The following is a 72,089-nucleotide window of genomic DNA, read 5'->3' as shown; positions in this document are numbered from 1 at the left end:
GACAATACTCAGCACTTTGCCTTAGTTGGGCATCCACAGATGAGACCATCTGAGAATTTCTAGTGACTAGAAATACAAGTTTCTGCCTAATAATGACAAGGAAGAATGAGCAGGATTTTTGCAAACACAGATATTTATTGGGGTCACCTTTTGTCAGGGTAATGTAGATTAGCTTTGCAGTGGTCAGAGGAGGCAGAGACAACTCAGGCTCCAGCGTGATCAGAAGGCTCACCAAAGACAAAGGACTTTATTTTCAGTAACAGCTTCACTTTTATCTATTCCTGTATATAACATGCCAGCACAGTGTTGGTCAGTAGTTCACCTCACATACATGGAAAGATTCTACTGGTTACAAGGCATCCAAATTCTACAGGTGGTTCTCCGGTCCTTAAGGATGCACTCATCTGTCACCTCAGACCTTGAGAAATCCAGACACACATCACTCCCCACAGATATGTACAATAGTAGAGACAGAGGCTGAGGCATGTGCTAGCTTTGATTATATGGTACACTGGTGGTATGGTGAATTGTACACTTGTTTGAGAATTCTTAACATACATGTCCTCCTAGTCCAGATAAGCACAGAAGGATTGTCAAACCTTTTTAAAGATGGGAAATTAAGTCATTGTCTGGAGCCTCATAGGAAGTCAAAGATTCAAGAGACTTCCATCTCTCATTCCATGTTCTAAATTACGGAACCATCTTTCCTCCCTATTTTTTGTAGCTGTCCAAAGTGAGCCACAAAAAAAATATATAGAATTTCTCAGTGAAGTAGATTTCATAGATATGCAATAAAGGATGTTTAACAATCTTTATAAACTTAATTACTCAGGCTCTTGAATATGCATTGCAGAAGTACATGTGAATTCATCAGTCTTGATGCTCAGCTTTAATTGCTTTACTTTTTGTTGTTTGATTAATTTATATTGTTGTAGCATTGATGTTCTCATTGTTCTACTTAAAATAATTGAGCAACAAAACCTTAAAATTCAGTGGTAGCTGTAAATTTACACCTGAACCCCCTTGAACGTAATGTTTCCAAGCCATGCAGAGGAGCAACGCACACATGCCTGTGCAAACACCATTCTATTGTAGTGTTTATCAGAGTAAAATAGTGGTTTTTTTCATTGAGCTTTGTGTTCTGAGCAAGATTCACAAGTGCATAAGGTAGGAGAGCCCGGGGCAGTATTTGATCACAAGCTTCACACAATCTCACCGGGTCAATGAGTTTTTCCAGCCAATTTAGACAATTTTCTCTGTGTAGACAAAATCCCTGGATTTCTCCTTAGTGTGTACCAAGGTAAGCATCACTAAATATTTCAGAAGTCTTTTTTCTTTTCCTTTCTTTTCTTTTTTTCTCCTTTTTTCTTTTTGTTTCTCTTTTTCTTTTCTTTTTTCTCTTTTTTTCCTCCCTTCCTCCCTGCCTTCCTGCCTGCCTTCCTGCCTTCTTTCCTGCTTTCCTTCCTGCTTCCCTCCTTCCCTTCCCTTCCCTTCCCTTCCCTTCCCTTCCCTTCCCTTCCCTTCCCTTCCCTTCCCTTCCCTTCCCTTCCCTTCCCTTCCCTTCCCTTCCCTTCCCTTCCCTTCCCTTCCCTTCCCTTCCCTTCCCTTCCCTTCCCTTCCCTTCCCTTCCCTTCCCTTCCCTTCCCTTCCCTTCCCTTCCCTTCCCTTCCCTTCCCTTCCCTTCCCTTCCCTTCCCTTCCCTCCCTTTCCTCCTTCCCCCCCCTCCTTCCCTTCCCTTCATCCTTCCCTCCTTCCTCTGGTACAAAATAGAAAAGATATTGATGCTTCTTTAGGACTAACGTACACTTCTATACATGTCTTAAGATCATCACGGTCACTACCACTGCATCTTTTGTTTAAACACAATAGGATTAGCTGTCCACAAGTATATCTGGACTGTCCAGGAGATCATGTGTAATCTTTGCTAAACATAACTCCATACGGAGTGGGAATGCAGGATATGCAGCGAAATGGTTGCCAGCACTATCTGCAAACAGCCCAGCAAATATTGTTCCAGGGATGAAGACAAGGTGCTACAATTAAGCCTTGCAGCATGACACTCTTGGAATGAGTTTCACTTCTTAAACTCTTCCTTCTAGAAGTTTACTATCACAGTTCTTGATTAATCCCCTTTTATGCTGCTGAAGTGTAGTTTGAATTTAGAACATTCTAATATTACACTTTCCCATGTTTTTCTGTTTCAGTACTATTTTTTTAAGTATGTAAATCTGGCCAGAATTTTTGTTGAAGTACTTGGCATTTTGGTATGGAACCATTAAATGTAATGAGGTTTGAAGTACAATTTGGAAGGCAAACCATGGTTGCCTTTGTACAGTGCATCTATTATTTATGCATCCAAAGTGAAACACATAGCTATAGAAGTTGTGTGGGGCATGGGACTATGTCATACTATATTTTTCCTTCCTATTCAAATAATAATTCTTTAGTTTTGATGTTTAGGTTGCAAAGTTTCTAAGCCTGAGCCCAAATAAGGATTATAGTAATGTCACTGGATTTGTTAGCACTATCACTATGCAACTGCAAAGAAAGAGGAATAGTTGAACATAGGGCTTAATTTGTTGGTAGTGAAGAAATCTCCTTATTCCTAGAGTCACTGTGGCTTGCATGGTTCATATGACAAAAATGGAAGTTGTTAAATTCTTAATGGTATCCATGAAAATTGACAGTGGTTTGCTAGAGACTAAAATTCTATTCTTGATTTTGACCATATTATATGGTAGATAAAATGATTGCAGTTACTGAGGTATAGTAGAGATCACTGAAAATACTAAATAGACTTCTTTTTATTATTTTAATAGTTTTAAATGCAGTTAGAGAACAAGTATTTAGGGTCAATATTTGGACATTCAATATGCCCATATGCTGATAGACAGTGATACATTTAATGAAAGATGGCAACAGTTGGAATGTTTGCCAGGAAGGGAACAGGTTGAGATTTGAACTGGTGACTATAATACTGGCATTTTGAACAATTTAATTTGGAAGCACTGTGTTCTTCGAATGAGATAAGAATTTAGTATGCAGTGCATCTTTGCTCAATGCATCTGCTTTCTATACAAAGCAAGGTGGGAAAAAAGCAACAAATAAACCCATAGATGTTGTATCAGTAGCACTTAGTTTTATATCCTATTCAATGCAAAGACAAAGCAAATCAGCCCATAACAGAAATAACCAGAAAGAAAATGAATGGATCTGGAGAAATGTACTATCAGAAGCATTAAGTGAGCCATAATTAAGAATTTTATTAGTTTTACAAGAGGGTCTTTGAAACAGTTCTTTCCCAAAGTACAACTAGGTTATTAGGTATATTTCCCATTAGTACGTGGTATCCATAACTGATACACAGTATAGGAAAGTTGGATAATGATGTCACTGTTGACCTCTATCGTGCACTGTAAATAGCACATAATAAGGTCATTATTCTTCCTTCATTTTTATCATCCTTCATGTTCAAACTCCTTCTTGAAGATCCTTTGAAAAGGAAAAACAAACCCCATGCATTCTTTTATCTTGAGTCATTTGGCTGCATTGTTTAAACCAAAAGTAAAATAACAATAAAAATAATGTATTCTCAGCAGAATCAGAAGACTGTAACAGGGATTTCACTGCTTGCATGCAGAACCTAAAACAGGTTTCCATGTTTCAGCCCCACGATTAGAGCATACCCAGAACAATGGGGCTTACAATATATAAGATATAATCTAGGCATTTCATCCACACCTTCTGGGAAAAGTTATTTGTGAACTGAATCCACATATGAATAGACACATTGGCAAAAGTGTGCTGAGAAATACCACCAATGATCTGTTGAAGGTTTTGAAGACGAACATTTCAACAGTCAAATTTTTCCCTTCTTATGCCTCTTCAGTGTTGCATTTTCAATTTACTCAAGTTTGGCAGTTTCTCTTGCAGGTTTGCCCCAACCTTCTTGACTTTCAGTGGCATTCAGTTCTGCGAAAGGGTCCTGCTAAGTTATGCCAAGACAAATACTAGCAGAACTGTATCCATGCTAGGAAATTGCACCAGTGTAACTATAAACTGAGACAGTTAAATCAGCACTGTGTGTAGACTTAAGTACTTTGCTGGATTGCAGTCAAAACACTTTAAAAGTAATGTTAAATTTTGGGTTTGTGCCAGCTGTGGGCCAAACTGAGCCACCTGTATTCATAGTCTGTTCTTAGCCATTAGTACACTTCAAGTGCATCCAAAATTCAAGACAAGGGAAAGTCCCACTGAAGTCATTTAGAACTTGAGGATATGCATCTGCTTAACCCCTTTCCTGACTCAGCAGGGACTTAAGCATGTACTTAGAGAGACTTATATGCTAACATTTTATGCTGAATATGTACCTTTATTTCTTAAAATGGCAATGAAGAAATTCTTATTTTGAATTTAGTGGAAAATTCGTAGATTCATTCAGCCAAAGATAATTGTTGTTTGGAAAGCTTTCCATGCTCACAGTAAAAGTACATTTATCCAAGGAATAAAATACCTCTCTAAATCAGTACAGCCTACTACACAATATAATTTTTATTAACATGTATGCTGTAATGCTAAAAGTTGCTATATTTTTGAGTCAACCCAATAATCACGCAATGTAAATGATATTCAAACAGGAGTGTATTGCATTGCAAAGATTAATTAACCAGAAAGTTACTTCACACCATTCTTCAGGGATAAACATAATTTACTCTAAGGTTACACCTTGCCAGAGTACTTTAAAATAGTTTTGAAATTTCTTTTTTGAGGAGCAAGGCAATAAATTATTTCACAGGACATATTGTGTAGTGCAAAATTCTGACAGTAGACCTACTTCAAAAGTTATGAACTCCACAGTTGACTCTTGCTGGACCAGAGGTGCTCCAGTGATTATCCCTTTGAGGTCAATTACCCTAAGGAATATCACATGCTACACCCAGATGAATCTCACTGGGCCAGAAAGATTACTGCTCCACTCCCAAACCTGAGACACTTCCATCCAATGCCATACCTTCAGGAATATCACTTCTTCATCTCATTTTAAGTGTTTGAATGATTCTGCTAGAGATGATAATTAGGCCTGTGGAATCTAGTTCATGTCATATTATTAAATACTTTTTAGTCTTTCCATATTATTCCAAAAGAGTGTGCAAAAAGAGTATCCAAGAGTCTTCAGAAGATAGTGCTTTATGAAATCAGCTCCCTACCAAATCATTAGACTTCATGGTCCAAGCTCTTTGGTGGTCTCCTGGAAGGAATATTTGCGTAATACCAGAGGAGTACATTCATGTTGCTCTGTGTTTCATCTCTGTAGTCTGGATGCCTCACACCTTGCTTTTTAGGTGTGTTGGAATTTGATTCATGTAGCAGAATGTGCTTACGCAGACCTCTAAGATTTTTCCCCCTTCTGTACAAAAGGCAAAATCACTTCTGTTTTCAATCCTTTTTTTTCCTTTCCACAGCTCTGTTGCCTCTCTTCTGCATATGGAACACAATAACGTATTTAAGCAATGCACAACATGGCATTTTTAACATTAATCCTTAATGTTATTTTATTGAAAGGTGTAAACCTGCATATTTTTCACTGTCTCATACACCAGTCTAATTTCTTTTACACTGTTAAATTCAGATGTAATTTAGGATGGAAAAATACATTTTAGAATTACACCTGCAGGATGTAGTATTAGTATGACTTTTTCATGGCATGACAGTGATGTTTCAACAATCTATACATATTGATTTAGGCTGATAATAAACAATTTGATTAGGCTCTATCTATAGGCTGTCATTTCAATCACTGTCACTGGTCCAATAGAGTGGAAGGCAGCTAGCAGACACATATGGCAAGATTTCTCAAAATAAAAACTCTGGCCTGATTAGAGCCCTAGGTTCAGTGAATTGGACAAGACAGCTCAGCTGCCAGGTTATTAACTCCCTCAGAAAATACTCTGCCTTTTCCCTGGGGCCAGCCTGAATATTCTGATCTGGATCGATAAGCAATCTCCGGTGTGTACAAAATGCCAGCCAGAATCATTTGTCTCAGCGCAGTCTCCTCACAAAGGATAAAACACCTGCAGTATGTGCCTTCTCCCCCTCCTCCCCCACCTTCCCCTCTTTAACTAATGACCCACAAAGAAGGGAGAAGTAACTGAATCTGTTCCATCATCAGGAAGGCTCTCTCAGGTTTGTTTTAATGATCACAATGGCTACCTTTCAATCTTATAAAAATTATATCAGTCATGGTTTCCCTGTGGCGTGTTTATGTAAGTAATGTGAGCCACGATGTAATGACAAGTGTACAGATGTCATTGTAAGAGGGCCCTTGGCAAGAAGATATCTCAGAATGTCAGAATTTTAATAAACCACGGGCTGCTGGTAGGGTTCTCTTTGGTGGTTGTCTTTTATATTTGTAATGCGTGCTGTGATCTGTTGCTAGGGCCAGAGATTTTTCAAGAGTGTTTAGCAACAAAGGATATTTTACAATTGGTTAGAACAGAATTATGATCTTCCAGAGTGGTGGTATTTGCCCAATCTGGTACATATTTGCAGTTTTCTTTTTAGCAGTGGTGGATTATAGCCCTATTACTTGTACTTTCCTTAGGTGCATACCAAAACATGGAAATTTTATCTGAATGAATTCAGAACTTTTGAAAGGTTTTGGACAACATTTTCTGAGGAAAGAAAAGCAGTTTAAAAGTGCCTTATGCTTCCTTCTTTTGCTTAAAGAGTGTAGCAAACTTCAGAGTCCCTGCTTTAATACCTCAGTACTGTTCCAATTTTCCTAATCTCAGCCAAAGTCAAAATTGTAGAAGAGAATGGAAATACCATTAGTAAGAATGACCCTTACAAATCTGAGACACTTTTAACATTTGAAAGAAAATACGACTGTGATATCATGATGATAAAGGTTTTCTCTCTCTTTTCACCTGGATTGTGCAAAAATTAAGAATCACAGATGGCAATACTTGTCTCTGAGAGGTGTCAGCTGTAAAGTTAACACAGAGCAAAGATTTCCCAGGTTTTGCTGTGTGCAACTTCAGCATTTCAGTTCTGGCTAATTGAGAACCCTCGTCTTTTTTCAATATTTAGGAAAGAATATGTGCCTTCCCCTTCAAATTTCTACTAATGGATGCCTTTTTCTTATTTCCTACCTTCAGAGTTTGTTCCCTGGATATACTGATTGTCTTACGTGCTTGAATTTACATACAGTAAAAAAGTTGGTCTATTAATAAGCATCCTTGACTCAAATTAAAATCAAATAACTGCACAATTTCAGAAAATCCCCAAACCTCTAAGATTCTCTCCTTCATTGGTTATGTATTACACCTGGAGTCACAAGACAGAACCTCCTATTGCCTATCAAGTCTATAAGATCATATGTCCCATGTTGCCAAGAAAAAATATCTAAATCTCCTTAGCTATCTACATTGAACATTTACTGAGAAAATTCTGACACTAAATACCTGTTTCTGAGTATAGATTAAGATTTCTTCAAAAACAGAGGCCAGTTTTAACTTGTTTCTCCAAGCTATTGAACTATCTCCTCATCCAGCTGTAAATGATGGCATCCTTCTGACCTCAATTTCTGTAACTGTTTAGTTCTGTGTGCCTGCAGAAAACTTGAGTTAATGGAGACTGGAGGTCCATGCCTACTTAAAAAATAAAATGGCTTTTTCTGTATCATGTTTGTTTATGAACAATTAGATAAAATGCATTATACGTTTGTACTGTCATCACTTGGAAAAGAAAAGAAGGTTTGCATTTACTCCCTGCCCTTCTTTGCTGCATGAGTTGTCTCTGCCCTGATAGTGTCAAGAAATTAGTGTTTTCCAGACAGCTTCTTTCATATTGGCTATCCAAAATTTCAGGAACTAAAGATGCTTTTAAAAAGAACAATGTAAGGATCAGCATTAATGAATTGATTTCTCAGTGTAAAAAACACATTTCCCATCAAGACACTTATTAGAATGTTTGTCTCAAAGAAAATGCACACAGTTTATATGAACAGCAGATGTTATGTTAATTTCCATTATTATATACAGATGATATTGAGGAAGATGGAACAAAGTGCCTTTAAACCAAAGCTGATGACATTTTTTTTTCTTGTTTGCTACAGTTTTATTGTAGTGAAATATGTTCATTTTAGCAGTGGAAAACTGCCCTAAATAGGCAGCATAAGAGCAATAAGATGTCACATTGCAGAGCACAATTTTAAAATGATATGCTCTGGAAGTAAGGCTTTTAGACATTTTGGTTCATGTATTAAAACTTCGCACAAATTTGATTGAGAATGAGGCTTTGATGGATATTTGCTGCAGTTATGCTGCATTAGACTCGATTTATCCACCACCTCTCATTGTTGCTATTGATTGATTTTTAAATTAGATGAAGGCAATCAGTAAATACCACCCAATCAAGTCCTAAAAACATACAGGAGATTAGACAATTTAGGGTAATCAATGAAAATATTCTGTGATTTGCTACCACTCAATTTTGACCATAAATTACGACCATAACTTGCAAGTTAGTAAGCCATAAAACAAGTGGATGTGACAAGAAAAACTATAAGAAATGAATTAAGGAGATGAAGAGGAACCACTAGTGTTGTCATTTAATGAGACAAAATTACTCTTTATACATATCTTACATTTCTAGTTGAGTCTTGCCAACAGTAGTGGAGTACAAGAGCACTAACAGTTCACTCAATTTTCTAGGGTTTTGGGGGTTTTTTTGTAATATAAAAGCTGTTCTTTTGTATGAACAGTAACTAATCTACCTAATTGTATGCAGCAAATAAATTATTGTAATTTTAGGTTTAAAACTGTCTGCTTGCTAAAACCCCTCACCTACATCACAGACACCTGCAAACACTAATTTTAAAGTCACACTTCTACATGGTGTGATATCCCACAAACTTTAAAATGTAGCAATAATTTAATGGGTTTTTTAGGCCAACACTTTGAAGAAGCTGTGCTTATGCACTTCCCCTGTGATACCTGTCACACATTTTCTGCATTCTCACAGCAGTCTCACTGATAACTAATAATTCACATGCCTTAAAAAAATCTGTTTTAAAGCTTATTTACCAATTGTAAATGGGTGTCCTTGTTTTTTCTATTTCCGAACATCAATATCTATTTGGAATTTCTAGCCAGTATCTATCCAGTATTTCTAGGCTGAAAAGCTTCTTATAAATACATAAACAATCATTAACAGCTACAATCTATATAAGAATAAATAGGTGAAATTAATATTTATCATAAATCTGCTCCCTTTAAAAAAATCAGTACAGATGTGATAGTGCTGAGTAAAATGCAAAAGTCATCATGACTAATGACTTCATGACCCTCCTTAGAATAAGGAAGAACATTTGGAAAAGCAGTACAGAATAATTTTTGTGAATGTTGGTCATAGAAAAGGATGATATTAAGGTGCTTTTGACAAGAGGAAAATTCATGTGCTTTTTTCTACAGTAAACAGAAACCTGAGAGGCCTGCAAAGCACACAGTACACCTGGAAAGGTGATGAGAATGAAACATAGGACAGCATGGGAGGAGGAAAGAAATCTTTGCTGCTCTCACAGCCACTAAAATACCAAAGTGCCTTTGCAGAGCCTGATGATAGAACAATCCATTTGCTGGCAGATAAATGCAAAATGCGCAGGTGGAGCAAATATTGAAAGTATGTGATTTAGTGTAATTTCATGTTGCAGCAGAGAAAGCAAAAACCCCACAGTCAAAAGAAAGCATTAGTGATGCTGCAAACAGAAGATTAGTCAGCAAATACTGACTCTGTATCTGCAGGTGGACTCTATGTGAGATAATCCAGAATTAGAACATTGCAAGGATTTCATGCAGAGATGCCAAACACTCACTGTAGTAGACAAATATTTGGCACTACTGTAAAAAAAAAAAAAAAAAAAAAAAGGGTAGTTCTTAGCTGGTTCTTTTTAAAGTTAATTTTCTTTAGCCGATGGTTTCAAGAATTAGGATTCACTTTTCTGTGTAATTCTATGAAAAAGTAGAAACAGAATAAGTCCATGTATGTGCTGGGCTCCTCATGAAACATGTTTTACTCTGTCAAAAACACTTCCCACATGAATTCTGAATTTATCATTAGAAAACTGTCCAAGTCTGGTCTTTCAGACTTTCTGTGTTGTTTAGCACATCTCTCTAAGGCAATCCAGTTTGAAAAATATCTGTGTGAATCCCTAATAGAATACAAAACCTATACCAACTTACTATTTTTTAATGCTATTGAAATGGGCTTTTCCTTAACTCCTGAATTTTATCAGTTTCTACAGGCTCATAAAACTTTAAGAAAGAAGTAAATTCAGTGCTACTAATACCATTTTTTCCTTCCATGTACATTTGGTACTAGAGGAAACTTATGTGTCTTACATCATTGGTATAATTTCTGACAAAAATGTATAATGAGTTGGAAGACACACAGTTCTCAAAAATAATATTCCTCCCTCTGTAAGTAACCTTATTTCTGAAATTTGAGACTTTTACTTTAATTTGAAATCTCCCTTGAAAATACATTTCCAGCTTCTTTCTAAAAGATTTTGGATGTGATTTAACCTTTGCTAGAAATTTGTAAGCTACACAACTAAATTGTGAAGGCAGGAAATGAAACAGCTCAGAATCTGAATGAACTCTGGAGCATTTACATTCTCATATTTAAATATTTGCCTGAATTACATGTGAGCCATAACTTTTCACTCACTGGAATTTTTTGCATTTTGTCCAATTAGCAGTACTAAGACAAATTAATGTTTGCATTATTTCAATATATCAACATATCATGCTCAATCTCATGTTTCTGCAAGTTAAAAAAAACATACAAAACAAAATCCCAATAATCTCTAGCAAGGTGGACAGGAAAGGGAGAGAAAAAAGAAAACCTCTGACTTAAAACAAAGACAGGGACATACTTGCAGTTCCTGATGGACTGGTGCAATACAGTGAAGCTGGTGTATTCAATATAACTTTTAGAATAATTGCCTGGGAGGTAACCAGAAGAAGTACATTTTACTTTATCATGGTACATAAATAAAAGGGCAGACTAATTAATCATATAGCTTACTAAAAGTGCTTTTTATTTTGCCATTTAGTATGCCAGAAAGATCATTTTCTTTAATGTATATACCCAGTATTAACATGATTTAATCCATCATGTTCTGTATTATGAAATTACTTTGTTTTACTCCCTGATCCAGCTGAAGATCATTAACCCACACTATTTTCTAAGTCATACATCATTTGAGAGTATTACCTCATATAGCAAAAAAGCTACTTCCCTCGGTTATACACTCCAACTAAGAAATCATTTTTTCTGGATGCTGCTGACAAGTAGAGCTGTTTTCATTAGAAAGCAGATGGTTCACTATTTCGATTCTGTTTTACCTTCACATTTGCTCCAGCTCAGAGTTCTTTGCTGCCAGAGTTCTTTGCTACCTCATTACCTCTTGCAGCATCCACATCCTATTTTCCAGACCTATCTATAAAATGTGCTCAACATGCAAGTACTTTGTCTTCTCCTAAGGCCTCCGTTTTTTCACTCTGCATCCTCTCTTGTTGTAAGTCAGTCTTCAAAAATCAGTGAAAATGAAGCCAATCATCTGAACAAGTGGTTAAACCCCTTCAGTTTTGCAGGTGTCTGTTAGGTGAGAGTGCCAAAGGTGTCATTTGCGCGTTCAGATTTTGAACTTGGATGTGAAATTACAGTACTGGTGAATTTGCCTCATAGGGCCTTAGGGCAGAATCTGATCTTCTATCACTTCTTGCAGTTTGCAGTTATGATGTTTATGACATTAATATTCTTACTGTTATATTCTCCAAGTCATGCATGTTCTGCTGGAGCTGCTCTGGTACTGAGAGTGCCTGGGAAGTGTCAGTGAACGTTGACCTGCAATGTAAATGAAATGTGTGCATAATAGAGTAATGGATCATTTTGATCCAAAATGAAGACTGGATAGTTCCTGAAGGTATGTTTTGATATTTTTAGAATAAAAAAGAATAAATGATAGTTTGAATTAGTTGCACCTCAAGCAACAGAAGTAACACCTGTTAAGATTCAATCTGACTTCCGTTATCTCTAAGCATTTGCCTTGAGAAATAGACTCTCATTCTAGTTAGACAAGGAGACTAAATTCTTCAATTGCTTATATAGGAAGCCACTTACTAGAGATTAAACCCTTAGAGGGAAACCCTACAGTACATACCTTCTGTTCTTCCATAGTATATATGTTTTTGTTTTGATCATTCTTTGCAGTTTATAATATGCAAACAGTGCAGTAATATATTCTACCTGCTCTGTGTAGATTTCTCTGGTTACTACCATATTCATCAGAAACTCCATTTTTATTATTGTTTAGGGAAGTTTGCAGAGGGGTAGGTTCCGATTTTTTTTTTTGCACGTACTTCATAACTCATGTCAAATTTACCATTTATTATTACCTCTTACACTTGCCATGTATAACAATGTTATCCTCTTTATTTACACTGAATTCTAATATAGAGCTTGGCTAAAAAAAAAAAAAGACTATTACTATGGGTATTTGATTTTGTTAATCTGAAATGGTGTCATAGGTGGGATGTGATTTAAAACAATAATCCTTGTAGAGTTTTCACTGAAATTGAAGGAAAAATAAAGGCCTCTAATGAACATGCTTACAAAAGTCAAAGAAAAGATAATAAACCTGGAATCGTTCCAAACATATATGAACACCGAGAACAATATTTAGTTATAGTTTAATAATCCACTGTACAAAGAGTTCTGAACAAGTTGGAGGAAAAATAAATCTACAATATTACTCAAAGCCAAAGCTGAAGGTCAGCCTGCAGTTAATAACCATGCTCAGTGTTATTATTTTAGTGATGACACAATATTTAAGCTACTGAACTTGGCAATGCAAGAAGCTATGCATGTTGTACCGAGTGAAGTATGCAATTGGTGAGGCTGGATTTTTACATATGGTTTATAATGTCCATGGATTCTGGTCAACTCTCAGTCAATAAACCTCATCTGAATAAACCTTACAGCCACAATTCAGCTGCAAAAAAAACAGAGTGAAAAATGTAGATGCAGGTGCTGCTGCTTTGACATTATGAGCCAGAAACTGAAAAAGGTAAGGCATAAAACAGATTATCTTCTGCAGCCGGAGTTGGGTGCAGATGTCCCTGGGGCTTTAGAGGCAATGCCTTCACACAGTAAAGCCTCTGTTGCAGAACTTTTAAGCTCCTCTTGTTCATGTGGACAAGACTTCCAAAGTAATGAGAAGGGAGAAGATTGCAGAGTCATCTGGATGGACTGCATTAGCCCACACTGAGGTGAGTACAGAACTCACTGAACTGCCCAGTTTAGTCAGCCTGGGCATGTCTGGAGTGTGGAGGGCAGCCCAGGCCATGAACAGCCTCACAGGCCATTGCTCTGCAGGCAGCACAGGCCCTGGGTTTGTAGAGTCGTAGAGGTGAGTCTTGTAAGTAGCATTAATTGTCCTTTGCCCAAAAGATTTCTGTGCCTGTACTGAGTTCCCCAGGGCAGCTTCCCAGCTATGAGAGTGACTGTTAAATGGAGTTACCATAAGCTTCTCTAGACACCATAAGGTACTCCTCAAGCTACCAGTGTATCACAGGTGTGTTGGTAACTGTCATATTCTGACAGTGTTGCCCAAATGATTTTAGAGCTTATCTCCAGTAAAAACTGAGAGAAAAGATGGACTTTTTGGTTTGTGTCATTGAGTGCTCCACAGAATGGGATTTAGCATTGATGTCACCTAGGCTGATTTTTTTTCTGCTCAAGAAAGTATTTTTCAACTACCAATTTCTGTAGATGAAAAAAAATTATCAGAGCTGAAAAAGAAAATAACAACAACCAAAAAGTAATACTGTGAACTGTTGGCATGAAACTTTGTTTTCAGTATAAGTAAGTTAGTGGATTTTGCTTTAGCAATTGTGAACTTAATATGCACAAAACTTTCCTCAATTTTTCTAGCCTTGATTTTGTCTGTAGCTGAAGGCAAGCAGTATAATCACATAACATTATAAAGTAGCAAACCCTCACAAAGTAATTCCAAGCAAAACAAGCGAGAAGCCATGGAAAATTATGACATGGAATCTTGACAAGCTAAAATAGAAAACAATGAAGTACACCAGGTGTCATTCTAGAACTTGTGTGTGACTGACTGTATAGAGTGCACTGACAGTCCTGATGTTCATATAAAACATATGGAGAAACTTCAGCTGGTATTCTGTGGGAATAAGTTATGTACACTCTTCAAAATTATATCAGAGCAGTTAAAAATGCAGCCTATTAAAAAGCGATATAATATAATAGCAATTTATTTATAAAAATGTCATTTGTATTTTGGAACACTGTTTAACTTCCATGCATGTTTTGCTGTTTTTAAATCACAAACTGACCTTTTCAAATTAATAATGAGGTGTGAAATAAATGAGAGAGTACTGAAGGTGAGTAATTCATTAATCATAAGCAAAACAGGGATGAAATCAAGGACACAGGAGGACAAACTGTAAAAGTAATAGGTTGCATAATCATTGTATTTAATATTAACTACATTATGTTTTTCGTGTGAGTTCTGAGAAGTTGGGGGTTTTATGTTTACATAAAACTAATCCCAGGCAAATTTTATTTCCCAATATTATTTTTCCTAGTGTTGACCCACTTTTCAATAAGGTAGAAGACAAAAATTTCTAGCTTATTACACTGTTATGAAGATTTACTTGAGGGGTTAGCAGGAACATTTAAGCCTACTGAAACTTTTGATTTAAGGTATTCCACTTTTGACTAGAGTGTACCAAATCATGTAGCTACATCCCTTTCTTGTTTGTCATGGCAAATGTCCCATTACAGACATAAATTCACCTGGAATTGGTTGTTCTGGCCAACACAAACTGTTATTCATATTCATCTGTCAGAGAAGGACAGAGCAAGACCTATTATGTGAACCATTCTGGGTCTTTATCCTTCAAGAGTTCAATCCACAGTGATTACACAACGTGCCACAAGGTTGCTCAGAGTTTGCAGGTGACCGGAGTATTTAAATGGTTAATACTGGAGTAGCTCAAGTGGATATTATAAAAATAATTTGTTCCTCCATGTCAGATTTCTACTAAAACCACAAGAATAAACTAAGTTGGAATAAGATAAAGTGAACTGGTAGCACAGCAAGGAGTCAACTCAATTCAGAATTACTAAACATACGCATTACCCTGTTCCATACACTCATTTGAGTGGAGCTGACATTGATGCTGCTCTTACTCGTTATTTTGTAATTTGTTGGACTGAGAAGGAGAAAGAGAAGAGAAATGAGCAGAATAAGAACTGTGCACGTAACTTGTCATTGTATCATCAGGTTTTGTGGTGCCCAATGTCATACACATTTACAGCCTTTTCAGCTTTGTGTAACTCAGTGTAGACAGAGCAGCAGGTATAGGGGTGAGCAGCTTTTCTGTGAGCCCTGTGCTGAAATCCCAGCACAGGTGGCAGGGTGGGCCACGTGCTTCCTGCCTGGGGACCACGGGGGGGTCCAGGCACTTCTCTGTTCCTACACAGCAGTGGTCACACTGGGGGCCCTGGTGGTCCATACAGGTCCATCTTTTCTGTAGAAAAAAGGTAGAGTTGCCCAGCAAATCTCAGTCATGCTGGTGGTCACAGGAGGTGGTACTCCATGTCCAGGACATGAACTTGTTTACCTGCACTGAAACCGGGCTGGAGGTGCACTGGTGTGCCCTGGGGTCCTGTCTGTCTGGGAACTTGGGGTGCAGACTGTGCTTGCACCAGAGTCTGGAGGTGTTCCTGGGTCCTCCAGGCAGCCGGACTCGTGCTGTAGCCCTGATGTAGGAGCTGCGCTTGAACTGCTTATTAGTGCCATGTGGTTGTCCTCAGCCCCGAGGTCTCTGGGACTGGCACCTGCAGTGTGGTGCACCCCTCTCTGTGAGGTGCTGTAGCCCACGTTAGAAAGGCTGTAATGCCCATGGGCTGGAGGAGCTGTACTGCAGGTTCTGTGACTTGGAATCTGACTCACAGCAGTCTTTTTGCTCACACTCATTCTTAGCTATAATTAATGCATGTTGGTTTGGTGCATATCAATGTATGACTAAGCAATTGCCTACATTTTTACTCTAAAACAGGCAGTAATAAGCCAGTGTTTAATATTTAAATAAAAATCATGATTTCTCTATATTTCCATTCACAATTTTTGCAATTTGAAGCAAAGTTCTGTCTGCAATTCTGTATTCAGAAGGAAAAAAGTAGCTGTTGATTAAAGGTACATACTCTATCACCTTGATGAGGAAAGTATCTTCATTTTTAAAACTCCCATTTAATTAATTTCCTACCTTCTCTGCTCTGACATTTCTACATTTTATAAATCATATTCATGTTAGATTCTCACTGTGCTTAAGGTGTTTCTTTCTTATATGAGAAGCTATATATAAGCTGCAAGGTGTTAAAACCAATAATTATTAGTGATGTTTTTCTCTCTAAAGAAATATAAAGGACACAATGTTCAGTGATTAGACTGGTATACTAGTAACCTTAAGGAATTTGTCCAGATCTCTTAAAAATTATGCATTCCACTCAGGCCTGTGTAAGTGGGGAGATCCTCCTAATATATTTACCTTTATTTTAGATGCAGGTTGTTTAAATGTGATGCTCTGATTTAGATTCCAGAGCAAATAGGTTACCTATGATATTATAATTCCCAGGAATATATTGCTAAGCACTACTTTCTCAAGCAATATGGTTAAAGGGTTCACTCTGTCCCCAGTGATCCTCTGCTTGAATGCTTTTCCCAAGCTCCAGATCAATCTTTAACTCCTCACTTTTAAATTAAAGTGAAATACTATGAAGAAGAAAGGGAACATAAATACTTCCAAAATCCCAGCAAATAGATTCTCTCCCTCTTCCCTCTCCTAAGATATGAAAGCCCAAGAAGTCTTCTCTGTGCTGGACCAGGTATTTCCAAAGTTTTTGAACCAATCTCTAATGTTTCAGCAGAATAAATTTTTTTTCCAAGACACTCTCTAATGTTACAGAGTCTTCAACTCAGTACCAGAAACATTTTGCCCATGAACCTGAGAAGTCTGTTACTGTAGAAAATGTCAAAAAATATCAGTATCATATCAGAAGACTTTCCCTTTTATAGGTACCCTGTCCTGCTCTTTGCACAGTGTCTTGCACGAGCTGTGCTTCCTCTGTACCTTGAACAATCCAGCTCTGCAGAGCTTCTGTTATTCTGCTTTCAGAGCCTGTTCTGGCAGCAGGTGGATGGCAACTTTATATCCAGAAGTTAAAAGGTGAGAAGAGTTTGACTTTTAGGGGGGACTTGGATCTCTTTATGTCTTCAGTGTATCTGAAATTGCTGTTAAAGTATCTACCACTGTACTCATGAAATGTACCAAAGCTGAAGAAACACATTTTAAGATAATGTCCTCTCCCAGGTTAATAATTAATTCTATGAAAACTCAGCTTGGTGTTTACTGTATCATGACACAAGTAAATTGAACTCAAGGCAAGTCATTATCTATTTTTTTTATCTATTTCTTTAAAGTATGCAGTGCCAAATTATTAACTTCAGTGGTAGAAGGGTAGTAAAAGCAGAGGTCAGGCAGTACCCATGGAGTATTGTGGGACTCACTTGTTTACACCCTGTGTGGTGTATAAGGAACATAGCTCTTACAGAAAAAAGTTTTTAATTTCCAATGCAAAATCTAAATCATTAAAAATATATTTTACAACAATATGTGTTTCCATCTTTATAATTTAATTAAAAATAATCCTTGCATTCTCTGTTTGTTGCTCATTATTGTAGTAAACTGCACCTTCTGTTCTCTGCATGTATAAAATGCTATTTATTTGCCGTGGGAATGAATGTTTAAATTATGTTAAAGAGAGAAGGACTAGAGGTTCTACATATTTTAAATACTCAGAAACTTCAAGATCAGTTTTGACTCATGCTTGGACTTTTAAAATGGTTTGGTTTTTATTTATTTAAGATTTATGCATATTCAATTCTTAAATTTGTTCTCCTCTTTGTCACTTATTGAACAAAAATTCATTTAGAAATTTAAAGGGCATTTTACTACATGAAAATAATTTAAGTAATTCAATCATAAATAGTAACTGCTGAATATTTCTCCCTTAGAAAACAGGTGGAGTAATAAAACTGGTATAGGTAGAGTTGCAGTAGAGAGAGAGATTGTTTCAAAATTTGGGGAATTTAGTGTTTCTGACTTAACCTACTGCCAAAAGATAGTTTGAAAAACAGCCTAACTGTTCACTTGAGTTTTAAGTCTATGCTAACAGAAACAAACAAACAAAAAAATGCTCATTCTCAGTATGTAAAAAAGTCAAAATAACAATTAGAGAATATGTTGTAAAAGCATGTATTAATCAGGAGAAAAGATCACTTGAAAATTTGGCCATTGTTGAATGTCCTTGAAATTCTAATTTGTATCAACAAACATGCCTAATTCAAAATCAGTTTTTAATGGACCATCTAAGGGCATTTTACTCATTTATTTTCCTGCCAGATTTTGATATGATCACAAACATGCCAGCACTGTGGCTGTTAATAAAATCAAAATTTGTTCTGTAAGAAGGTTGTTCTACTTCACCAGGAAGACAGTTATTTTTCTTGAAATGTAATATTAACTTTCAGGAAAGATACTGCCTGGAAAATTCTGCCTGAAATGTGAATGCTTCAGAAAATTACAGAACCCTCAAATTTCTAGAATTTAGATTAGAAGAAAGATACTTGGACAAAATTAACCATCCAATTGTTAAATGTGCAACTAGACCTCCCTGTCTGCAAAGACTTTAAGGTCCTAATTCCATTTTGCAACTCCCAGTTTTTTCATGGTAACTTAGTCTCTGTTTAAAGGCTCAAAGGTGTTTCACCCAATTTTCCTTAGATCTCCAGACAGTGCATGGCCAAGTTATTTAGATACAAATAAGCCTTAAGAATATCATCAAATCCATTCTAATTTCATTCATGCCTTGGAGATAATAATTTAAAGAGCTAGTCACTGCTTGCAATTAAGCATGGAGAAAATAGATCTGTCCCATAATTTATGTCTGCAAAGGTTGGACTGGATTTGTAATTAATGTTTGCTCCTTTTAATGAAATACTCCAAAGGTCTGCACTTCTGTCATTCATGGAGGTAATTTTTCAATTGATTAGTAAAATAATACTTGAAAAGTAAATGCACCTGCTTTAGCACAGAAATGTCTTAGTCAAGTAGAGACAATGATTGGAGTGCTAAAAAAATATCATTTCAATACAGTAGAGACTGGAGTTTTACTCCTCCAGAATTCAGAACTCCCACTAAAGAGAAAAAAAGAAAAGGTAATTAAACCTCCAACAACTTCTTCAGCATGCTTTATCCAGTTTAATTCCTGGGTGGTTTCCAGCATAGCTAAATACTTTTAGGAACACATGCCTGAACTGTGCATTTGTGCAAGTGAAATATATCTGGAAAGTACATGTTACAGCAAGACTTAATTTTTATTTTTGTGTACCTTATTATTTTTTGGAGGGCCCGAAAAAATAATTTAATATTGAAAATTTGTTTCCATTTTGAGTAAACATTTAAAATTTAACAGCTCATTTGGATTCTATTCTTATTTCCATTTCAGAATCAAACGTGTTCAAGTGGGCAAAAAGGCAAGACTTCAGAGTTAGGTTTAAAGTGGCTTTGTAATGTCTTTCCTACAAAACAACCACTATCAAAGGAAATTAAATAAAGTTACAAGCCACCTCTGCCTGTTTTCAGGGAATTGATAAGGATTTTGTTTGAATTAATCACTCCAGAAAGCATGTTCAATGACTTCTCCTTCATTGTTAATTTAGTTATTTTGACACAAAGTCTCACTATTCCTCTGCTACAGAGACCTCCCTTTTGGAGCAGTGAACGTGGTAGGAATTGACTGTAAGTTGACTACACAGAATGCAGAGCCACAAACATGGCAATGCAGGAGGTTTTGAACCCTGTGTAATATGGGACAGAGGTTTGGCTTCCAGAGAAAGGAGCAAGAGAAGTGAGTAAATGTGGTGAAAGAGCCCCTGTCCAGTGCTCGGGTTGGTGGAGCAGAGTAATGCAGACAGTGCAGTGGGGGCGGGGTCATCACAATATTTGACTTTGAGGATAAAAGTTGAGAGTTTTAATGCTGTGGTTTTAAGTGTCTGAATCATCTGAAGGACTCAGCTCTTATTAAAGCATGAGCAAAGCAGCATCTAAGGACTTTTAAAAATCTGCACCTTGAACTTAGTATAACTCCCATTAAAGTCAATGCATGCTGAGTCAGACTTTAATTCTTTTTGCACCCCCGAGATTCAAAAGGTGAAAATGCTGGCAGTACTGATGTTCTGCCATTCACCTTGTGGGGTCAGGATTTCATGCTAAAAGCCATAAAATGACACTGACATTTCGTCATTGCTGTCTTGGATCAGATTCATAACAGTGACCCAGGAGAGGAAAATCTGCATAATCCATTACTACTGTGCATCTACCCAACACTGTATCACCACCTTCTACCTTCTTTAAAGAGAGGGATTAATCTATAAGTTTGAGCTGCCTTTATTTTACCTCAATGAAGAAGAATGGAAAAATCTTGGTTTTCATTTTTCAATCAACTTCTAAGTAAATTCTTGATTATTTTATATTTATTATTTTAATATCTTATATTAATTTAATGGAAAATTCTATTTTTAAAATGAAGGTGGTTTTGTTGGGTGATTTTGGTTTTTTTTTTCCAATATTATTCTAAAAAGGGTTTGTAGCAAAACTGGAAGGCAAATTTCAGATTTATAGTTCCTTGTGAGTGAAGTGCTTATGATTAACAGTGAGAACTGTGAAGAGTTTTTATAATTCCTTAATGATCCTTAAAGAAATATTTAATTAAAGACCAGCTGGAAAGATAATCTTGGCTAATAAAAGGAAATCAAGGGATGAACTTATTTCTATAACGGAACAGTACATGTGATATGTGGTAGATGCTACATATGATTTCCAGTTAGATACAATGAAATGATAAATAAAAAATTATTCTGCTGCCTGCTCTTAAATTGTTTTCAAGATTGCAAGTGCAAAATATTGGCTGTGCATTCCAGATAATAAATATAGTAGATTTCAAATTTACAAGTACAAGCGTATTGAAAAATAAGATTTAAAACTTGTGCAGGAAATAGTACTACATATACTATGGCCACTGATTTGTAGATTTTTGATGCTGTAGAAGAACATGAACCAAAATGTATTGCCAGTTAGAGTGAAAGGAAATCTGAAACAGCTTCACTGAATTCAGTGAAGTCCCCTGAATTTCTTGAAATCAGTAAGTTTTCCCATTGCTGTTCTCTGAATATTTCTCTAAAACTACTGCAAATCATGTTCACAGAAATAATCACTGAAAAAGAAAAACATTCTCATTAAAGAAGAAATTAAGCTCAGCAAAAATTAAATTCATTTTAATTGCATGAGGCTTTACCTCAGATTTTTAGGATCACTGATATTGTAATTTCTTGGCAATTTCTAGATAAGAAAATATATAGAAAATTTGTCATCTCCATTCTTTCTCTTAATCCTATTCTCCTACACTGCAACTTTTATATGTTTCTAACTTTGCAAACGGAATTATCTTCTGAATAAGATAATAATTAGTTATATAATTTAACAGCTTTTTTGGTCATAAACTGCAAATTTTTCTTTTGTACTGCACACAACTGACAGTGAAGAATATTAAAAACATATACACAAATTTGTTAGCTGAGATCTCACAATAACTAGATGACAAGAAAAAGAAATCATGCTTTTGGTAAAGCCCACCTAGGACAAATGGTACAGAAAATATCTCCCAGCTACTGCTTGGTTTAGACTGGGCCAACTGGAGCCAATGTAATACACTGGAAGCAGGTCTGAAGCACAGGGAAAGCTTTGTGAAAACATGAACCTGTGAGAGAAACTATCCAATAGTGGAGGCAACTACAGTAGCATTAAAGCAGTGCCATTCAATAACCAGCAGTAACAGGTGACTGCTCTAAGGGACTTTATAAAGCATCTGCTACCTACTGCAGGCTACAGGATTAGTTCTAAAACATGTAATTTAGGAAAGGAACAAGACTTCAGTCTGTTCAGTCTTCAGGAGCAAATAAATTGGTGGCAAATGCTTTGGCATAGGGTGTTGCATTATTTTGTAGCAGTCCCTGCGTCCAATGCTTTCAATTACAATTCTGTCTCTTCCTTTTGGCAAAGCTTGATCCTCTGTATTCCTCAACACAGCTTATTTTATTAATTGCAACTTTGCAAATGTTTTAATGTCTGTTTCTTCTTTCTAGGCTCATTTTGAAATACATGAATTTTTGGACCCCACACTTTTCACAGGTAAGCAATTCTCTCTGCAAACTGTCTGGTGAGGTGAATAACTTGTCCTTGTTTAAAGTCTACATCCTTATTTTTAAATACATCAGTTTTGCTCGTTACATTTGTAATAGTGTCAGATTATAGAGGAGAAGGGGAATACAATTGTTTGCCCACAAGGCCTATTATACCTTTTGCTGGTGCTATTTGTACTTACCCATGTATGCATGCCCAGTTAATGCTGCAGCTCTGCTAGAAAAGGCATTCAACTTCTTGTGAAATTTTAAGACATATTTCCAAAGCTACAAAGCTTTGAAGAGCAGCCCCACAGTGCATCTTCTTTGTGACTAAAATTGGAAAGCAAATCACCTGCTGCCACTACTATTGTTAGTAACATTCAACTGAGAACAGTGTGTAGCTCAAAGTAAGGGTAAAGACTTTGGAAGCACAAGCAGAAGGTGTCACCAAGACAGAACTCTCATTCTGCAAAAGGCTGTGTGACCCAAATGAACTGAATATTCTGCAGAGCTACAACAGGGAGGTATCAGTGTAAAGCTAAACAAGATACACAGGACAAACTGTCAAATCCTCTGTTCTGAGCATAAGCATTTCAGTGCGTTTTCTATTTACAAATATTCAATTATTATATTCCCTATTAGCTTGGTTTCTATAACTTTCATCCCAGATAGACTTGCTACCCTACTGGCACCAGGGGGTTGGCGTATACTTGAAAACAGGCACAGCTTGAACTGCAGTGGATCTGCTGAGAAAAGGAGTAGATGCTTGTATGTTTTATTAGAAATGACAAAAGCTGCTTCTGAGTTTTGTACAAACTTTGGTTTGCCTTCATTAAAACTTCTCTGTGTTAAAGAACTGCAGATCTTGAGACATTAGGGGTACTCATATCACTTGACTTTGTTTCTCTGACCTCCTTCTGAAGTCTACGGAGACTAATTTAAATGCCTCACTTATATTCCTAGAGGAGAGTGGTGTGAACATTTCTGTTTGTGTCAAACTGTGCATATACTGACATTACTGAAATATCTTGGGCTTTCCACCACTCAATGAGACCTTGGTGTCCTGTAAGTTTTATGCAGTTGAACATCCAAGTCAGGAGTTGTATAATATTTCTAAGGAATATGTATTTAAACACAAGTTAACAATAAGATTTTAACTGTTTGTTTTCCTCTTAACATAAATGAAAGAATATGTTCATATGCTGGGCTCTTGAAAATTAATTTCCTAGACTTCTCTAGGGATATAAAGATTGTGTACAATGCATAGTTTTTCCTTGTATTATTCATGAACAGGGGGGTATATTCTAGTAGCAAGTCCCTCTGTGCACAAATTTTTAAGCTTTTGAAGTCACTTTACTTGCACTGAACTTTGAGATGAGAATGAAGCCCTTGTTCCTTTATTGGGTGTTTTTCTTAGAATGTGAAACATGTTTACTTTCAGAATACCATGTAAATTTTTCTTAAAGAGGTGCTTTGCAAATAAGCTATTATGGTACTAAAGAAAACATTGATTAGTTTTAAATGGCAGTAACAATTCAAGTGCATGTAAAGACAAGTGCGTTTTCTTTTGAGGTTAGGCCTCTGAATTTAATAATTGAAGGAAAAATACAATAAGGTGCAATAAAAGAAGCTTCTGTGAAGTGCATTGTGTAATTATGAGTGCCATAACTACAATTACCTTACCAGATCATAGTATGTTTTCTACTCAGTTTTTTTTTTTAAACAAAATAATTTTTATTGCTTTGTTATTTGGAAATATGTACTACTTGGAAAAGGTTCTGTGATGGTTCTGTTGATTTAGGAAATGACTCTGGTTGGTTCAGGAAATCTAAAAACTCAAGACACCATTCAAATGAATAGAGTATCCAGCTGAAGTGATCTATTTATTTTCAGTTTTGCCAACACTGTTTTTACATGTGAAACTCTGTTTCAGGGCATTTCTTTCCCTCAGTTAAACCATGTTACATTTTGCTTAGCATACACAAGACCAGGATTACTATAAGACAATTTTGGCTCTGTTTTGTGCTTCTTAACTTGGTTTATGTAGTCAAATTTGTTGCAAAATGCAATACTATAACCTCTCCTGTATCACAAAAAATAGGCCAAGAAGTAGGACTAGAATTATAGTATCAAAGGTTCAGATTAGACTTAAAAAAACCTCAAAACAACCCAAATTTTACAATAATAAGATAATAAAGCACTGAAATATATTGCTTGGGAAAATTTGAAGTCTCTGTCTTTGGAAATCTGCAGAAACAGGTTAAACAACTGCTGCCTGAAATGGTGCAGGTAGACTTGTCCCAACTCTCAGTATTTATTTCTATTATTCAAACAAAACTTTTGTGTTACATTTCAGAGTTTGGATTCAAGGGTTTGGCCCATGTTGTTTTGGCTTTATCCAACTGCATCAGCAAACAGCAGTTACATGATTTATATAATGTGTAACTGTGAAAATATAAATGCCACTTTGGGATATGGCAAACTACATGTTGTATTTCACAGATGAAATTCTGGATTTTTGTTCAGTTTCCTTTTTGTGTATGTGTATCCATTATTTTTGCACATTTTGCTCTTTGTTTATGTGTTTAAATTACTATTAAACAAAAGATAAAATTAGTATTTTGTGTGTAATATTGTTGTGGGTTGTTTTTTGTGGTTTTTTTGGCATTTACTTCGCAACTTAATCCAAGGAGCTCATAGAATTTCTTACATGTACTAAAGTAAAAGCTATTCAGAAAAGCTGTGAAAACTGAAAAGGGGCCTCCAAAGTGACTTATGAACATCAAGTCGTATCAAACAAGCAGGGAAAAAACAGAAGTGGCATAAAGACAGTAAGGAGAATGACACAGAAAGCTGGCGTGTCACTCTTTGCTGAATAAAGTAGATATATTGGTGGGTGGTGTGAGAGAGACTAATAAGGACATAATCAGGAAAAGGAAAGATGTAATAAAAAAATGTAAAGGATAGGGAGGATGAATTTAAAGCAGTGAATTATGACCCAAATCAGGATTCTAGGGACTGAAATTCAGTTTTGCATCTCAAAAGCAGAGGAAGTAACAGAAGACTTAGCCCAGCTGACAGAGGAAGGAGGTTTGCTAACCAGGAGGTTGTACTGGATTAACTGTAGTGAGGAAAGGTGGTGGGAAGACGTTTGGGTAGTGAAAATTTGTCTGTTAGTGGAAACCACAGTCTGATCCATAGTCCAGGCAGTTTGGTGGAGTTCCAATTAGAGGCACAATTTAGTTGTGATTAAGTCAAGGTTCCGTCATATGAGGGAAGTGTCATGGTTAAAGTATAAAAGTGTTAAGAATAACTTTTCACAAAGAAAGATTTCCAAGAGTCCCTTGTTGTTCCTCACTAAGAATGTGGTGTGTAGGTTAGGATTTCTGATCGAGCATACTTTTGTAAAGACCTCCAGCTCAATAGCATTAAAGATGATAAATGAATATACAAATCTAAAGTACTAAAGTTAATAGTGAGATGGGGTGGGGGTTTTTGTTTGGTTGGTTGGTTGGTTGGTTTCTTTGTTTGTTTGTTTTAGGATGGGGGGGGTTTGCATAAAATAACTATGGTTTCCAACATTTTTCAAAGAGGTCCCTTTGAGCTTAATGTGTGCTGATAAAGATCCATTCTATACAACATTTCCCTCTCTTTTCCCCACCCAATATCTGCAGTTTTCCCTTATGTCTATTCCTTTTACAATCCAATTTTCTAGTTATACTAGTATTTATTAAAAGCTTGACTGTAAGGTCTTTGTTTATCCAAAGATCTATTTTTATCATAACTGTTTATAATGATTAAACCTCAACAACTTAAACACTTTACACAAAATAATGTATTTTCAATAAATTGAAATATTAACCAATCATATGTAATGGTTCAGTTCTAGCAAATGGATTGCTAGAAATCCTTAGGGTTTCATATAAATTGAAAACTGTATTGACTGACCAGGCTGCACTCGAATTACATTGCATTTGGATCAAAAAGCATAGAAAAAGTTCTCATTATAGTTCCCTGACATTAATTTGAGCATTTTTATATGTGTGTCCTATTAAGTACTTTAAGTGCTTTTTGATAATTGTGCTTTGTAGTTTTTACAGCACTTCAGCCTATTCCCAGTTCAATTTCCTCTTTTATCCGATGTTTGAAATATTGATTTCTGACAGATAAAAGCAAACCTTATAATCTCAGCAGCATGCAATAAGTGAGTAAGACTGGGCTACAGAATGCATCAGGGAATGGTCATATTTGAAACCGTCTTTGTTTTATTACATTTCGTCAACAGAATTTACTTACCGCTCGCTGATATTTATGTAAAAGCAGGACTCCTGATAGTCCAGTGATATTACCAGTTCCTGGTATAGTTTTGCATTTAGTAAGATAAAAGAAGAAACTCCCTTGGTGGTTGATGATTGCAGCTGCTTAAACTGCTGTCAGCTGGCTTGAAGTAACTGTGATTTATCTTCCTCAGATTTGCAGCGTTGTGTCCGTGAACTTCCAGAGTTTGCATTAAAAAGTGACAGAACATCAGAGTGCAAGAAGCTTCTCATATTGTGGCCCTGAAGGTAAAAGCAAAAGAAACTATGCTTGTTCTGTATTTAGGAACACTGTCCAAACCCTCTGCAAAGCTCTTGTGACATAGAAGAGATCTTAAAGAAATGGGTTGGGATTTTGAACATGGACTAACTACAATTAAGAGATGCTGAGGAGCATAGACTTGGTGCTTTGTCTTGTATGTTTTCATGATGTTTCTTTTGCAAGTTCTAAAAACAAGAAAGAAAAATTTAGTCCAATCCAATTTCTAGTTGATTAGTTAATGGTGTGCTAGGAATTCAGTTTGTCTTTATTTCCTTTTCATTATCCCGTACAATCCAGTGTCTCACAAGTAACATGGCATTAAACATCTCTACTCAGCTCCACTAACACCTGCAGTAAAAGAGTAGAATATACAGGGAATTAGCTGCTTCATTTCTGGTGGTATTTCCTCTGAATTTGTGAAATTTTAAATCAGAATACGCTTTAGAAGGTAAGAAAAGTTCCTCAGGTTAGACAGTAGCTTTGGCAATCAATAGTAAACCTATCAAAGTGAGAACACAAGAATCTCCATCCTGAACACCAGGTTAGGAGGAAACTGAGTACCTTTCTCTTGAGAAATACCTCTTTAAGAAGGATCCATTCACCTGGGAACACAATCAGGTGAAATAAAGGAATGAGGGATACAATTTTTAATAATTTGGAAATTTCTAAGATGAACACTGAGATATTATTTAATCTCAAATTAGCAATTGCTAATTCAATCACTTTTTTTTTTGCTCAATCCTGGAAACAAAACCTTCACACACTTGGATATAAAATAGTTTTCATACTAAGGGCATTTAAAAATATTATATTAATGATTTCAATTATTGTGAAGGACTCGAACTCTGCTAGTCAGCAGCTGAAGTTTGCTCTCTGATCAATTAAGGTTTTCATTACTAAGCAATTAACACTTAAAAATTTTAAGTAACAAGCACTTAACTGCTTTCTGCGCATAGTGGGTTGGTGGTAGCAAAGCATGGCAGGGCTCTGAGGAATGGCAAGCCTGGAAAAGTGATTTGGTTGAGTCTGTCAGGGAGAAAAAGGCTTTTGAGTTCTACAAGCTTTGATCATAACTTACAAATAAAGACTTGTGGAACAGAGCTGGCTCAATAGCAGAATGTGCTAGAGATGGTGCCTGTAGGGATGAGAAAGGAGTGGAGTAATTAGGAAGGCCCGGTGGCTGAGGAGCTGAGTTTAACATGGTCAGAGCTAGAGATCTAAGCACAAAGGTCATGGGGAATGGCTGTCAATCTTCTCTCCATCCTGACTTGGCTGCTGACATCAAGATATGCCAAGGCCTTTACAGGCCAACATGGAAGAATAGGCAGAAAATGCTGTTGCTGACAGAAAATGAGGACTGACTGGAGCTAAGCTTTGCAGCAAGGTTTCTTCAGTGATGATTTGACAGCCAGGAAGTTTGGACCAGCAAAACCACAGAACTGAAATAACTCAAGGTTTGCCAGTAATAAAAAATGGTTGAATCATATTTAACTGCAATGTTATGTCATGGAATATTTAAGTAATATCTACAAGCCCTCAAACCAGCAAAATAATCTCTATGTTTTGGGACCTGCTGGCTGCACCCAACCTAAATTTCTGTGTCTCAGCAGACCAACACAGAAATATGTGTACACAGACAGGTTACATTCTACACGTTCCACATATGCAGGAAAAGCATCAACACAAGGATTCTGCAATGGGTGATATAAGTATAGACAATTTCCATTAGATTTTCAAAGGAGCTATGTAGCATTTTTCATATTGGATAAGTTATTTACAGTTCACTATTTAAAAGGAAAAAGCATTGGAAAAGGTTTATCTTCTAATAAATCAAGGCCATTATGACGTCAAGTCACAAAGCCTAAGGGTACAAAGGCAGTTGCAGGAGCTGTCTCTGGCAAAATATTATGTGTACTATATTATACTGGGTAACTGAATTAAAAGTGCTTCCATGAAGAATTAGGAACAATTAGAATTGGAAAAACACAGTTTGGAAAAACAGAACTGATGATTTCTGATTGAGGTTCTCATGGGAATAAGGTTGGGAAACAAGCCATTGAATACACACTCTGATATTTTCTAATTTCTGTTTGAATTTGACATTGTATGCAATGCTGTATGTATGTGCATTCCAATACTATTTTTGATAGAACTATACTAATGTTTTCATCTGTGAAATATCATTTTAAAATTTAAATCTCAGTGTTTCAACTGATAGCATTGAACACATCAAACTAAAAAACCTATTCAGCTAAAATGATTGAAATTTCTTTGTGTAATGCACAGACAGCCACTTCAGAATGTCTAATTTGGGTCTTTTGTGCATATGTTTGAAAGCTGGACAGTATGAACCCTTCTTTCACTGCTTACCCATTTAGTGACCAGTTAAAACAGAATTTCAACAAAAATCTGATTCCCTACAGCCATTACAACTGTCAATTTAAGCATTTATTGTATGTTTCAACATTGCCAATAACTCATGTCCTCTGTTACAAAGCTAAAAGAAAGTACTGCATTTTGTGCCCTTCCAGAACATCCACAGTGTGTACACTACAGGCATAAACTGGCGTTTTTATCAGTATGTTTTGTATTTTGGCTCACTGCTGGAAAGGGTCAGGAAAAAATTAAGTCACCTTCATAGATGACTCATGTTGGGTACTCAGCAGCTGTGATTTCTATTTCCATGCACATAGTGTACGAAAACAAAGACAGTGTAATGACAGTAAATACTACTTAATATAAGTTTACTTGCTTTGGTGATTTCTACTTATCTGAGGAAAATATCTTTAAAATTTTGCCTGAGATTTTTGTGTCATCTTCTTCCATGGAACCCAGTATTTTTTATGGGACTAATCCTCAGGGACTCCTGTAGAATACTTGAGGAATTAGTGCTCTATGTCTGTGTTTGCAAGCATTTTTAATATTCGTTTGCAAAAATTAGGCAAACTGATAATATTAGCATATGTTTATATAATTAAAAAGTAACTCATCTACTCCATAAAAACAGTGTAGACAGAATTCCTTTTTTACCTCAGTCTTTCCACCTTCCTCTTTATTCCCTTTGATGTCTGCAGCTGTTGTGTGCCAGGGCCAGTAGCTGCCTGCAGTGCTACTGTTTTACAGCTGCTAAAGGTCTGTGGCCACCAGGCACCAGCTCCTCTCCAGCCTGTGCTGTTGAGAGTTTGTCATCTCGGTGGCACACACGGCCTTCAGCTGACAGCTCAGTCTCCTCACCAGCTCTCAACCTGGAAGCACTCAGAGCTTGTGTGCTCCTGCTGATTTCCATGTTAAACAAAGTGTCCGAAGTGTCAGAAAAATGAATTCAAGCACATTACACTACATAACCCAATGACAATATTTCTCTCATTTTAGCTCCTTAATTCCATCTTCAGCTGAGTGGGAAAGAATGCAGATTGCATGACCCTGGGGAACTTTGTTTCAATGTTTATTATTGGGAAAAGTATGGCTTTCAAAAGATAAAATGTATTGCAGACATGAAATCTCTTGCTGTGCTGAGCTAAATGCTGCCTTGATGTATGCCTTGCACACTCCAAGTTGACAGATGTGAAGTACAAGTAAGAGCAGAATTTGACCAGCTAAATTTAACATAATAGGATTATGAATACGACATGGGGAAAGGATTTTCTAAACATTAAATGCTACAGCGTGCCTGAATTCTGTTTTCAGATTTAGTCCTAGACAGTCTGGTTGTAGGACTATACAAACCAGCAAAGAAATACCTATATTTTGTGGTAGGGATCTTAAATGTACAGTGTTTAGAGGATTTTATGTAAGTCTACCCTAATATTTTAGCCTTTTTCATCCCTTCTTTTCTCAAATAATTGGAAAACAATCTTATCTTAGAGTATATTCAGAAAAGCATTCCATTTGCCTGAATTATTTTAAATTAAACAGGAGTTTTCTCATTTAAATTAAAAACTGATTTTCCAAAAGTCTTCTCTGTCAAGTTCTAATTATCAAGTTTTATTCACAGTTCAAATCATTGGTTTTGTATACAGCAATTGGAAAATAATGGGCAATATACAGCCCAAACGGTCTCCCCTCCAATGATCTATACATCACTATAACTCTGCACTACTGACAGGGCACTGTTAGGGGAACACATGCCTCAGTTGTGCATCCAAGACGCTAAATTTCAAACTTAACTGCAGGTACCACAATTTCTGGAGTATTTGACCACTTTTCTAAAGAATAAATGTGGCTTTTAAATTTTAATTTTGCAGCAAACCTTACTTAAATTGGACTTTGGGGAGATATTTTACTGAAAGAGGTTATTAAAAAAAAAGATTTTGGAGTTTTTTTGTTAATTTGGTAGGTTGGTTGGTTTGGGTTTGTGTGGTTTTGCTGTTGGGTCAAAGATAAATTTGAAGCTGAGTAAAGCTGTTATTACTAAGGGGGCAAATAAAATACCACTCCAGAAGGGGCCATGCTGCCTGGACTGCAAGGAGGGCTTGGTACAACATTCCTGAGCAATGTGCATTCAGGACCTGTGTGTTCAGGAAAGTACAAAGATTTACAGGAGATGCTTTGAAGCTTTTTTCCCACCATCATTACCTATGGTTTCTTATGGACATGTCATCTTCTCCTGTGACAAAGGGCATATGGTGGTTTCACCCCTGACTGCACAGGCACTGTATGTCCAGTGGGATAACCTGCAAGAGCAATCCTGGGTTTGCCACTGCCTTATGGCATGGAGCCTTTATTTGTGTGACTGTCTTCCCTTCTCTGCCCCTTCTCAAGTCTTTACAGCGAAACAATGAACTGTAAAACAGTGTTTAACATGCATATTGCTGTTCAAGACAAGCTCATTCTGCCTCTCCAGGAAGGTCTATTATCTCTACTTTAGGCCTCTGTTAACATCAGGTTTTGGCTTTTTTCAGCTCTGAGCACAAGTGGAGAGAGTTCCCTTTTATCTGCCACATATAAAGAATGCATGTAGGGCACTCTACAGTCCTGGCTTGTACTTTGTTTTGATACTGAAATATGAGTAAGAATTAATCACCAATGCAACTCACTAATATGAAAATGTGAATCTTGTACCTTGAAAAACAGGTAGGCTATTAATGATCCTAATTTAAAGAAAAAAACCCAAACACACAAAAAGGTAGAGGTATAGAGGAAAACATTCTAACATAAGGTTATCCCTGTAGTAAGACCAGACATTCAGCTGCTATAAATTGGCAGTGATCCACTGACTTCCACACAGCCATGCTGATCATGCCAGCTGAAGGACTGACCCTGAATATTATCAAAGTTTTCTTGAAGGTTGCAGGAAAATAAATCCTTTACAATTTCCTCTTTAAGAACTCAGGATTTCCGTTTTTATAACTGCGAAGTTTCAGGATGAAATGTGGAGCACAGAGACAGGCAGCACCACACTGGCTGTATTTGATTAGGGTAATCCTTTTTTTCCTTCTATGTGGTTACTACTGCCAAGCAAGTATTTATCATACTATCAGTTGCTTGAAGCACTGTAGACTACAGGTTAAATATTCTCATGTCAATGTGAGCTTCTGCTCCAAGGTCTCATTGAAATCTAATGACTTTCATCTTCAAAAGAAATTTTAATGAGCTCAAAGTATCTACTCTTCTGTTTTAACTGTTGTACTTTGTACACTTCACATTCTACAGATCAAACCCACCTATTTTTCATTTCTTTTCACCTGAAAATACTGTTGACAAGCTCTTTCCAGAGCTCTCTTCTTCTGTCCACTTTTGTTGGTCATATTCATGTAAGATATAAATCCAGAAATATGCAACACATGCACATTTAAAACCTGTAACAGATCTAGTACTTACCACTGAAGGACATAACACATGACAGCCACTGTGACTTTGAGGTCTCAGATGCTCTTGTCTCTAACAGTCAAATAAACACATTAAATAAGTGGTGGTAAATGCATTTGCTACAAGTACCAAGATTCCTCCTGGACTACATGTGGAACAAAGTGCAACAAGAGGTATTTGTGTACTTCTGTGTATGGGCAGCCACATATACACTGTTGTCCTCTCCCTTTCTCACTTTGTGGGCCTGTTGTGTGCATGTCTCAGGTGCCATTTGTTCAGTCCCATTGGCATCTTCACACATTCTTGTGTTTTCACCATCCCCTTTTTGCTATGAGCATCCTTCTCTCACTCATCCTCATAAATATTAATTACTGTGGTCTAGTTGAAATAAATACAGTTAGACAGCTTTTCAAGTGCAAAGTTATCAGGTTGTTTCTAAGAAGTTGTAGTCTTGAATTCAATGTTCTAGTCACTATGTAGAATGTAAATGAAATGGGTGTGACATGGGACTGGCTGCCAGCCATTGGAGGGATTGGAGCTCTCTGAATTATCTGGCCTTAATAGTTAAATGTTCAGTGTTCTTAACAGACAGTATTTGATTTTTTCTGCTCCCCCAGCCCTTAAGAGAGAATTATTTCCTATTCGGTTTCCTACAGAATTGTATAATATATAGCATTTTAGTACCTTGCATCTAAGTATGAGACATTTTTGTGTCAGAGACAGTGAGCCCGGTACGTTCTTGGCATTGCACAATATACTGAATGGATATAGATGAAGTGATTCTTTGATCAGTTCCACAGATCTAGAATTTATTTCTTACTGTGCTTATCTGGTTGTACAGGAGATGACACTGCAGAGAGCTGTACAATACTGCTCCCATAGCAGCAGCTAGCAGGCTGTTAAAATGGTGGTCTTTGCTCATTACTAAAGATGGGCCATCATCAAACCTAGGTATAAGCTGTTAATATGTATTAGCAAAAAGTTCAGCATTAATGTTCTTACACAGGTTTTATTACTGCATGAAACCTTGGGAGAATGCAGTGGGAGAGTTCAGTACGTGCTTGATCATGGGAAATGAGGAATGCAGCACAATATCATTCTGCTTACATTTTAAAAAGGTATAAAGTCCATCCATCGTGGAAGATTGAATTGCATGTGTATTACACTCAAGAATGGTTCAAATCCTTGAAGATCTACAAAATCTACTTGTTGTTTAGAATAAGTATTAAATCTGTTTTCAAGATCCTTAAACAGAGCAGTGAGACACAGACTTAGATCTAAGTATTTGAGTATTTTTAAAATTATTTTTAGGAAAGAAATTGCAAATTATTACTTGTGCTCACCTCCTTATGTGATGCTCCAGGTTTAGAACTCAGTTACCAGTTATTAAGGAATTTTCAAAATTGCCTTTTTTTAGCTACTAATTTACTATCAACCGTTCAAAGACAGATCGGTAGGATATAAATGAAATGCTATAATTATACAAGGGAGTGGGTCACTGACCTTTGGATTGCAATATCTTGTCTCTTTTGTCCTTTCCTTATACCACCCAGTCTACAGGATGAAATTGCATCTTTTTCTTTGGTTGTCTCAAGAATGAGGTGGTATTGGAAACTAGTGAGGCATGGCACAATGTAGGTGTTCATAGCTTGCAATAATTTACCCATTTTCATTTTGTTTGATTTTATTAACACCTGTGTCTCCAGGGAACGCAGGGAGCAGGGGGAGGAAAGGAGAGAATACTTCAACAATAATCTAATGATCAGCACTTACACTCCCCCCAGCCCTGCTGTTATGTCAAATGTCAAGATATCTCACAGCCAAGTAATTTATAATACAAAACGCGTATATCTAAAGGAAGAGGTGCAGATGGTAGAAAGCTGTGAGTCATGACATACACACGTACATGGAGGACAGCAAGGGAGTCATTAAAAATATGGATTTCTTTTGTCATGCAGTGGCTGTTTGTCAGCTGGTGTAATTGGCATACATCAATGCAACCACTCAGAAATATAACATCTGAAGAATTAGTCACTTAATGGAAGTTAATCAAAATTCTTTATAGAACAGTAATAAGGAATTCTTGAATAGAATTTGGAGACAAAGGAAAAGCCACATAAGAAAATATGGGATTGCAATCTGCTGAAGTTTCATCTGGATATTAGTTTCTGGAGTGTTTCTGGAGGTATTTGTATTCTAAGCCATAGAATTCAAAGACTTGCTATCAAGTTAATCAAAGCATTCTGAGATTTGAGAAATTGCAGTAGGGTTTAGTTACAGACTTTATTTCAATATAAATAAATAAATTCCACTGCAAAATTTTAAAGTCAGAATCATAAGAGTTTTGTTAGAGCAATTTCCTCTTCTTCTCCTTTTTGGTTAGACAACTTTTTCAGTACAGCAAAAAAATAGCATTGTATTGGCTTAACTGTCAGTATTGTAATTTTTGTAATAGTTTAAAGTGAAACAAATCTTCACAGAGTACTATGGAGTATCCCTGTTTTGCTAATGAGTGTGATTAATTGATGCTTGTTTTTAACACAGTTACTTTTTTCTTTGCTTCTAAATAAATCATGTGTGAATTCTCTGTATTCAGGGAAATATTCTACATTTAACAAAGCTTTTCTTAAAAATCTATTTTGCATTTCATTTCTGAATATGGTTCCCTGTATATTGTATTAATAAGACTGATATCAATACCTGTCTGAAAAATTACTGACACATTATTAAAAAGGGGGGCATAAAATAGCTCTGATTCATAATCTCTTTTCATAGGCACTTAATATCTGCAAGATCTGACTGTGGTAATATAGTCATTGTTGGTATAAGCTCTGATCTTTCTGATATGAATTCTGTGTTTACAGTCTCAATGGGTGGTTTTATTATTTGCTTTGTTTTCCTGTTATTCATGTATGTGGGAATCTGGTGAGAAGGAAGGATTGAGAGAAAAGGAAGGGTAGGAAGAGTAAAGTGCAAAAAATGCACAGGTAATTCCTTCTCATCACCTCTCTTATCCTAGGAGAAATCGAAAGTAACACAATTTCTAAGATAGTGTTGTTACAGGAGTTTAAAGTGCAGAGAGAACAAATCAAGCTTACTGCCTAGTACTCCTTTCTGACTCTTTTTAAGCATCCTCATTGATTTTATTTTTCTCTTTGAATACAAGACTAGAAAAGGTAACAGTGTCAGGGTTGATGTTTAGCAAAACAAAAGGTGGTTGCAGGGTCTTTTTCTGCAGATACTGTTTCCTGATAAAAGGGCTCAAGATGTAAAATACTGTGTCAACAGAAGAATACTGAAATAGAAGGTATAGACTGAGGTCTAAAATAGTGGGTTGCAGACTAAGAGAAAGCTGAATTGAAAAGCTTGCAATCTCCTTTGCATGACTTGGGTTTTGAGGCCTCAGAACCCTGAATCTTCAGCAAAGCATATAAGAGTGTGCTGCACTGCCAAGGATCTCTGAGCTAACCTGGGATAAGCCACCTCTGCAGTCAGAAGCAGGGCAGCAAGGTGATACTGCATTTTTATTGCATTCGCTTTAAGGAGCTTTCTAGTGCCTGAGCCAGCGTTTCTGAGTGCACACCTGCAGCATAGCAGCGGCAGCCCATTTAGAATGGCCACAAGTATTCATGTACAAGGCAATACATCAGAGTAATCAACCTTATCAGATCTGTGGTTTAACATGCCTGTGAATCATTGGTCTCACTCAGTTGAATTTTTTAATAATCAGGCTTTTTAATTATAATTGAACATGACTAAGGTTTTAAACAAAACATTATTTAAAATTTAAAAGATCAAATGGCTTTTGCCCCTGAAAATGTTGCCTGGTCATGAAAAAAAAAAAAAAGCTGTAGTTATTTGTGGGATTAAATTCAATCTTATGATTTTTCTCAGTTGAGTGAGGGGAAACATGCATAGAGAAAAGGACAGAAGTTTGTGCAACCTCAAAAATAAAACCACAACAGAACAGTAGAAAATGAAAACTAAAGGCATACTTAAAGGGTTGCTGGGATTTGCTATGATCGTTAGTGTTGTTAAGCACAGGTTTTGGTTCAAAATTACCGGGTTGTAGCAGGCAGTGGGAGCTGAAGACTGTGGCAGTCCTGTATTGCTTTAGTGCTGTAGGGCCAAAGTTCTGGGAAGAATGAAAGGTGGTGAACAGCTGTATGAACAGGCAAACTGATGTTATCTTCCTCTTCTGTCTTGATCTCAGTCGATCATCCATCACATGCTGTTGCTATGTAAATGTGCGAGGGTGAAATGAAGTCGGTGGAGAAAAGCCTGGCCCACTGTTCCCCAAGGAGCCAGAGCCACATGGTCTGCAGGTGGGCAGTGCAGCTGCCTTGGCAGTGTAGAGGGAGAGGAGCGTATTAGCAGATTCAAGAATTTACATCTGCATGGGTATGTGCCCATATTATCACTTTCTGCATGTTGATTATTATTTGGTATTTATTAATTCCAGCACCTCTACAGGCAGTGGAGCTTCTTCTCTTCCTGCAAGTGAAATGAGGAACATCACAAGTTGAGACTGACAGTGGCTGCTGGTTCGAAAAGTGTTTCATGCACATAGTTCTGGCCATCTGTGTGCTAAAATTTGGATGGAGAGCAGTTTAATCCCTCATGGAATGGTGCTTCTTTCCATCTAGTTGACTTAACTAAAACTTCAGTCTGCCTTTGAAGGAGAACTTTATAAGCTCTTGCCTTTTGCAGGCAAAGAACTACATGTAATTAGACAAACTGAGGTTGTAAACAGAAAGTCACCATGACACAAACTGCATTTTGCTGAGTGAGGTGACATGCTGAATGATACCTCCTTCTCTAGAAATAAAGGTGAAATAATCTTGCACTCAGCTTCTTGAGAAGTGGTTCCAGTTGGTCTTACATCAGCATCTTCAGGACATCAAGCATAAAGCAGGAAATCTCACCAGAGCCATAAGCCTCTCCTCACCTCTCTCATCCACTGCAACTGTAATCAAACATCAGATCCAGACAGTTTTTGTGGTAATCTTTGGGAGATACTGGCAAGAGGGTTCCAAGAGAACAAAAGTATTCACTTGGATATGGTATGGGTTTTGCTGTTGTTGTTGTTATTCCTTAAGAATTTCTTGTGGGGAGAAATAAAACAATGTGAGACTTTGAGTTCGACAAATTGTTGCAAGAAACAAATGTAACATAGCATGTTACCCAGACTGCCACTGCTGGTGGCTTGTGCTCCCTTTTTTTCATACTGTCATCAGTAATACCATGACTGAGTATGCTTATGTCTACCTAATAACCTTATAGCAGTTGTGCCAGGACTGGTAACACAGAACAGAACCTCACAGTAACTAGTCTGGAAATAAGAATAGACTGTTATTTGTGGAGCTTGGCAGTAACATTCAAGATGCTGTAGTTGTTCTGTGCCTGTTCCTTATTTCTGCCTATACTTACCACATCCATTTCTTCTTTCCAAATCCTGACTCTTTCATTTTAAGAAAGGCAGCTTTGGTGAGTACTTTGTGTCTCTGGTATGTCAGAAGTTGTGATGTCTGTGAAGCAGCCACGGGATAATTCCAAAGTTCTAATGTGGAGACTGAAATAGCAGGAAAACTGGAACTTATATGGAAAGGACTGGCTCAGTAGTGCTCTTGGAATTCTGTTTAAGAAAGTGCTTTCTGGAGGTGTTGCTTAGAAGAGTCAATGAGTGATCTCCTGACCTGGTAACTAGGGAAACTTCCTCAGTCATGTCTTAGACATCCTGCAAGCTATCTAATAGTATATTGAGATTCACCACTGGAGGCGGGTGGGTTTGATTCTTCATCATTAATAGTTAATTTGCTGTATACTCAGAACAAAATTCTTTTCTAAAATCACACTTTTTCTTTTTTTTTCCCCACACACATTCCCTCCATACAATTCACTGTACCACTTTGATCTACTCTGAAACTCCCAGGTTATGTCAAATACTTCATGTTCACTTCACTAACCTGTGAAACCACAGCAAGCATTTGACCAAATAAACTTTTAACTTTCCAAATAGACACCGGTATGCAATTTTATAAGCTTCTATGCAAATTATTTAGCTGTGACTTTTCCTGTAGCTTTTGCCCAAAATCCTTTTTTTACTGTAAAATATTCACATCTGAATGATGGGATGTCATCCAGAGAAACCTGGACATGCTTGAGAAGTGGGCCCATGGGAATGTCATGAGGTTTAATAAGACCAAGTACAAGATCCTGCATCTGGGCGGGAGTCGGGGCAACCCTGGGTATCAATCCAGGCTGGAGGATGAACAGAGGGAGAGCAGCCCTGACAGGAAGGATTTGAGGGTGCTGGGGGCTGAGAGGCTGGACATGCCCTGGCCTTGTGCACTGAAGTTCAGAAACCAGCTGTGTCCTGTGGCTGCATCCAAGGCAGTGTGGGCAGCAGGGTGAGAAAGGGGCTTCTGCCCCTCTACTCTGCCCTTGTGAGACCCCACCTGAAGTGCTACATCCATCTCTGGGGTCCCAAGCAGAGCAGAGACAAGGAGCTGTTGGAGTGAGTCCAGAAGAGGCCATGAAGATGATCAGAGGGATGGAGCACCTTTGCTATGAGGAAAGGATCGGAGAATTGGGATTGTTCAGCTTCAAGATGAGAAAACTTTGGGGTAACCTAATTGTGGTCTTCCAGTACCAAAGGGAGTGGACAAGAAAAACAGAGGTATCTTTTACAGGAGCATGTAGTGGCAGAACAAATCCAGTAGAAAGGTTTAGGGTCTCTTCTTCCAGGATCAGTGATTTTTTTCTATATCCTCCCAAAATCTGAACATCACACAGGTACTTGATACTGCACTTTAAAACACAATGGAAATAATTTAGCCAAACAGAACACAATTATCTGTGTCTTCTGTTTGTTTAGGACATGAGGGTTAACAGGTTGAACTGTGGTCAACTGGGCTGGTAGAGGTGATGCCAAAGGGGTTTTCTGCTTTTCCATTTTTATAGATTTTAGAAGTATTTGTAACTGTAGCAAATGTAGTGTTCATATTTGTAACAGCTTAAGTTCATTGTTTATACATCCTCACCCCTACCACAGATTAGTAGCTCAAATTCTTTTAGCATTTAGACTCTTTTCAAGGTACAAGAGCTGATGACTATCAGAAAAGCCTGCAAAACAAGACCAAACATAAACCAACAACCTTGAGTCTAAGAACACTGAAAAAACTCCAAAGCCCGAGGAAGAAGAGAATGAAGAACAGAGGGTCCCAGTGACCCCAGCCCCAAAATCCTGGGGGATGGCACAGGAGTGGGACTGGGGCTGGACTGAGAGATGTGTAAACTGGGGATTGAGTAGGCAATATTATAAAAACCATGGAAATCAGTGCTCTGAGGGAGGGTGCACGGAGATGTCATCATGTATTCCTAAAAGCCCTAAGCCTGGACATTAACGAATGTACCTTTTTATCTCATCCCACATAAACTTGGCTCAGAATCCTGTTTTTGGGGGCACTCACTGCATCAGAGGCTACAGAGGTCCAGACCTTATATCCAGATCTTATATCTTATCTGAATGTTTCCCTTATATTACAAATAATTACACTCATTCATATTACAAATATTCTCATACAACAAAGGGAAAGTGTTTCAGTTCAAAACCTGAGAAAGAATCTCAATGTGCCACATCCTCTTTGCCACTTTCTGAAAAACTCTTCTTTTCTGAGGACTGCTTTTTCTTATCTGTACCTATGGGATCTGATACACCTTGGTACACATCCAAACCAAAATGCTAATTCCAATAGAACAGTTAATTTCTTGCAAGACTTTAGGCCTAGGGCTCACTGTAATGTCACATTACAAGAGACATCATTAAAGCATTGTAGATAAACTGTACCATTTCCATTCATGAAAGAATAGATGTCTTGTATGTCTGTGTTAACCTGTTTCTCAGAAACTGATAGGTAGCATATTCCAAGGAGCTTAACTGGATGCTGTTTATAAACTGACTGTACCAAATCTGGATTGATTCCAAGGTTGCTATTATTATGCTAAACTGAACAAAGAGAACTCAGTTTCAGTGACTATTATGATGATAATGTATGTGATGCACAGATAGTTCTTGTGTCTAAATATCTGATCTGATGCACCACCGGAGAGGCCCAAGGATGAGGACAACCTAAGTCACTACTTATGGTACTGTAGTAAATAATAGAAAATAATGTGTTCTTTGATAGCTGATTATAATATGCAACATTATTCCTCTCATACATGCTGTAAATGCTCTCATATGACAAACATTTGTTTAGCGAACTCAGTAGACCTCTGTTGGGTTAAAATTTATGTTCTTGCTAGATTAAAATCTATGTTCTATGTGCAAGTAATATCTTCATTTTCTTTCTCCTTCAATAGGCCTTCGTATTGATGGAGCAGCAACATCTGAGTATTCTGTAATCTTAAATCATAAATACCAGAAATAAAAAGGTTGGCATTTTTTAAAATTAATATTAACTGCAACACTTGATATTTTAGGGTCAAATTTCAGAGGCTGCTTGTCCTCAATCACAACAAATTGACAAGCATAGATGGTATCAAAGTCTTCTTGGGAAATTACTACTGTTTTTGAAAATGTAGGTCATATCTGTGGAGGAAATTTAAATAATCCTCCCAAACATAGACTTATCATAAAAATCCATTTATTCCTTGATTCTATCTGAATACATAAATCTACATAAATCCAAATAGTTTTAATAATTTCTTCTGAAGGAGGTTTAAGAAACAATTATATTTTTCAAGCTATGCAGAGTCAAGAGAAGGTCATTGAAAGGCTTATTCCAATGTGATGTCTGATGGTTTCATGACCAGAGAAAATCCTGAAGAGACCTACTGGGCATACATTAGTTCACAACACTCCTGAGGGCCTAGTACTGATAACTGCTTCATAATGATCCCTACATTTTTATTCAGTTTTTAATTATTTTTAAAAAATTATTTGTTTTGTTATTGTTATTCACTAGAAATATACACAAAGAAATTTCCTTACACCCTCTAGCAGCTTTGCTCGATTTGAAGACAACAAAGTAAACTTCTAAATGTCACAACATTATGAGATGGCAAGGGTCTCTGTAAAGTATGAATACAGAGGTGCTCAAGACATCACTATGTGAAGTTTCTCACCTTCTGTAGTAGTAAGAACTTCTGTGACTTTATTACCTACTTGCATGTAAAAGCTGAATATATTTGAGATGTTCTCAGCAAGTTCTTTGAAGGTTTGGGCATTGATAAGATGGAAATAAACACTGTTGTGAGCTGAACAATGTTTAAAGAACAATCACATCTCTTCAATCTGCTGCCAAGATTAGCCTTTAAACAGAAGAAGTTGTTAGGCCTCTTTTAAGGAGAAAGTTCATCAAAATATTTATGACAATATCATCTGTAGATGATATTTACAAAAAATTAGAATAGCCTAAGTAGCCATTCATCCCTCTGCTGAGCTACTGACAAAAATCATTTCCTGGTATCAGATTTGTTCTCATTGCAATAGCTTTTGGGGTTTTTTTCTGTGGTAGGTCTTTCAGATCAGGAAAATAAAGAAAACGGATGAAAAAAGAAACATTATAGTCAACTTTGGAAATCTATTCGTGGAAAAGTTTTCTGGCAGATAAACATGTACATTTCAATGCTTCATGTAATGACAAACCTTCCTTCTCCTGGAAGCATCTCTTTCTGGGCATAATGACAATATCTCAATTGTAGCATGTTGTAATGAAGTGGTGATCTTTACCCCAGCAGCACAGTGCAGAACTGAGGCACCTGAGTGAGGAGGCTCATTTGCAGAGGGAGCACCTACATGGCTGTGCCAGTTACACAGAAAACTGTCAAATGTATAGAATACCTTGAGACAAAAGCTCCCAAATGTAGCTCCCCAATAGTGTGAACCAAACTTCCTTGAGGAGGAGGCCCCTGGGAGATGTGCAACAAATAGGAACAAGCTCTAGTTACTGGAACAAATTCACAGTCTCATCCAGCATAACTGATACCACTGGAGCCAGATTTTGAAATGATGACTGCAAGAGATCGTTTCAGCTGAGATGCTGCAACCCGACCTTTCAGGAGCTCAGTGGCTACGCCATGAAATCCACCCTGGTGAGCATTGACCCACTGCCATGGCACAAAGCTTTTCATCCACCCATTTGCATACAAGTGATGGCTGACTCGGCCAGCTGTACTGCCCACGTGCATGCCCCAACCCTGGGTTAGCATGCTAAGTTCCTTATGGCTTCATTCTTTCTCAAAGCAATACAGTTTCTATTGCTCACTTCACGCTGGTGTTCTGCGTAGCCTCTGATCTGCTTAAATAGCCCAGTGTAGCCATGACTAACAAACCATTTGCATTCAGAGCACCAACTTCAGGGGAAAGGCACATGGTGGTTATCAAGGGATTTGAACACAGAACAAAACACAAACACTCAACCTGTTTTAAATAAATAATCTTCCTTGCTTTAAAGAAGTTTGAAGCACCGAGCTGTGGTCTTTTCTGAAAGGCCCTTCTCTGACATGCTGAGTTGTTTCTTTCAGTGTAAGCAGCCACCTCCTTTCTAGCAGCTAGAGTAATCAATAAACTGGATTCAGATTACTGAGAGTGCTGATTTAAGTGGGTGAGAGAGAAAGGAGTGGGTTCAGTTCCCTAGCATTCAGGGTTTGTGTGTGTGTTTTGTATTTATAAACAGGGATGACCTCTGCAATTCTTAGTGATACTTTTTTTTTCCATCCTAATATTCAACTTGCTATCTGTCTAATCATCTGCAAAATTTGTCGTTTGTGGAATATTCTGGAGTGTTCTCCAGATCAGTCTTATATAATCAAGGATATTAACACCAGTTCAGTTTCCCTTCTTCACTATCATAATACTATTGAAATCATACAAATGTAAAAAGAGGTGGGGTTTGACCTCTTTTGTAGGCAGTTTTATTCACTAAGTAAAGGATCATTCTTTCAGCCCTTTGACATCCCCTGTATTCTTATTGCAAGAGTCTCACAGGTAGACGAAATTTGTTGGCTACTCATTCCAAAAACTCCTATTAAAGCCAATGGAAAGTAAAGTTTGGAGGTTTCAGGGGGTTGTTTTAATGAGAAAAATGTTGTTCTCTGATTAAAAATTATTACTGAGATCAGTGACAAAATTAGTTTTGTGACTTCAAATGTGATTCATTAAAGTCTCTTAGCATGTACACAACAGGCTGCTGTCTGTTGCTTTAATGCTCTGTTGGGCTGTATTTTTAAGGCATGAAAGTTGTCTTAGGAAAATCAGTAGAGGTAGCTCTAGATAAATAAATTTCAGATAGATAAAAACAGAAGTGCTACACTCAACTTCACATATAGCATTGCCAACAAAGCAGTCAGTAGAGACTGAGCCTGAAATGCATGTGGATGTTCTGGGTGTTGAAGGTGTGTTTTATGAATACAGCACATTAATTGATAGATATGAGGTAGCAATCAAAATGTAAATAGAACTTGGTTTACATTAGTGCCTAAGTTTGCTGTATAGGTATATTATATATGCTTTTAGGATGCTGAATTCAATTTCAAAGCATATCTTTAATTCATGAATTGTTAAAATTAATTCCATTTGTGGCTTAAAAAAATATTGTGATTAAAAATTATTCTTTTTCTGAGCTGAACAAACTTCATAATTTCACACTATTCCTGTATTGAAAGCTGAACCTCTCGCTTGTTCTAAAAGCATTGCTACATTTTTTAATATTGTGTAGCAATGTTCAGTTGACCGATTACTTTCACTGTGACAGCTGCACCTTTGGTAGATTCTAATGAACCCAACTTGGGTTAAAGGCAATATTTCATTATTGTTATTGATATATGCTTCACATATTTAAAGAACTATAGTCAGAGGCACATGTACTGTTTCTACTTATGTATTTATGGGTTATGTATGGGTAGTTACACAGTGGGACAAAATTCCTGAGCTGCTCTGCCTTCCACTAAGTGAACAGAAGAAAAAGCACATACATGAATAGGATTATTTTTACCCTTACCCTTCTGTTGAACTGTCCTAGAGGTCTCATTCTCTTAGGTGTACAAAATTAAGTCATCTACAGAACATTAGATGAATTTTCTATCCTCAGATGCCCTAGTAATGAGTGCCAAGAAGTTACTCTTTGAGCTATTGAAGAAACCCCTTTGGGGGATGGCATTGCAGGAGTCCTGTACACAGAAGTCAGAGAGGAACTTAGGAATGTCTGAAACTAGGGGCAGAGTTGTAGCAGTTGGTAGTTGGACAAACTGAGTTAATTTTCATTGGAAAAAGAAGTTGTTTTAGTAGCATGTTACCAAAGGCCTTGGGAAGAAGTCAGTGTACTGAAGGCAGGTAAATTTAGCTTAGATAAGAAGAAATTCTTCATTACAAGAGGGGTGAGGTGTTGGAACAGATTGTCCAGAGAATTTGTGGACGTCTCATCCCTGGACTTGTTCAAGGACAGGTTGGATGGGGTCCAGAGCGACCTGGTCTGGTAAAGGTTTGGGTCTAGATGATCCTTTCCAACCTTGGTCCTTTCCTTGGTCCTTTCCAACCCAAACCACCCTATGATTCTGAAATGCCTGTTGTATGTGATAAAGTGTAACAATGTGCCCATTCTTACAGCAGTGATAGCTTAGCATGAGCAGCCTTAGCACAGAGATGTGAGTGAGTGGCCAGTTCTTATCTCCGATGGAAGGTTCTCTTGGGGCCAAGTTTTATGTGACGACCTACAAACCTCCAATTCAGGAGGCAATTAGGTGACTGGATTATGCCTTTTTATTCTAGGGCAGCAAACAGTTAATAACCCATCTACTAACATGTGAGAGATGCATACCCTTTCCCCTCATTTGCAGCCTGTATTTCACGTTATTCAAAAACCAAATATTTACAGTCAGATCAATGCACGAGCCTTAAATACATTACTGGAACATTTACCCCAGCCTATTGGTTTTTTTTTCCTGAAAGCTAACTGACCACTACAGATACAATTTAAAAAGGCTAAAATTATCTCAAAAATCATGTGGGAAAACTTTAAATAACAAATGCTTATTTTGTAGCTAAGCATACTGTTACTAATGGCTACATTTAGTGATGGAGACTATAAACTGTAAATCATACCAGTGTTTCCCATGGCAGAGCAAGCTGCAATCGTGATCTGACAGTACCCTTTGACCTCTCCAAGGAAGGCATAGTGGGAAGTATGTGAGGACATTATGCTTGATTAGTCTCTCCCTAGTTTGCCTGGGTGGGAAGATAATTGAAAACACAATGGACTTTGGAAATTGAAGGTTCTGAAATGCACTTTGCAAACACATGCAATTTTAAATCTTTAATGTGTCATCTATATCAGCAGTGGACATTGTCTTCATTACATAAATACAATTCTTCTGCTAATACAGTGCAAATAGGGGTTAGGCAGCATCTGCAGCTATTGTAATTCACACTTCAAACAGCAGCATCCGTTTTATATTCTTAAATTCTGAGAATTAAAAAGAAAGCTTGGAACAGAAGAACTGATTGGCTGGTTGACTTCACATTCACTGATATATAGCATTAAAGAAGTTTTGTCCACTAAATGATCTTATTAAAAACAAAGAAAGAAATAAACAAAAACAAAACATTATATACTATACTTGAGGAGAATCAGGAATTGGGAACAGAAGAAGGAATTTGGTTTAGCTATTTTAATACACTGCGTCTATAAGCTAGTACCAGGACTATTATTCTGGATGTTTTCTGGTCTGTTGAGTCCTAATGTAGCTAATCTCCAACAGATAGTGCTGCCCAGGGTTCCTGTAAAACAATCATCTGCAAACATATTTATTAACCTTTGTTATTTAGTTTTCTGCAAAGTGCAGGCCACCCTGCTGAACAGTCTACAGCATTTATTTACAATGCTGACTCCTATTAGATATCATTAGGTACATAATAATTATAATAATTATGTGCATTGCTTAGGCTACCCTGCTAAATAACAGCCACTTTTATTCAGAAGTCATAATTGCAGCAGCTAGACTTAAAATGAAATCTAATTAGATTTCAGTTCACCCCCTTTCACACATAATCTATATCCACTGTATAGTGATGAAATCTGTCCAGCAAAGACTAATTCATTCAGCCTGAAAAAGTGTTATCTCTATGGTCTGATAGACAAAATTTACAAAACAGTGACTGTTTTGTAAAAGCAAACAGAATTTTTGGAGTAGAACTTCAGAGATTTTGCTTGAATTCTCAAAGAAGGCAAAATGCTTTTTTCCAGAGCTAGTTCAGTGGTACATATATTGGGGTTATGCGGCCATAGATGTATTAATGAATATAATAATTCGGTAACTTGACAGTGGGATATAACCTTGAACTTAACCATTTCCCGAGTTTTGCAAATTTGAGTCTGATCTTAAGTGAAACTTAAGATTCCCTGTGTGAAATTAAGGAAGTCTGCAATCTGTTGAGCAAGGAAAGGTGAAAACAAACTTACAAGATGAAGGAAATATGGAAGTGAAGCAATCTTTGAAACTACATGATGACTCATTTACTAAGCCTGTTTTCTTTCAAAGGATAGAACCAAGAATTAGCTGATAATTTCTCAACCTTTTTCCCCTGGTACCTGAATCCATCTGCACATACATATAATCTTTTTGCATAGCAGTAGCTGGCATTGTCCTTATTTAACCTATGACCATTGAACATTTTACTCTATAAAAAGTCTCATTAAATAATTGCAGTAATTTTTTTTAAACCTTGAATGCAGCTAGAAAGGCAAAAATGTAAGGGAAGTGGTCAAGGAATAATAAAAAACAGATTCAGTTCTGAACATGCAACAGGTTAGTATTTCTCAGATCAGGATAATCTACAACTTTTTTTTTTCCACCAGGTGTCTTCAAAAAAGGAGCAGGTTCTTTAAAGAAGGCTGTAAGTGAATTTGAATTCCTGTAACAAGCTCAGTGGCAGCTTTTTGCCAGATGGTGTAAATGTAACTGGAAAAAGTTATCAATGCAGTAAGACCTGTGCTTGCCTATTTGAAAACTGCAGACTCTACTCCTTGGTAGGATTCATGTTAACTGAGGACATCAAGTGGTTTGGGAAAGGGAGTAGGTGTATTCATACCAGTCCTGAGGATGTTTCCAGTCTGAAATCTATTGAGATTTGCTGTGGGGCAGAAGGCTGGCCCACAGCAACCTCAGCCATTCCTGGAGTTCCTCAATCCCCACTCCAAAGCAGACTGCTACTTCCCAATCACTAAGCTGATTTCACAGAGCCACATCCAATTACAAAGCCTTTTCTTCCTCTTTCCACAAAGCTCTATGCTCCTTTCAGCTCTGCCTACCTTTCTACCATGGATTTCCACCCACTTTGAATAACTAAGTTTGAGGTTTTGAACTTGAAAACCTCACTGGTGACTGCCTGAATTTAGCAACCTCCAGACTCTGCAGGTGCTGTGGTGACATTTTGGAAGTGCCAGAATTTTACCTGACCATCTTTGATTGCTGCACTTGGTTGTGCACCTTGAGTATCATCTTTAAGTAGTTTCTGCTCAGTAGAGGAAAGTGCGATTTTCCACCTCAAGACTGTTTAGACTTATGGTTTCCCTAGTTGCCCAACACAGTGCTGACCTCTGTGTCATAACAGTTGAGTGCTCCTAGTTTAATTCTAGCTTGTAACCAATGATTCTAGGCTGTGATGTCCATATAACCCTTTTCTGAGGGTAATAACCTATCCTTCCTTACCCCTTCAAAGAGAGGTGCCAAAAAGGTTGCAGTTGGTCAGTCTGTGGACAACATTGAGTACACACCTCCTGGGAAAATATTTTGGTCTGTCTTTTCACTGTTTCTCTCATCTACAGTAATCAAACCAGATCTGACTTAAAACTATATTGTTTGCTTTGTGATAGGAATCCTACTGCAGTGATAACTAGGTTGGTATGGCTGATCTAAAAGAAAATGACTTGATTTCTATAGCTACAATGAAAATGAAGGGCTATATGAGCACATGTACATGTATACAAATATATATATATGTTCTCAGAGACTGTCATTAAATTTTTCAGCTAGAATTTTAGAACCTTTTCCCCTGGAATAGCACTGAAACAGTGACATCAACCCTTCATATAAGATTTCCATGTCTGTGATGTATTCTGGTTGGCCAATTCTCTCACCCCTTAGTGATTCGGAGCATGCACAGCTATTTAATGCATGTGTATGTCCACAGGCATTTCATTTGTCTCCGTTGCACTGATTGATTCATATTCATCCAGAAAAAGGTGAGTGATGGGTATTGACAGGCAAAATATATTAGGAGGCATTCAAAACTAAATCTGCTTTAGGAGTTTTGTATAAGTAATCAACAGAATTTGAATATCTTGAAACTTCAGCTTATTATTACTCTGCAGTGCAATGCTGTGCATTAGTATGATTGGTCTTGTGGCACAAGTGATATCTTCTTTTCTTTGTCTCAGGTGATGAATCAGAGGTTATGGGCATCTGAAGTTACCTGAAAAGATTATATTGACTGTCACAGAAATTAATATTGTAGGCTGACATGGACCAAATTCTTGTGATATCTGTACCCATCAGTTATACATATCCATCTCCAAATAAGGTGGACATTTAGCTTTGAAGACCACCTGTATGTCTCTGGTGCTTAAGGATCTTTGAAATATGCTGTTCTGAATCCTTCCTTATTTTCTCATGAACCACAGTATTGCAGATACGGCTACACAAGTGGAACAGGCTGCCCATGTGATGGTCTGTGCAGATTTTCAAAAGTCAGCTGCAGAAAGACGTGGTTATTCAGTGCTAACAGCAGTCCTTGCCTGAGTGGGAGGTTGGACTAACCGACCTCCAGTGTTTCCTTCCAACTGACACTGCTATGGCTTCATGATTGTCTGGCAAATAATGTTGATTTCTTTGTATGGGGTATAATTCCTGTAAATTGACTAAAATCTTCAAATCTGTACAATTGTGAGAACCAGAATACCAAGATAGATCTGAATTTTGGCCATGAAATGTCAAACTGAAATTTTCTGAATTTATGAACTTTGGAAAATCTGCACTAATTACTTAACCTTTGTAGGCTTTCCATTTCAGTGCTGGTCTTTCCTGGTTGTACTTGTTTGTTTGCTTGGTTTGGGAACTCCTATCAAGAAAGGATCAGGACTATATTGATTTGAAAAGTACAGAGGGATATCCTTGACACAGGGGAATTCACTTAGGTAGAAATACACTTGAAATAAGCAATATCGTGTTCTGTGATCATTCTTAATTTACATTCAAATTAATATAATTGTCAGCAGGGAAACCAATTAAGTATCATATATACATTATTATGCAATATTGAATACACAGATAAGAAACAATTCTGAATTTCTAATAAACAATTAAGGATTGTAATTGCTTGCTAATAATAAATTTGACCAAAGTTGCTACCAGAGCCTGGTGGGAAGACTTGCATGACTGGGAAATTAAAATAGCAGATAAAAAAGGCACTGTGTACAGAAATAAAGCTGATGAAAGGATACATTTCTGTTGATGACTATGAATTATGAACTGTGAGAACAATTTCAATGTTTTATTGTTAAAATACCAAGAACAAAAGATCCTCAGTGTGTGGTTTTACTGTGCTATCTGTATGTAATAAAAACAGGTGTAATTATAAATAATGGTACAAATGTTCCATAATATTCTTTGAGAAAAGCTGCTTCATGTTTTTGTATCATACAATACTTGTGATACATTACTGTTACTATAATTTACATAAGAGAAATCTAGAGGATTCTTTTGTGTGTGTGCATTAATAAGGGAATCTTCAACCTAAAAATAAATAAAAATCAAATTTAGCAACTGCTGAAATTAGACAAGCTCAGGTGACACAAAATACAGGTTTCCAAAAGGGAGACATTGAACACTGATAACAGGGACTGTTTAACACTGAAAACATAGAAAACAGAGTGTGAATATTTTAAAATGTCCTGATTGAACCCAAGCAAAGGCCATTCTCATACAACATCTGACCTATGTTGTGCAGGTGATCTAAATGTTTGATAAAGGCAGCAAGTTTAAGACTGCATCTGTACTCACAAAGTGTTGAGAAGGGATCTGAAAGAAAAGACTTGTTCAGGCTCCTCCAGGACAGGTTTCCAAGTGCCTCAGTAGCATTTTCCTTAGGGTAGTTGTGCCATGACCTTACCAGAGGGAAGGAACAGCCTTTGTGAAGGCCCAGTGACTTCATATAAACCTCTGCAGACTCAGGGAGGCACCTGGACAAGTCTAGAAACATTACCTGCCATTGCAAACACCAGCATCCCTCAGCCTGCAGTGGTACCAAGGGAATTTAAAACCTTTCCATGGTCAGATCCATACACTCACCCAAACCTGAGGTGGTTTTATTGTTTGTTTATTGTTGGGAGCTTTTCTGGTTGTGGATACTCTCCTCCTTCACCTCCCTCTAATTTTCAAGGTCCCTTGACATTCTGATCTCTAATCTTTTGGAATCACAGGCTTCCTCTGGGTGGTTGAGGACCCCCAGGTGGTTTCCCAGCACAGTGAACCTGCTGCAGCTGGATTGGCCACAGTCAGTGTGAGAGGCTGCTGATTCAGCAGGAGACAGTTGCAAAAACATGTCTGAGGGAAACCACAGCATTAGGCAATGCTGTCAAAAACAAGAAAAGGGAAGGATGGAAACAATCTCTTAAAGTGTCTGACACGAGTCTTGTTTGAAACTGGAGTAAGACAGGCTGCTGAAGTGAGCAGTGGTGAGAGTGTAAATAAGGTCAGAATGGGGTCCAGCATCTGACTGGTCAGGTGTTAGTGAGACCCGTGAGAGAGACAGTTTGCAGCCCTTCAGCAACCAGCATAGGGCGCTGGTTTTGTGACTACATTCAGCAGCAATCCTTAGTAGAAGAAATGTCTGGGTAAATCCCTGCTATAGGTTGCTGTGTGCATGAAGAGTGCTGCTTCGTGATCTTCAGAACATTCTGGTAGCTTTATTATTAAATATTGTGCTTCTTAAGTAAGCAGCACCCGAACATGGCACTTCTCAGCACAAGCAGTCCCGTGTGCTTCCACTAACAAATGTTAGAAAGGGAAGAAATTGCAAGACTGAGTATGGGTTTGTACTTTTGATATGCTGTTATGTATTATGGAACTCTGACCCTGACTGGTACATATCTCAAAATAATTCAATTTTAATAAAGGAAAGTTGGGGAAAACTATCTCAGGCATGTAAAATGTCATTAACAGGATGTGAGTAAACATATGATAAACCTCCAAGGGGCAGCCCTCTTTCCTTGTTTCTATGTCATTATCTATATAAAAGTGTCAGGTTTTCAGTTTTAAAATGGGAATGTTTTAAAATATGTTAACAATAGAAGCCCAAAGAGAATGTTTTTAGAAATCTACTAAACAACCCTAACAAGATTTTTTTTGTTGTGATCATTTGTTAAATCAGCCTAAGGTTTTGTAGTTCACTTGCAGAAGTAACATAAAAACTGGCACAGGCCCTGTCACATTGACCCTTATCTTGATTTTAGCAACAGTAGAATTAGCTTGGAGTGAACAGCTTGTGGTCCTGTATGTTGCATTGCCCCAGGACTGTAACAATCCAGGGAACTTACTTTAAACCATGTCTGGAAATTACTGAATATATTTTCAAATACTCCTTTATTGAATTATATGCTTCTTCTATGGAACAAGTAGTGAAAAGACCTAATATATATATCCCTGTAGTTTTATTTAAATTGAAAGTGTAAGTTAATGGCTTACAGAATGTCTTTTTCCACAAATATATTTAAAATAGTTCTGTTAAATATTAAAAAAGTAGAAGCAAAGCATGAGTCAAAGTGGATCGAAAAGTAGATTTATATACAAATTAGTGAAGTCCATTTAAAAAGGGAAACCAATCTTTATTTTTTGAAATTCATCCCTGACATCTGGCACTGATGTATTTCACATCAGTGAGCACATATCTTGCTCACCATACTTCTAAGATTTCTGATATTTTTCCTTCCGCAGAGAAAGAATACTCTGGTCAATAGATAAATATTGGGGTTGTGATTTGTCAAACTAAAATGCTTCCAAACAAATGAAAAATCATCTTTTAATTCCTGTTTACCTCTGAATGTGCTGAAGCAAAAATAAAAGCAACTTGCATTGAAATTTAGTACTTGTCCAGACAGTTATAAGGTACTGTGCACCTAATAACATACATTGGCAAAAAAGCAAATTAATGTTTATGGCTGCAATGTGACAATTCTGTTCCTCATATTATTGATTAAAAACAGCCTGAAATTTTTACTTTGTTTCTTCAGTGTAGTGTGACAATCACTGAGGAGTGATGCTGCAGCAATACAGGCATTCTGCAAATCCATTTATTTTTGCAAGTGTAGCTACATAAGATCTTATCTGCCTAAGTTTACAAACATTTTCTGAAGCTGATATAAATCATCCCACTGCAGACATTCTAAGATATGCCTCACTTGAAACCTTTAGTGATCCACAGTCCTCTCAGACTTCAGAAACAGCAATTATAGCAGTGAGGAAACCAGGTGCTTTTTCTCTTTTAAAGGTGTGTAACTGATCAGTATCATTGTTTTCCACAAAAGTGACGCAGAGAGATGAAATATGTCCATGTTCTTTCCTCTTTTATATACACAGAGCATATCAGGCCTCAAGATAGAACAGTATTTGCAAGCTCATGCTGTTGTTAAGTGGACCATGCTGCCACATAGTGGAGGCCTGATACACCCTGTCTTCACCCATTTTATTAAGCTGCATGAATATAAAGATGAAATAATGGGGCTTGTTCATTTATGTAATAATTAACGGCACATTTACACTCCTAGCATATCACTGTTGATGTTTACTGTTTGATCAAGTATGATGGATGCCTTGTGGTTGCAGATTCAGATTAGCATAATTTCATCACCAAGGGACCCATGAAAAGGTTCAATTATAGAGCAATCTCATTAATACCAGGGCTTGTTAAACTAATAGAAATAGACATCCCAACAGCTCTGGTATGTATACATGTGTTTGGAATATAATTAATGGAAAAGTAACCCATACCTGAAACAAGCTTGAATGATACAATTACATGATATACTAGACTGAGACAAATGCTGTTAGAATATAGAGAATGCTTTGTTAGCTCTTCACAGAGAAGAAATGTCAGCAAAAATATAGGCAGCCTTTCTTCCAAAATGTTAAAAGATTTTTCCTCTGTCTTTAAGTGATACGCATACCTTTCTTTTTTATTTTTTTATCTTTTGGTGAAAACTATTTAATTCATGCTGTCCTTTGATAGGATACCATAAGAAACAGTATCTCCCTCCCTCCCCTGTATCATTAGCTGATTCATTTTTAAGCAGCCATTTTTTTCTAGATCTTGGGAGAATTTACCTCCAAACAAGCACTGTGGTTAAGCAGTTTGCAGAAGTTCTGCTTATTGTAGCTGTGAATGTGAGTGGGCAGCCCGCTCTTGCTTTGGAAGAGCACAATTCAAGTTTCTCAGAAAGAATGGAAAACTCCTGCAAGTGGCACCTGTCATTCATGCATGACAGGAAGGAATTTGAAGTCCAAGCAACAGTCTTACAGATAAACACTTTCCCTCAGTTTTTTCATCAGTTAAAATGCAATAATAGTGAAGCTGTGTACAGAAACTCTTTTCCAAAAACTAATTTTTCTATATCAAGACAATTAGAGTTCTTACAAATTTTTCATTAAAAAAATCACTTCATATAATGATTACCGTGTTACTTACAAATACCAGTTGTTTGCACTCTGTGCTGTACCACCATATCAGATCAATGACGATGAGCAGACATTCTGCTTTGGATTGTTCTGTGCATTGAACACTTCCTGTTGCCAGCTGAGAACTTATCCATAGACTGCCATCACTCATGACAACAGAGGACCTACTCTAAACATTTAACACTAAGTATTACTTTGACTGTGACAAACCACAGTATTCTGACCAAGTATTTTTTTTTCTGAAAAGTGCCTTGCTAGTGCTAATAATACCTATTTTAGGAGAGCCATGTGCTAAAAGCTGAATGGCCTCTGGACTCTTCACTGCTTTAGTCAGTGTGCAACAGAATACTAACTGTATGGGAAGAGAGGTCCATCCCTTGCCTGGCACTCTTCTGCAGCAGATTTGAAGTTATGCAGTAGGAAAGGCTGTTAAAATCCTTTGGGACAGGCTGGATGTAAGTGACTGTCTTTTTCATAGTATCACAATAGAAGATGTAGATCCCTCTTCCCCTAATCACTGAGAGACTTGATAACAATGAAGGACATTTTGAACCAGCTTCATAGTTACCTCTTGCTCACTGTGCAGGGAGCAAGATGGGTTGTCCATCCATTTGATGTCCAGTTGACCAAGTTTTTGTTTGGTAAATGGTGAACTTCTCACTGGATAACATCTTGTGTATTCAGGGAAGGCTTGCTCAGAATTCTCTAAAGTGTAATTTGTTAGTTCCAGCCAAAGAAGTCCCATGAGCACATTTTGTTCGACTTAGTTTATACTGCTTAGTAAGGAGTTTCAAAAAAAAACCATGAAAAGCTACTCTCAAGCAAGAATAAGAGTGTCAACACAGTCATGCATCTAAGAAAACTTTCTCTTTCAGGCAAAGTCTTATGACACAAGAACTTTGGCTCTCAATGGAGGAAAATCTTCCAGATTTTGACACAATCCTTCCCATTATTTCTCCAAATGGCTTTAATTCAACCCTGTTAGAAAGCCAAAACTGATCTCCGCACAAGAGAACCATGACCAAATGTCATTTAGTTTGAACCTGCGTGAAAAGCAGTGCTGGATGGTCACCATAAACCCAAGGTTGGGAGCTCAGAGCTCAGCCACTGTTCATGTGCCTTGTGTAAAGCTCAGTTTAATTTTCCTGTCTTCCAGTGATGTTGAGGATTCAGGTCCTTATGCTGAAGTCAATACTTATGGTATATAGTGGGTTTAGACACTATTTAAAACAAACCACACCATCACCACCACCACCACTCCTCCCCAACCAAAAAAAAAACCCCAAACAAACCACAAAAACCTCAATACAAAACAAAACGAGTAAAAAATCCCTATGTAAATCTAGGACTAATCACTCTTTCACACTATTAATAGTTCTCTGTATTAGACTGTACTAGGACTGCCTCTTTTCAATGGGATTTATTTCTTCACTGACCTCCCCAACTGAAATTGGCTTTGGTCATGCCCTTTGAATGGTGTATAATATCCCTATGATGAAGCTCTTAATCATTCAGTGCTCATAAAATTCTTGCATGTCTGCAGAGTTCTGTAGAAATGGTAAACTGCAGCAGAGTATGGAAATAAGTATTGTAAGCACGGACAGCATCTGAGGCAAGAACTTTTTGGCAACCATAACTAGCTCCAGTAAAATGGGTCCTGTTCAGAATACAATAACTCTTTAACAATTCATTGTTGAATCCCTCATTTCCTTTGTAGGCCTAATTTTTGCTTAAATTAATTTTTATGCTGATGTGTATATGCACTGATTCCACCACAGGATCTTATTAAATCTACAGTCGTGCATTTTTTATCACTTCTGCTAGTCAATTTTTCTGCAATTTTAAGCAAAATAACACAATTCCAAAAATACTTGAAAGCTCATGAATGACTCATACTGTAATTCATTGAACACCATAAAATATTCAGTGACTCAGAGTCCTAGCACAAACCAAAAGTCCAAAAAAATACTCTATTGTTCACAATACAGAGGTAGGAAATCTGAAGATTTCTAAATCAGGCATTAACAATTATTCCTGCTTTTGCCGCTGACACTTGTCAAAATTCTAGCTAATCCCTGTGTGGATTTTTAAAAGACTGTAATGGAACCTAATAATTTCATAATGAGAAACAGTGTGTTTGCTAGATTAATTTCAATTTGTAACGTTGATTGGTTTCATGCAAGACTGTAATGATCTGGGCTGGAGCAATATACGACACTGGAGCACTGGAAACAGTTTTCAAAGCATAAAGCAGCTGTGTTACATAGTTCTTCTACTTAGAATTACAATAGCAGTGTAGCTCACTTTCTGAATGATTCAGCTTTCATGTTTTGAACACCAAAAGCTTTTATTCCCTGGGGCAAACTGATCCCTGCATAGTCCAATGATCATGTCTCTTCCTGAGTGGATTAAATAGGAAATGACTTAGAATACCCTGATCAAGAACTGAGAATATTTGAGGAATGAAGTTCGCTCAAGCTTTTTTCCCATCTGAAAACACCCTTTCTATGGATTATGCACAGCGTCGGGTATGTATATGGGTATCTTTATTCAATTCCATTATTTCGGATCTCTATTTAATCCCATATTACTTTGCACTAAATACATCTACTGATGTGACTAGACCAACATCTATGTAAGGACGCCATAAATGAAAGAAGAACCAGTCCATCTGTTATCCTAAAAATGGCATATTTACTTTTGAACACAACAGTATTTTGAGGTGTTGACCATTCACACACACACAGCTTTGATGGGTAAAGCCCTTTCTGAAACAACTATAATAGTACTCAGTAAGTCTAGAGACAATTGAGCTGGTGTTTAGGTGGTTATAGCATTTGGTTTGAGCTGAGAATTTGATAATGAAACAAAAAGGACGTTGGGAATCATACGTCCGTTTGTTCTTCCTTGGAAGTATCTTTGGAGAAGAACAGGTGCATCAAAGTATATTTTTAAAAGGACTAAGCATAACTGGTACTTGAAAATTTCATTGAATGACTGAGGTTCTGCTTAAATGTAGTCTCTGGAGCAGATGAAAAGTGGTAGGTATGAGACTAAGTGGTATCACAGGAAATAGTAGAACTGTAATACTGTATTACTGCGCCCAATAGAGCTGAAAATGTCAGTCTAATAGAGCAGTCGTATTTCTTATGTATATTTTTAAAATAAAAAGTCGGCAGCCTTGTGCAGATGACTTTTAAATGAATCCATAAGCATTGATACATTCCCTTGCCAAGGTACAGTATCATTGATCACAAATGGGGCTCATTGTTACTGAGGTTTCAACAACATTTGTATTAACAAGTCACCTTTGTATCGTAAAAAGGCAGAGGGTTGATAGGCATTAAGAAAACAGCTGCATCGTAGCGAGCAGCCAAGAGCACAATGGGTGTCAATAGGAGGTAAAACTACTCCCGCTGAGACAAGTGAAGAAGAAAAATGAAACAGGAGGATTTGTTCCAGCAGCCCTGTCTAATTGTTTATTCCTTTCCCATTCCATCCTAGTCACTTAAGGGCTACGGCTTCTGTCATGTAAAAGGAAAAAACAAAGCTTGGGCTGTTTGGGGTTTCTCTCACTGTAAATAAGTGGAATTTGGGTGCTGGGAAGCTGTGGGCAGGGTGATGGCATGTTACCTTTCCCTGATTAGCTACAAGGCATTTACTTCAGATAAGTGCTGTGTGAGCGTATGACCTCATAAGTGGCCCCAACCAAGCACTAATAGTTTACTTTAGAGAGGAGATTAGGGTCCGCTAATGGTGTCACAGCATGAAATAAGATGCAACTTATTAACTGGGGGCAAAGGAGCAGGAGCAAGGGGGAAAATCTTGGAATAGAAAAGGGCAGCTTAAAGGTAGAAAAGGACCCAGTGACAGCGCAGGATATCTGCAGCTGCTGAACATAAGCCGATTTTGCAGACTTCTTGTGTGGAAGTGGAACATTGGAAACCATACAGTGGCTACTGACTCCGCTGTACCTGCCAACCAAAATTTTGGCTGTCCTGAGTGTGCTTGACCAGTGCAGAAAGCCCAGTGCACAGTTCTGCAATATCTGGGCAGAGCAGAACTTGTCCCCAGCAGCAGGTCCCTGATTTTGTCCCATGTACCTCTGGAGCTGTGAGCAGAACTTGTCCCCAGCAGCAGGTCCCTGATTTTGTCCCATGTACCTCTGGAGCTGTGGGCAGCAGTGCCGGGCTGGATACACCATCCTGGTTCCAGCAGCTTCTAACAGTAGGAAACTGAAACATTGCCACTGGGACTTTCCTTCAATGCAAACTGACTTGGTCCTGCTCCCCTCAGAGGCCTTTTTCTATAACAAATATATAATATAATATAATATAAAATAATATGATATGATATGATATATGATATGATACAATATAATTAATATAAGAATAGAATTAATACAATAAATATCCTGTTATTTTATCCAGTTAAGCCAAAGGAGCTGAGGCAAGTTAAATTGGCCAACTGCTTTTTTTTCTTTCTTGGATCAAAAATGAGTACAATTTGGCAGAAGAATTTCTGCTCTAGTTTGAAGCTCATCACTTTAGTGCTGACCACATTCCTGGGAGGCTGAAGTTAAGGGTTCGGCTCATGCATGTGAAAAATGTTTTGGCCCTTTTCATTTCTCAGATTTTGCCATATTTATCAAATGGAGTGTACCAAATGATACACAATGAAAAAATACTGCTCCATTACCTATTTGTATGTAGGCATTCATGCTCACTTTCAAGTCCATGATGCTCCTGTTAGAATCTGTTTCTACACCCTAGGAATCAGGTAATAAACTCTATATTGCATATTTTATTTGCCAGCTATCTTAACGTTACTTGCAAAAACAGTGGGTCAATAAATACCTGAATCAAAATCTGATTTATTACAAAGAAATCTTAACACATTTTTGAAGAATTTTTCAATTTATGCTATGTATATATGCTTTTGCAGTTTAAGCACTATTTGAAGTCCAGACATAGTTTAAGAGTTCTAATGTGAGAGAATCTTTTTCTAAAGGTTGTCTACTGATTTTACTGTTGTTTACGAGCTGAGAGCATGTGATTAACAACACTCTGGCTTTGAATAACAGGGCACTGGACTTCTCACTAGGAGGCATGTTCATCTATTCTTGAAGCACTGAGGTGTAACAGTGAGTGTTGCTGCTGATGTGGGGAAAGATCCAAGAGTGATCTGCTTCTTCAGCAACTTGTATTTTTGGGGAGGTGAAAAGTATAGGTGGTGACCTGAAGTGCAAATGCTAATTTCTGATCCCTTCTCACACACACACACACACACACACACACACACACACACACACACACACACACACACACATATATACATACACACATATACATATATACATACACATATATACATATATGTGCGTGTATGTATATGTGTGGGTATGTATACAGACATATTATATACCTATACAAGGAGACTTATAGACATATGTACAAAACTGTAAAGTGACAACAACATAATACATTTTTGAAAGAGCATATTTAAAGCCCTGACAAATATCAGGGTTGGGTTTGAGACAAAGCAGATGACCTAAATGTGTCCCCTGCCAACACGCATCTGATGAAAACATTTGTCTCTTTCGAAAGATAAATAGTTGAACTGTTTTTCTCTGCAAGGTGATGAAGTTGATTTGGAATATCCCCTCTTTGGAGATGATACCAGCCACTGAGACTTGTTAGACTAGAGAGTTCACCTCTATCTGCATGAAAAGTCATAGCCAATTGAAGGTATCATACTATTTGCTTTAGAAAACTGCCTCCTCTGCAGGATGATGCACCCATTCATTTCCAGTTAAAGAATCTGTGGGGTTTTCTAAGTCTCGTGTATTTCTATAATTGTACCCAAATTTCTTAAAGCAACAGGATCAGAGCATCACTCCTGCAGGACACACCGCCATTCCTTATTGAAACTCCATTCAATATATCTGCTGCAGGTTAAGAACTGATGACTGCCCCCAAGACTATTTGAAACACTCTGGCCACTGACCTCAGTTGTTACCACCCTCATTTCCCAATATGCCACAGATTTGTACTTACACTCTCTCTGGGAGCTGTTGAAGCTGCAGGAGGCTGGATGTGACATTGGCTCTGATCCCAGTGCCCTCACACATGACCCCAATCAGCTTCGCTACAATTCTCATGGTACCCACAGGCTTTCCAGATGGAAAGAAAAAAAATAAATGTTATCAGCACAATCCAAATGTAAAAGGGTTATTTTTTTTCATAGTCTCTGATACTGATATACAGGAGTTATTAATTCATCTTTTTGTATAAGAATAGTTTCATTTATTAGAGCAAGGAAAATATAACTGGCTTATTTTGACTGTCAGATTCCTTTTTTCTTTTATAATGCTACATGGAATTATCCTTCAGTTTTAATGCATTTTCTACTCATCAGATCTCACAGTCTCTGATATGCAAGGAAATGGTCATTAAATCTATATCTAACTTGCACCTAATAGTGAACATTAGTTGCAGTTAAGCTAAAATAACAATTGCATTTAGAAGTGACTCCATGTCAGAAGTCAAGTAATAACCAGCAATATTTCCTCTCTAAAACCACCTTAATGAGGCTATAGACTCACCTTTTAATAACAAAGGAATGTTTTTAACTACTTAACAACATATTTATATGTACTTTGAAAATAAAGCTATGCAGAAATCTACTGGACATATTCTACATTTGCCTTAGTTCCCATTCCTCCTTCGGGGAATCAATGTGCCTGGTTTTATCCTGTAATCTCCCATGACTAAGAGAAAGTTTTAAATAGGTCTATAAAAAATAACATCTTTGACTGGTCTCCCATGAAATGTAACAGTAAATTTTAGACCTTTTGAGGAATTTTTATTTCTACTTTTTTCCTTCTCCAGAGGCAGAAGAGAACAAAAGGAAAACATAACTAAATTTATTACTTATCCAATATTTCTGTTGTGGATTTTTTATAGATATATGGAAAAATAATATCTTGCTAGGTGTCTAGATATTGCTTACCTGCAATTAATATCTTTTCCAATGTCTTAATCTCATGAAAACTTAGAATAAAGTAATTTGTGCACATTGGAAAAGTGATTTTTCCCTCTTTCCCCTTGTGGAACACCTAAATATAGGAATATCATATTAAAAGATGAACACTGCTTTATGTGAAACAGGTTGGGGAAAATAAAACCAATATAGTCTCACACCGTTGTGAGGAATAAATGAACGGAGTTGAACTTCACACTTTCACTCTGAAAAAAATATTTCTTTATGTCATGATAGGCTGAAAAATTTGGATAGTGGTATGTTGCACTGGTAGCCTCAAGAGTTACGCGCACCAGGCTGATCATTAGCAGGAGAGTTTTCCCATCAGTACAGGTCCCATCCCTGATGTGCTGGGGCTCATTTGAGGTCTTGATAAGGCTGCCTTTTTCTATCCCAATTCAACATGTGCTGGGATTACCAAAAGTGTCTTGAATGAGTAAAAACTGTGATAAATTGCTCATCTAATTAGCTACAGTTTTTAATCAGCTGAGCTAACATCAAACATGTTTTACAAATATACTAACAGCACCTTCAGAAAAAATTTGGTTCATAAATTGTAATTAAAATAAATATTTAATCTGGGATTAGACAAATAGTGGCTGGCTGAGCATAATATCACTGTATTAATCATCTCCAAACCATGATGTAAGTAACTAATCAGATCAAAAGCTAAAGCTGCTTTGGCTTCCTATAAATTATGTAGTAGCAATCTCACTAATTTTTTTTCAGACACTGTTTTCCCTTCTTACTGTCTTAGTAGATGTTGTGGACACAATGAGAGATTTACTCTTCAGGATGCTGAGGAGAGCAGGTGCAAGTCAAGTTTTTCTCTGATTCACAGCTTTCAAATTTCCATTAGGGCTAGTGAGTGTTGGAGCTGGTAAAGGAGCAGTGCTTCTTGCCAGTCCCTCAGTTTGTTGTGTTCAGTCATGGTAGGATAAGCAAAGAAGGTGGGCAGGAACTGAAAAAACTCCAGCTGTATCTCTTCCTTGGCACAGCCCAAGGCTTTTAGTTGCAAGGATGCATTCACATCTTGTTATGTAAGTCTCTTTGTGCCTGATCTTGAAGTTTTGACCTGTTTATTAAAATAATCTCTGCTAAGCAATCTTTCTTGATTATAGGAATTTTCAGTGCAGTTTACAGTTGCAACTATGCTATACTGAGTCAAAGCTATTTGCCAGCTAGGCAGTTTACTGAGTAAATATTTAGGGTCAGAGTTCACATATAGCTGTGCACATGTGTAATTCATGCATTAAGCTCTTTGGTTAAGTAAGACTAAGATAAAAAAGTTTTCAGAATCAGGGCCTGAAATGAACATTTCTGTCCTGCTCCCAGTCTTCCCAGCCCCAAACCAGAGATCCAAAGAATAAGCAATGTCCTGAACTATGGAAAATTTTCATCATTTTCTCACTTTTTGTTTAATAATAACCAGGTATTTTTAGTGTCAGATACATGCTGAGATTTTGATGACATTTATATGACATACAACAGCCAGTAAGGTTAATCACAGATCTATATTCTTTGAAGACACCCATGAGGACAGACTTCTGCACCTGCTTTCTATGTAAAGATGGCTTTCCAAACTGCAACTCACCTCACAGCATGTTCTTGAAAACCTTTCGCTTTTAATGCATCTGCTTAATAAAAACGCTTTCACTGACAGTGAAAAATGGAACCTATCAATGCATTACCAGCCCACATTTCCATTGCTACCATCTAAACTTCAAACAGCCACTCCACTCAGGGAGAGGCAATGATGCTATTACAACCTGACAAGGGCATATTGAGATACTTGGGCATAGATTGCACAACTGCTCTTACAATTTTATCTTTTAGAATGGACCTTGCAGCAGAGATGATTAAAAGTGCTGGCATAATAGGGATCAGTCTGAGAGCTCAGAGTGAACAGAAATTATGAGTGACCCAAAGGTAAATGTGTGTGCATGTTCCCATTAAGGATTAAAGAAGCAACAAGTAAATCCTCTGCCAAAAAAAAACAGATTACAGTTTGGTTCTGGCTGTGTTTCTAAAAGATGAAGAAAGATAAATCGATCTTCTCTTCAGATGCTGCAAGTTTTAATGGCTCTTCCAGGGATGTCAGCAGTGCTACCCTCTGGCTGCATTATAGTTACATGGTTCATTTCAAACACTTCAAGCTGTGTACTGTCCTAGCAAAAAACCTTAGCAATTGCAGTTAAACAATTTAAAAGTCCAAAGACATAAAGTCTTATAGCTTTTGTAGACGAATAGTTTTCTTAACAGTGTCCTGCTTAAGTGGGAGCTGTCTGGTCTCTCCTGCAGAAAGAAACAGTGCTCTAACAAGAAAACTTTTGGACAAGGAAGCACCCCAGACTCCTTCATACCTGTGCATTAGAGATGAGCTTGAATGTGTTAAGGTCTCACTAAAGATACTTGCATGGAATACTAGATGGAAACACTGGATATAGTCCCTAGGCATCAGCAGAAGCCACAGTAAGACAAAGGCATCTTCTTGTCCTACTCCCTCTAAAAAGATAGTACTTTCTTGCAGTCTAAATTTCAAACTTTCAATTTTGGGAGATATCCTGGAGGAATGATGTTTTTGTTTCATTGAAGAATGGGATGGGGAGTCAGAACAGGGAAGTCAGAACGGTGTTATGATGACCTAACACTGATAGTCATCCTGTGAACTGCCACTGATTGGAATATATGTTTGGCATATCGAAGATGCAAATTCAAAATTGAGCAATACAGGGAATTACAACTGGATCTGCAAATCCCTCAAGGCTTTTTTTAAGTCACCAGTCTTGGTTGTTACAGTGTAAGCCTGACTCTCACTGTGCCCTGGGAATCAGAATTCCCATCCTTGGTCAGCCCCAGTTTGCAGACCTGGCCTCACTACACAGACCAGGGGGTGTGGTTTGGTACCTGTCCTCTGCACATTCCCAGCCAGGTGCTCCAGGATCCAAAATCTCCATGGCCTGAAGCACCTGGTCTCTGCACAAAGTAACCTCTGTCACTGCATAACCTTAATTATTATCTAACCCACAGTAAGTTATAATATAGCAGTGAAATATTCCGAATTGGGTTTTGAAATGCAAATTAACAGCCAAGTAATAACTAGGTGCATTTGACCCTGTGTGAGAATAGCCAAATGTTGAGTCTGTTTTTTTGAGGAGCTGAAGATCTGCTGTGTACATCACAGTCCTGTTCAACAGCACACACTGAGTCACACAGCTCAGCCAGGCAGTCCCCCCTGCTCTAAGGCTTTGCTTCCTTTCTCATGGCTCTCTTGCCTTTGAAGTTGAGCTGCAGCATGCTCAGCTGTGCTCAGCAGGAGGGCCAAAGGTTTGAATATTCAGATTCCATCTTTGTTTATAGAGTGGGCTTTTGAGATGTAGGAATTCTGGTACATTGTCCAGTGGCTGGGGGAAGGGCTGCTGAGGCTGTTAATGGGTCCCGAGGAGCTTCATCGATTACACAAACCACTGCAGGCCCCTTCTGCTCTTGCCAGACCTTAATGGCCACATGGACCTAAATGAATAATATCAGATACTTTTAACAGACCTTTTTAATTGTGTCTCTGATTTTATTTCTGGTTGTTTCAAAATTGTTTGCATGCTGCACAGGCAATATTTCATCTATTCTATGTAACTGGAGCTGGTTTAAAGTTGATTTTGTGCCCTGTGTCTTTCTGCAGTGGCTGACTCTCACACACATGAAGGTTCTTTGATTGCCATAAGAAAAAAGTATGCAATTTGATAATATGACATGGAAGCTATGGATTTTCTAAAGCTCCATATGCTTCTTAAGTGCATGGAATACTGTCATGTAGACATGCATGTAACAGCCCAATTAATGAGTGAGTGCCCAGGGAGGGAAAGTAGAAAATTGCCTGCTCTGTCCTTTCATTCCAACTCCAGAGAAGCAGAGTTACTACACTTCTACCAAGTGACTTGGGTAGAGTGTGTTTAGGTCTCACAAAGCAGAAGTCTGGAAGCTTTCCTATAATCCAGAGGGCTGATGCAAAGCTCCATGAGATGTCAGCAGTAGGTGTGACTTGGATAGAGGCTGCTGCTTCTGACAGAAGTGTTGCTGCACTACAGCAAAGCGTGCCAGGCTGAAGGAATGAATCCCTGTCCTGTGTGTTTCCTGGAGAACCCTTTCTCCAATTAGAGGAAAATTAGCAGTTTCTGGTTGTGCAGAGCGATGTGCACAGCCAGGGAAGAGGCAGGTTTGCCAAGGGGTTTGTTGCCTGTCCACAGAGAATAATACTTTGTAGAGTGTGGTTGGGGTGGACCTGCACCTTCTTTCTGCCTCCAGCCCTTATTTTACAGGCCATAGTCCTCTCCACAGTCCTGACCTTTCCCTTCTCTTGTGGGCAGATGTTTCCTATTCTTTATTAAGCATTGATAAACGAGCGAGTACGAACAAAAATATTGAACTGGATGAACTGTTATAGCACTGGATAATTCTACAGTCCATGCAGTATAATTAGACATCAGTGTGCTCCTTACACAGAATTTACACAGACTATTCTGAGCTGGAAGGGACCCACAAGGATCATCGAGTCCAACTCTTAAGTCAAAGGCCCACACAGGGGATTGAACCCATAACCTTGGCATTATTACAACCAAGTTTTAACCAACTCCTTGCTACTTAAAGTCACTTTGGGTATTTGAAGTAGCACCTTAGACTTCCCCTGCTCAGGAGGAGGTGTTATAAATGAACCAGCTGACCCAGTCTACCTCTTCCTACATCCCTGGAAAACCACTTTTTCTGTAAATTGTGGGCACTGTCCATTAGCAAGTGCTGCACGGGGCTGCACACATTTACAGTGTTATACAGAGCAATTGAATACATTTACATATGCTGTGTGCTGGTCTCTGTGCCTTTCCTTGCCTCTTCTGTTTGATCCAGTACAAAATAACCCAGCAGCCTAATGGAGAAGCCACAAGAGAGTGCCGTTTTCTGAACATTGCAGTCATGTAAGTTCATTGTCTGGCAGAGAGGCTCCTATTGAGCCAAGTGTGAGTCAACCACCTGCTATTAAAAGTAACACACTAAAGCAGGATTCCATCAATTTACTGTTTGGGTTTTTTATTATTTGTAAAAATATATTTCTTGAGGCAGTAGGAATAGCAATGAAAGGAAGGACAACTAACATCCGCATCTTCTCCATGTGATCCGAGTATTTGCATCAAATACTTTATTATGAAGGCTGGAGAACAAGAAAAGCACATTCAGCGTCATATGTTATGGCACAATCCCTCTCTGGTAGAGCAAACAATGGGACCATTATACAAGCTGACATATTTTTTGTTTCTAATATATTCTGCTTCTTTGTGTCTGTGTGTGCTTAAATAGCAGGCACAGATGTACTGTTTCCAAAGGTCTTTGACTTGTCATGAGAATACTGTCTTTACCAGTAAAATAAATTGATTACTAGTGACAATGTTAACTATTATACAAAGAACACAGCTCTGGTGGGCTTTGTTTGATTTTAAAGAAAAGGTGATTATTTCTTCCTTATGACAGTTTGAAAGGTTTGCCATGTGGATATGGAAAGATTTTACTCATGAATATGCAAAGGTATGGCACTAGGCTGGGTAGACAGATCTTCAGATTGACCGTTGGCTGTGATTGAGTTAGAAGAAGAAGAAGAAAAGCATATACAGACACAAAATGTCCAAAACCAGCACAAGAGGTGGTAACTAAAATAGTCAAATGTGAGAATATTGCACAATATTAGCTTTGGGTATAATACAAAATTAATGACATGATTACAGGGAAAACAGTGCCAACTGGGGATGATACACAGAGTATCAGGTTCATGGAAAGGCCACCAAATTCTTGAATAATATTTATGCCTGGGTATTATTACTTGATGCTCTTATCTTCACCCCTCTGAGCAGTGACATCAGAAAACTGGCCTATGACATAAGGCAACATACCTTTCTTATCAAGACATGTGGCATTTGTCTGGGAAGCATTATAGTTTGCTGAATAAAACCCAATCAACAACTCATGCAGGTGTAGCAGCACATTATAGAGCAGTGAAATTAATGAAAGAAGAGTTAAAAAAGCAGACATAAAATACATATTGCAATGGCTTTTCAGAAATTTTTCCTTTTTTAATATGAAACATTATAAAAGACACAGAGTAAATAATTTAATAAAACCTTTACGTTTATGCAGGTTTTTGCTTTAAAACATATTCAAAAAATTATGTTTCTACAGATCTTATGTTAAAATAATTTGGGATATTCTCCAATCTAATTTAAGCTGCTGCAAATATTTTCTGTAATGAGACTGGAAACAATCCATTTGCTCCCCCTAGAAAATGCTATGAGTTCTCCCTTGATTGCAGTTCAGATCATGCTGCTAAACACCAATTTAGAACACAAATCAGGCTCCTTGTTGATTGCAGTTCAATTCATGCTGATAAATACCAGTTCTCTGATCAGCAAGATGCTGCTCTGTGGGCAGCAACCTGAGCCTCCCAAATCCATGGTTCCATAATTTTTACATAGGTTGCATTACTAAAATTAGATCTATCCTATAAAATCATAATTAAGGATATAGTTTTCACCTGATCATACAGCAAACTTTCTGGGTTTCATTCAAATGTTTTGCAGTGACTCATCTATTATTAGTGGCAACTGTGCATTCCTCTGGCATATATAATCTGCCTTTTCTTTAAATCATTGACTCTTGTTCAAATACCTACGACATCATTTATTCATTTAATCTTCCTCCTGGTTAGAAGAATTTTTCTTAAATTAATACTTTCTCAGGTTACTTAACATTTTTCAATTTTCCTTACAGTTCAAAATGCTAATGATTGTTAAAATTGGTCTTCAAGTCAGGGTGAAAGAGAGTCAGACTTTACCAAAATCTAGATCCCATGGCAGCCTCTTGCTGATGATGAATCTTTTTTTTCTTCTCCACTTTTAAGTCCTTCCTGGTGTTGAGTAGCCATTGCTACCCCATTTCACATCATCTGATTCCTACCATTGTGTCCTGCAACTCTGTGAACTGCTGGTAGTGTTCTGTGTGAGTGCTCTGGAACACATATTAATGGCATACTCACTTCTGAAAATAAGCTTACCAGTGACAATAGCCCCTGTTCTACCACAGAGATCTCCAGGAGAGAGCCTGAAATGTTCCTATATTCATTTTGTGACCAATGGTGAAATATGGTCTATGGCAGAAGCTGCTGGTTGTGATGGGTTTCTTCTTGTCAGGTGTATGTTGTAAATAAACAAACAACTACAGACAGGGTATGGTTCACTTTCACAGCCTTGTGCACCTTTTGATAAACCAAGATCACTGAATCACAGTGTGTTAGTTCTGCAGAGACTCTCAGCATTATTCAAAAAGACACTCTTCCTAAGATAGTGTAAAGCTTAATTTTTTGAAGTGTCAAGAGTATAAGCTCCCAGTGGACAAGTATGGGAGGCTGTGACTCTTTGCTGATTTTGAACCAAATTCTTAGTCCATAAAAGCTTTGTTAGACATAGTAGGTGTTCCTTAAAATTTCAGTATAGTTCAAATCGAGCAAAACAACAAAAAATGTGATTTTATTAGGGTATTTCATCTCTTACCTGTGCCACATATGTAGGAGTGGACATGGAGACTCCCTCACACTCCCATCACCTAATATTCCTCACTTTTAGGAAAAGGTTTGGCTAGTAAATTTGTGTAAGTGGATAATTTTTTAAGGGAAGTGAATTATCTAATTGTCAGACTCTGTTGAATCTTCATGCTTCCCACCCTGCCCCCACTCCCCACTTCCATATTGATTTTAAAAATTTTCTTGCATTTTTATGGGCCACAGAATAAGACTGGGCTTTCGTTCTTCCTCCAGTTCTCTGCTTTATCAGCCCTTTCTTACTGTACTTGTCCAGCCTTCCTTAGATGTCCCTCAGCCTGGTTCTTTTCAGATCGTCACATTTAAATTGGCTAAACTCCATCCCATATTCCTTATTCCTACTCTGACTTTATGTCCACTCTGTCACTGTTGACTGATCTTCTTAAAACATGGAATATGGCATAAAAACCAGAATCTTAAATGTGATGGGTGTCCAGGCAAAGCAAGGAATTAAATAAAAACTGATTATTTTGCAATATTTCTGCACTGCCATTGTGATTAACAAACCTGCTTTACTATGTATGTTTTCAAATTGCTGAGAATTTTCTGTACTGCATGTAAAAAACATCTTCTTACTGAAATCCTCCAGAGACTTGGATGGGATAGACCCTAAACTGAATGAAAGATTGAACATGATAATAAAGGAGAATGAAACCAAATTTGCTTTGTCATAGCAATTTCTAATCAATCTTTATGTACCATGTGGTCATACTTGTAATGAAAATATTCTCATGAAATAAGAGAAAGCACAAAATGTTCACTCAAAAGCATCTACCAGCTGCATATACTGTGTTAATAGAAAGACTGATATACCTAATCAGGGGTTCACATTTCAAACCAGTAGGCCTAACAGCTTCTGAGATATAAGTAAATGAAAATTCATGATTCTGTATTGTGCCCAAGAGCCAACTTTACTGCTATTGCCATATAATTATTTATAGCTGCAAACTATCAAATGGAATTGCTTACCACCACCTTCCTATATGTGGTAATTGATGTGAAGTGAGGCATTGCGTCCCCAGCTGACCCCAGCACACTGAAAGTCAGATGGATTATATCTAACTCAATTATGATTGATATTATCAAAATCCATGAAGCAGAACATGATATAACAGGCTTTCTAAGTGTATCTATTGATTGTTTCTCTATGTGTGTGTCTGTGTGGTGTGTGCATGTGTTTTCCAAGGCTGCTGCAATGGAGCTGTCTCTAGGGAAAGGAAGAGCAGCATTGCTAACAATTTCCACGTGTAAATAGATATTTCTGATGGCTTAACTCGCCCTCATTGCCTTGCAGGCATTGCCAGAAATTGTACTGGAAAGGCCCAGTTTCACTGGCAAAGAATTTTGCTACAGTAAGAAAATTTGCCAGCATGGTTGGTGGGACTGAAAACCAAAATATTTTGTGATCTGCTTAGCTGTGACTGGAGTAGAACAAGAGTTCCTGTGTTCCTGTTCTGTGCCATTGCTTCAGTCCATCGGAGCACAGCAGTGGCTGTGGAAGCCCTACATGCTGTCTCCTGCAGATGTTTGCAGAAGCAGGCAGAAGGCTGCAGCAATGAAATGAAGCTTTCCTCATGGCAGTCTAACTATTGCCATCAAACTGGAGTTCAGGGACTGCTGTTTGTGTCTGCATCATTGTGTTTAAGAATTTCTGATGGACTTTTCTTGTTTGAATTTTCTCTAGTCAATTTATGAAATACCCCACCCTCCCCCCCACACACAGACTTTTAACATCCAAATATATGTTTTGATAAAATAGGAAACATGTAAAGAAATATATATTTCTATCTACCTGCTGTTTTATAATTTCCCAGATTGATTCCTAATTGATGTAGTATGAGAAATGGGGACTTTATTCCCAGTTCATCTTTTCCATGTTAAGGCATGTTTTTATAGGTTCTTCACAAATTCTCTCACAAACTTTCCTGTCCTAATCAAAGGAGTCTTATCTAATGAATTTTTCAGAAACCATTCAAAAATATTGTTGCTGTTATTATTTTTATCTATGTAATTCTGTAATATCACATTTGAGATCAAACACTACAAAGTATTCATGAATCCAGGGTGCTGTGTATAAATAATGCTTTTTCCATTCCTCACCTAAGCCTTGAGTTAATGTTTACTGTCCATAATTACTCTGCCACTTTACTAAGTGATCATAAATTATTTAGGATTGCATACTGTGTTTCTGGTTTGGGGTATTGTTTTCTCTTCCCTTTCCCCCACCTGGGCATTATTTGCTTTTGTCAGAGTCCTTAGCCATTTTATTAACAAGTTGCTCAGAGATTCTTCAAGTTTCAATCAGTTTATGTTTTCACTGTCCTGGATAATGTTCTAAGAGATATGAAATTGTCTTCAGAATATGCATTCCTTCATTTTTCTAAGTTAGTCATGAGTATGTTACAGCACAGGTCCCACTACAGAGCTCTATAGGAAGGGATATTCCCTTCACAATGAGAAATCAATTATGTACTCATTATTTAGTTCCCAGCATGTAGGATGGATGCACTTACAGAGGAGCAGACATTTTACTATCTTGCCTGTCCTTTTTGTAATTTTGTTTTTAAGTTTTGTGATGGCTTGGATGCAGCATTACTGATTCAACAAGGCATCCCTCTGGCCTTTTCTGTGGAATCATTTTGCAAGGAGCATCCAAAGAGTCTTGCACCATAATAGAGTTGCAACAAATGAATGTTCAACCACTGTTCTGCTGAAACAGGTTGTCCTCCAGGTGCATTTCAGCTGACAGAAATATCTACAAAAAGATTTTCTTGAGGTTATAATGGGAAATGTGGATGGCTTCTTAGGAAACAATAGTTATAATGCCAGGTATTTTTCAGAGCTTTTAATTCATTTAAATAAAAGTCCTTGTTATTCTTTCTCTTATTAGCAAAGTATACA

General features: G+C 37.5%; 1 long non-coding RNA gene across 2 annotated transcripts; it reads left to right on the top strand.

Annotated features, from left to right (window-relative positions):
* Positions 1 to 17,191: 17,191 nt before the first annotated feature.
* Positions 17,192 to 50,392, top strand: LOC139677462 (uncharacterized). 2 transcript variants are annotated; one of them, XR_011698874.1, is made up of 6 exons: positions 17,192 to 17,324; positions 19,918 to 20,067; positions 22,361 to 22,406; positions 26,871 to 26,964; positions 41,150 to 41,221; positions 49,225 to 50,392. It is a non-coding gene; the product is annotated as an uncharacterized lncRNA (long non-coding RNA). The 2 variants fall into 2 exon arrangements; XR_011698873.1 differs by lacking the exon at positions 49,225 to 50,392 and adding an exon at positions 47,644 to 47,947.
* Positions 50,393 to 72,089: the final 21,697 nt, after the last annotated feature.

This window comes from Pithys albifrons, chromosome 12, assembly GCF_047495875.1.
Source record: "Pithys albifrons albifrons isolate INPA30051 chromosome 12, PitAlb_v1, whole genome shotgun sequence".
NCBI lineage: Eukaryota > Metazoa > Chordata > Aves > Passeriformes > Thamnophilidae > Pithys > Pithys albifrons.
Note: the sequence above shows the minus strand (reverse complement) of the source record. Positions and strands in the feature narration are given on the sequence as shown.